The sequence below is a fragment of the Nelusetta ayraudi genome, unplaced genomic scaffold, assembly GCF_046127955.1.
Source record: "Nelusetta ayraudi isolate G7.1 ecotype Tasmania unplaced genomic scaffold, CSIRO-AGI_Nayr_v1 ptg000135l, whole genome shotgun sequence".
NCBI classification, from domain to species: domain Eukaryota; kingdom Metazoa; phylum Chordata; class Actinopteri; order Tetraodontiformes; family Monacanthidae; genus Nelusetta; species Nelusetta ayraudi.
Genome location: NW_027466185.1, coordinates 7250360 through 7321604, shown reverse-complemented (window position 1 = coordinate 7321604; position 71245 = coordinate 7250360). Strand labels below are relative to the sequence as shown.

Genomic DNA, 71245 nt, shown 5'->3' with positions numbered 1-71245 from the left:
CAATTAAAAACCGACAATGATTGCCGGCGAGCGCACGAGCCGGGCTGTTACGCTGTCAGAGCGCTGAAGGATTTAAGGGGCGGTTGGGTGGGCAGTTAGGGGAGCAAGGGGAGCGGCACTGCAAAGGCACTGTAACGTCAGATTTTATTTTATTTTTCAACCAAGTCTCCTCGACCTCTCCTTTGCGCCCCCTGGGGGTCGGGGACTGGGGTGTGCTCGCTGGTCTGTTTATTTGTTTTTGGGGTTTTTTGCATTGCGTTCACGAGGCCGCTTGTTGGGAATCTGCTGCATCGGCGCCCTCCTTCCTCCTTCCTCTCCTCCCTCAGCGCCTCTCAGAGCAGAGGACCTCCACCCCCTGGTGGCTCTGCTGAGTAGCGTAGCCGCCTCTCCCCCGCAACAACCCCCGCCAGTCTGGTTGACAGCTCGGTTGCGCATCGCCGACCGCTTTGACTCCCACCCCCACCCCCCGGCGAAAGATTGAACGAGCTCTCCGTCGCACCTTTCATCAAACACATGCTGAGTAATCCGAAATAGCAGTGCAACCCTCCCACTCTCCCCAACCCGCCCCCACTTTGACAAGCACCTTGTGAGCAACCTTAATTGCCAAAAATAAATAAATAAATACTTTTTGGAAAAAAAAATAGCGTGCGAAATTGGGTTTCAGGAGGGCTTAAGTCACTGGTGTGCGGTGAATCCACGCGTGTGTCAGCGAGATTAGTTATTGTGCGAGCGCGATCATACAAATGCAAATTCCCCCCCACCCTCCCCTCTTCTCTCATGATGCCGCGGCGCACGGAAGAATTACAGCGAGCATCCGTCACAGTGAAAGACTTCGACGCCGGCCCGAATAATCGCTGGAATGAATTGAGGGCAAAGTGTGAAAAGGAGCGTTGTTGGGTTTCTCTCTCTCTCTCTCTCTCTCTCACTCTCTCTCTCTCTCTCTCTCTCTCTCTCTCTCTCTCTCCCTCTCTCTCTCTCTGACTTCTTCTTCTTCTTCCTGAGCGACGCATCGACAAAGGGGACGAGATGCAGCACCAGATGGTTTGGAATAAAACGTTATAGTGCGAAAAATAAATAAATAGTGTAAAACATTTCTCGATATTCATCTTCATTCTTCTTCTTCCTCCTCCTTCTCCTCAGGTTCCCGGTGTAAACTACAAAAGGATAGGATGTGATAGGCAGAGGGGAAAGATTTGTTTGAAATTTGCCCAAGTTCAGAGAAAAAGTCATCAGGAGTGAGTGTGTGTGTGTGTGTGTGTGTGTGTGTGTGTGTGTGTGTGTGTGTGTTTTAGCATGTCAAGAGAAAATGGTGGAGCCTCCCCCAACGCAAGCACGCACACGCACACACACACACACACTCACTCCTGCAGGGTACACATCCAGTCCAGGGCTTTCATCCTTGTTGTACAATGCACCACCTTCTGTCAGGGAGCAGAGGAGGAGCGGAGATAACCAAGGCAATGATTTGGGAATTTTCCTTTCAAGGGTTTTGATCACAGGATAGGATGGGAAGGGCGGTACGCAAACGCATCCAAACTCGCGCCTCCAGGATGCGGTTGCTATGATATTTATGCGGTGGTAATTTGTATTCCGCTTCGGTAGCCGAGCTCTGCATATTCTGTTTTTCTTCTTCCTCTTCATAAATTAAAGTGTGTTTCCTGTGAAAACAGAATCGGTTCACATGTTGATATTTAGAAAAACGTTCATGAATATTTCAGTGGATTTTAAAGGCTTAACATTATGCCTATTTTCAGGTCCCTGACCCCGCATAAGCAGTTTTGCACAATTATTTAAAAAAAAAATGAAAGCCAATCTACCTCCAGAATGGCATATTTAGCCCTCTGTTTGCAGCCTCCCCCAAAGGAATTCAGCTTTCTGGTAGAACTCCACATGTGAAGTTTGAACGTCCACATGTGTTTGGAAAGAAAATGAACCAGAGGCGGAAAATAGTTTTCTTCAAAAGATCTGGTACAGTATATTTAGCCTGGTGTTTGCAGCGTTCCTGTGGGCTCTTGCCACCAGCTGAATTGTATGTTTGGTGCGGCCTTCCACGAGTTTTTAAAGTAGGATGGAAAAGAGGTGGTCTTAGGTGGCACAGCTGACCACTGACACGGACAGGTGACGATGACCTGCGTTTGGGCCTATTTCCAGACCAGCGTGTTTCAGGCGAAGGAAGTAAAGGACGGACTTTTCTAGTTAGCGGGCTAACGGGCTGGAAAGACATATTGTAAAAAAAGAAAAAGAAAACATTAGCTCAGTGAATGTTGCATAATGTGGAACATCTGTGCCCTTTAAATCAAGACGCGCTTCCCTGCAAAGAGACAGAAGCCATGATTGGTGGCCATTAAAATTCATACATGCGCAGCCTCTCTGCGCGACTGGCAACACCAGTCCTCCGCTTGATGACTTAACCACGGGTGACAACGCGGTATTATTTTTAAATTTGTAATTTTTTTTTTTTTTTTGCATGGTGATACCATCAGACAGCCGTGGCCTCTCGGCCGAGTTAGTTGCACCTCCCACGGATTTCAAAGTGACGACGTGAGAAAGGAAATGCTGCATGTGTGTGGCGGCGGTGGCGGCTTTGGGGAAGCAGTTGGTGCCACGAGGCCTCGCCGGGGACCAGGCTAATGGGAAATCGTTACGCAAATCCAATCTAATTAGAATTAGAAGCGGGCGCAAGGCTGAGCGCGGGGGCGGTGGGGAGGAGATGTTCACCCCGTGCTTGCAGAAAACTTAACGTGCATTGCAGGGTTTCGCCCGAGGCGCTCGTATCGGGTTGCATCTCTCGAGAGACCCTCTTTTTTTTTTTGTCGCTTCCGTTTTTTTGCTCGCCTTAGCGCTGCAGTGTCCCCTGACGCTGGTTAACTTGGAGACTGGGGGGACCAGGGAGGGTTTACCTGGCCGATGGAGCGTTAAATCTTGCCCTCGAATTTACCCCACTTTGCCAAATCCGACTGATATTTGTTATGCATGAACGCCGAGCTGCAGGCCGAGTCGAGTCGAGTTGCGAGGTGGTTGGGGCGGCCCTTTGTTCTGGTGGCGCGTGTGGGCGGGATGTACGCTAATTACCGTATGTGGAGGGTTATTATTAATTGAATCCAGTTGCCGCCGCCGGTTTGTGTTTTTGAAAGCTGAGGATGCTTTGGCCCCGCACTCAGGTGTCGTCGTTGCCAGTTTTAATTGTGCGTCTGTTCATTCCGCCAGATTTGCCTGCATGGCGACGGGGGACGTACACGCCAAGGTTGGGCTCCAGTTCCAGTTCGAAGACGGAACTAAAGCTCAGGTCTCGCAAGGGACATGTGTTTCTCCACCTGACCGAGAAAAATGAGAAAAACCAAAGCAAAGAGAAAGAGGCGACGCTCGAACAGCAAAAGGTATCATCTCGAAATCAAATGAGGACGCGTCCCTTTGTTTCCCACTCTGAACCACCGGGCGATTGGTGTCGGGTTTCACCTGCAATTTTTATTTTTCATTAATGCGACAAAAACAGATGAGAGGCGAGTTCAAATTGAGCATTTTTCAGGGGGGCGCAGCTGATAAAAATCCAATTGATTTACTTGCCGAAGATGCAGGTTTTTTTTTCCTCTCTCGCTCCTTGTGTTTTTTCGCTTTGAAACAAGGGTGGGCGTGACAAAGGCGGGGGCGCCGCGCGAGACCGACGCGTTTGAGCGGTTGGAAGTTTTTGCTGAGCTTGTAAAGGGTGGGTGGTAGAGAAAACACCGCCGCGGTTTCACAGGCCAGCTTTTTTGCAATGTCTCTGGATTTGATTTAGTTTCCCGTCTCTTCAAAAGGCTGCAACGAGTTGAATTTCATTGAATTGCTGTTCTCTTATGTTTGAATCTGGAGTGTTTCACGTGTGTCACAACACATGTGAGCATGTTGGACGTTCAGTCATATCACTGAAAGGGTCCCTTGGCAATACAGTGCATGATTTTTCACCTATAGTTTGCTACCAATCTTCTAATCTAATAATGCAATACGTGTACATGATATGTTCCTGTGGCAAAACATATAAATGAGAAAACTCAATGTCTCACAGTTTTGTCTGTTCCGCATTTAAGATTTTTGCATTCAAAAAATGTACTTCTGGAAATTGCCCCCTGATGATGTCACAAAAGGCACATTTTCCTTATTGATAATTGTTTGCTGTTTGCTGTACAAATGAGACCCTTTGTTTTTATCCGTTTTCTAAACAGTGGGGAGGTTCAGGATTATGTTGTTGTTTTGAGAAAAAAAATGTTTTGCCTGATTTATGTCTTAAAGTTGGAACTTTTCTCAATTTGAGGTCTTGTTCAGCCTTCTGAAACAAAACAAAAAAACAAACAAACATGGGACCTTCAAATAGACTGAATTAGTAAAGTTTTTGTTTGTGTTGTCAGTGTTAACATTATAATTAGATGTCTGCAATTTCGCAGTGCTTTTTGGCAGCGGTGGGGGAGTGGTTTTCTGCCGGCGAATAAGAGGCCACGTCTCTAACAGGGACCGGGCTAGCAACACTGGCGTAGTAATAACATTGTGTGCCGTCTCTGATACCCCCACCACCCACCTCACACTGCTGTGTGATTCTAACCCACAATTATCTTGTTGTTTTTGCAAATACTGCAGAACAAAGACTTTCTTTTCAAACACCATTTAGCATATTTTCACACACAAAAAAACGGCTATTCGTTTTCAAATCACTATATGTTTTATTGGCACATTAGAAATAAATGGAAACCTGAAACAAGTTCTGGGCATTAGCGCGTCATCAAGAAGTAAACGTTGATTGCAAATGCAATAGCTATAGGATAATGCAGCCGATCAGGGTTTAAATTGGTTCCCCCGCCGCCCCGTGATTTTCACTTTGCAGCTATTTCTGCCTCTGGGAAACAAAATATTAAGGGCTTGAACGCTCGAGTCCAATACCGCCTGCCGCCTTCAACGTCATGGGGGAAATTAGAAAGTTCCTGTTATGCTGATTGAGGAAAACAGCCCAAAGGTCAGCCCTGAACAATTAACCACTAAATTTGAATTCAATAACTTTCAATTGAAGTGCTGAAAAGCTCACATTAGCTGCACTGCGTGTCTCTGCGGTCTCCAAATTAAAAATCCTTCTCAGTCAGTCGGGGTATGACAGACCTGTCGACGTCCTAGAGGGAGGAAAAAATGCTGGAGCTTGTGCTTTGGTTGTGGTAGCGGTTGTAGTGGTGGTGGTGGTTTGTTTGAACTAGACACGAACAGAGGAACAAAGAGTAGCGCTGAAGTCTCCGCTCGACTCTTGAGATAAGAATTTTTGAGTCCACAAGCACGTCGTGTTATCTTTCACAGTGCACACCTGTGAAGACGTCTTGCGTGTCTGTTTGCCGAGAAGCGGCCGAGTCCTCTCGAGCTTCTATTTGCTCTCACGCAAGGAGGAGGTTCGCCGTGACTCAGGCAGAGAACCTTTGATTGCTTCTTTTGGTTTTTTGATTATTTTTTTTTTAACCCCCCACCACCCTCTTGACCCCGCGGCTTGCGTTCACACCTGTAAAGAGCTGCCTGCAGCCCACAGTGATATAACTACCATCCACTTCTGATTAACCTCACATTAGCAGAACCCCAACGTGTTATCGTCGCGGACCCAGGGCCTGTAGGCTGCTCTGACTCAGCCTCATAAAACGCACCATTAAACAATTATGAGGCTTTATGACTGCAGCACCTGACCATAAGCACATCCACTGTGTTGTCTTTGGAGCTGGGTGGGAGCAAGGGGGGGCAGCTTTCACTGCCTGGCCCCTCTAAGGTCGCGTTCAGACTGCAGGCAAATCCAATCCGATTTCTTCTCAAATCCGTTGGGGCTGACTGTCCACACTTTTTTTCAGGAAGTGTCCAAATGGGATCTGGCTCTGTTCAGACTGGGCCACATTATCGACCAATCTGACAGGCTGCTGTAGCAACTTCGTTGGAGCAGAGGCGTCATCAAGTGTAGCGTGTGACGTCATCACACTTGTTGCAATACATGCCTTGGAGCTTGGCTTGAATAAAGCTACAGTATCTCCCCACACACTGATGAGCCACTGAGTTTTCTCCTCTGTCCAGGGTCTGCTGCTGTTTTATACTTCTCCTGACTGCTCCATTACGTTACAGCTCCGCACCTGGAATATCGCCCTCTGGTCTGTCGCCGCATAGAGTGACGTCACGGACAGTCAAAACCCATCGTTGTGTTTGGGGCTGTTCACACTGAGACGCATCTGTCCAAATGCCATTTGAAACTACCTCCCGAAGGTGGTTTCAATCTGTTTTGAAAAAATTGGATTTAATGTGATTTGTGACTGTTCAGACTACAAAAGAGTCATCCGGTTTTAATCTGGATGGACTAAAAATCGGATTTGGCTGCCAGTCTGAACAAAGGGTTCCTAGACATCTTCTTCTTCTTCTTCTTCTTCTTCTTCTTCTTCTTGGCCATGCAGAAGTGCTCGACATGGGACGAACATCTTGTGTGTCACCGTGGGTCTGGACAAGCTTGATTTCTTTTTTTCTTTCTTTTTTCTTCAAATCCACCGCAGGATTGGAAGATGACGGCCCTGACATCATGCCATGACCCTGCTTCCGACAGCGCAGGAGGTGCCAAAGAGGTTGAGCGGCATTTGCGTTATTGTTGGGAAGTGGGCGGAGCAACGTGATTCGCTTTTTTTTCTTTTTTTTTTAATTTCCAAATGGCTTTTTCCACCCCTGACTCTTCTTTGATGTGCTGAAATGTTTGGAGCGGTCACTCTGCGAACCCCGACATGTCAGTGGCTGAAAGCTTTTTGTTGTGTGAGTGCAGAGTTGCTGCCATAAATGAAAATTGTTTGTGGCTAAAAATATCATCGGCTTTAAAAAAAAGAGTCTTTTTTTCTTTTTTTACCTTAATCCTGCCCGCCAACACTCACAGCTACCTGCTGCAGCTGGGCAGAATATGGCGACACCTGCAGTGTGGTTGATGCAACGGACGAATCACATGTTTTACTTGATATTTTTTTCAGCAGTGTTGTATCTTATGGTTTTCTTTTTTAAACTTCTACTCCCTACATTTGGACACAAATATCTACTTTCTCCTCCTTACATTAAAAAAAAACAAAAAAACGTGGCCATTACTTCTGTGTTTGTTGGCAAAGTGGAGCTGTTTGAACTATGCTGTTGTGCAGTTAAAACTAAATCATATTTTAGAGGTAGATTAATTTAGAGTACCTTGTTTTATCAAAAAATGTATTGTTTCATAAATTAAAAAACAACAACATTTGTTTAAGTACATTTCAGATGTGTACTTTCTTACCTTTACTTGAGTAAAGGAATTGAATCAGTACTTTTACTTTTACCAGAGTATTTTTCTTCACACAAGTATCCATACTTTTACTTAAGCACAGAATGTGAATACTCTTGCCACCTCGGAATTAATGTTAATTCAATATTATTCCAATAAAATAACAGACACTGCTTGAGCTGTTACATGTCCTCTGTAATTAATTCCAAAAATCAGTCCACGCTCAAACCTGCCCTGTGCTAATCTGCTATTTTTTCAAGCTTAGGCCAGCATATTTCAAGAAACGGTTCCGCCAAACACGTAATCCACCTTTTCCCCAGGAGTTAATTTCACAGTTTATTGGCCGAGCGCAGAACAGCCCTGCCTTTCCAAAGTTATTGCTTTTAATATTCATCCTTTTTTTTAACACTTTTGTTTTCATGTCTTTAAGAAGAGTTGTAATAATCCTACATTATTACTATTAATGCATGTCCTTGACAATATAAGCAATATTTGATGCAGTGGGATCGGCCTCTTTATATGGGAGCCGACTGCTTTTTGGTGCTCGGGTGTGTATCTCATGCGTGCGCGCCGCTGCTGCCGCCGCCACCACCTCTCCTCGCTCCGGAGGTCACAGCTCATATCCAGCGTCATATTTTAGGCGAGAGAATTCTCCCAATAAAGCTGCATTTTATTGGTGTCAGATCGTTTTCTTGTAGAATGCCACGTTGACTTCATTCCCCTCCTGTCCTTCTGATTCTTATTCATTTCCAGCCGGCAAGCTCGGATGCCGGCGTGCGTGCTTGTGTGCGTGTGTTTGTGCCAGTACGTGCACGCGTATGTACATACATGTGTGTGTGTGTGTGTGTGTGCGTTTGGGTGGAAAAAGGAGAAAAATGTGCTGCTGCCAGGAGGTTCTGGGTAATGTATTGCAACCTTCTAACAAGACGGCCTCATCCCGGTCTGCGACATTGTGACATAGAGTACACAGCTGGGGTGTGTGTGTGTGTGTGTGTGTGTGTGACTGAGTGTGTCTCTTCTCAGGGGAGCTAATAAGGCCACCAGAGGCGGCAGAATGATGTGTCGTAACGAAGGTCACAAGTTTACTCCACTGGGTGTAATGTCGCCCGCTGACATTAAGGCGGACGGACCCTTTACTCTGCGGCCACGTGGACGTCACTTAGCATGAGCTACACTTTAGCTCGGACAGCACTACACGCCCCCGAGCTTTAATTACAACACGGGAACTGATCCCGTACCCTTTTTGAAAGGACGTAAAGGATGATCGGGAGCACGGGTGCACAGGAAGGACAGGAAACGTGTCGGTGGGTATCTTTTTTTGTTGTTGTTGAAAACTTCCATTACTTGTTTTCATGTTTGTGTCACATGCGGGGTTCCATCCCGGGACCCTATTAACCTGGAGCTGAACTCTTGTCCGCTCTTTCAGGTACCCTCATCTCAGCGTGTGATGAGGGAGAAGGGGGTCAGCTGATTTATTTATTTATTTTCATCCCAGAGATGACGAGAATCTTGTCAGCGGAGTCCCCAGAGTGGTGGCTGTAATAGCATTTTTCTCTGGAAATCGCACGACAAGATACAGCCGGGTTCAGGGTCAGTGTGCTGGAGAGAGGAGCGGCACTATAGTGGGACAGGCTCGGACAATGACTGCACATCCTGGTATTGATGCCTCGGCTGAAAGCCCCTGCAAGCCTCGTGAAGTAGCATTTATCTCACACGTCTGTCTGATTAAGAATCCATTAAACCCACTTTTGTAAAGAAGAGCTAAGCCTTGGAAGGAGGCTGACTCGGTGCTTCATGTGTGGCGAGGTACCTAAAATTTGCTCCTTCCTGTTTTTGCTGGTATTAGCTGTAACCAACCTATGGCTACTTAGCTGTTGCCGAAGCTTCTCTAAACATCTCTTTAACATTAGCTTAGTTTGCAGTCGCTTCCTGTCAGTCTTTAAAGGGGGTTCTCTGCAGTGATTTTGTCACAACAAAAGCAATGTTATATGTTTTGTTTTTAACATTAATCAGGGCAGAATACAATTTAATTGGGTGTAATAAAGACCTTGTAAGGCCCCTTGTTTGGTCCAGTGTCCCACAGCTGCGTATCTTGGCCCGGCCGATTGATATCACATCGTGTCCAATCTCTCCATCGGGGCACCCGAAACAAGGACAACCTGGCTGTCACACTGTAGCGCATCTCAATCAGTCATCTCCTGAATACTGTCCCCCACTATTGATTGTCGCTGGGAAATAATTGGCTCGCGCCACACTGTTTGTTTCCTGTCCACCTACACTGACATGGGGCAGGCAAGAGCAATTATGGGTTCTCACTTGTTTTTCTTTTTTGTCTTTTTTTTTGTTCGTTTGTTTTTTGCAGCTTGGTCCCTGAAGCTCCTTAACTTGCCAGCACACTAAGGCACCTTAAGGGTCCATTTTCATGGCAAACATTTTCTAACAATGACCTCTCTCTTTCCAACCAGTCAACATATTGAAAATGACAATTTAGCATACAAGGCTCCCCACTTGGGTCTGCCATCCCATAATGTTAAGTTGATTGTGTGAAAATAGTATTAGTATAATCTGATAGTATTAAATTATTCCAGCCCCACCAACAGAACTAAAGACATACATGAAATATATGACACCATCGTTATATAAATGCAATAATAGGTATACGAGTATATTCTTGCCAGCTTATCATATGAGTTTAATTCCATTTAGTAGCCGATGCAACAAAATATGAATAAGGTAGACTTCACAGGCTGGAAATTTTAAATTGAAACTTTTCTGGCAATTTTGACGAACTGATGGAAGAAATGTTTACTTATTCCATATCTACATTTTTTATCTAAAACCATCTTTTGCTATTTCATTGCATTTTATTTTCTATCAATATGTCTTGACTGAGAAAATTTTTTCCCCAACCTTAATCTAAATAAATAAAATGCACTAGAACTACTAAACACTGGGCTGTGAATCTTCACCACAGTGACGACAGTAACCAACACAGCCGCCCTGATCTGCTTTTTACTTAAACCCTCTGAACCATTTTGTCTGGCCTCCAAATGTCTGGCGGGAATCATATGAGGCCCCGCTGTGCGTTTGTGCGCGCACGCTCGTGTGTATCTGACACACACAGCCAGCTGTTAAGAGGCTTGTGCGATAAAAAGGTCCTTGCAGCAACTTCAGTCCAGAGGGATTCCGGCTCACAATTATCTGAACTGTTATGACAGTTTCCTGCTGGAAGAAAAAAAAACAAAAAGATAAATATATATATTTTGAACACCGCTCCAATTCAGATCTCATATCTAGTCACATCCATATAAATGTGCGGCGGGTTGCATCCCTGCAGGCCTCCACTGCAGGGTGATCCAGGCTGCAGCCCTGCGGTATGATGGGCCTAATGGAGGCGTGCGCCTCGGATCCAGCACTCTCGGCTATATATGGCACAGCTGTTACAAGTCTTTTAGAGGACGTTGCGGTTGGCGAGGTGCCACGAAACCTGCAGCGGGTCCCGAATCAAAAACCCCCGGGATCGTCCGTGAGCCTCCTAGGAAGGAGGTCCTGACTGCTCCGCCAACATTTAAACATTAACGTTAAATATGCATGAGGCGGTGTCTGAAGCTGATCATCGACGAGGATTATTATCATATCACTCAGCTGTCGTCAAGATTTAGCAACGTCGTGCAGGATATTGTGTTCTTTATCAATCTGAACGTAGAATCTCATTAGAGATAAAAAATGAAAAGGTCATTAACGTGCCATTCAGCAACGCTTGGTGTCATAATGATATTTCTTACCGCGCGCCTTGATTAAAGTAATCCGCAACCACCGGGGCCCGCTAGTTTATGCAGATCAGCTCTCTCTATCATCTCAAATGTTTTTGAAACAGCTCGTCGCCCCCTGCAGGAACCCTATGAAGATGGTGAGATTGCCGAGATTTAAAAAAGTCTGATTCCTTGCGCATGTGTTCTGAAAGCATTTGTAGCCAAACCTCACGTTAGCAGGAACAGTCGGTGGTCCGTGTCCTCTCTTTAGAGAAAGTGGTGAGAGCTTTTCCAGCAAAATGTTTTCTTGAAAGGTTTGGTGTATAATATTTGGAAATTTCCAAGAAGAAACAGCGACATTTCAGATTGCAGCATCTTTCACTCTCCCTCCCGCTTCTGAGCTTACCAGTGAACTGCGGTGGCCTGCGCACCCAAACCTGAATACCTCGTCCACCTTCTGAACCACTCTAAAGCCAAGAAAAACAAAATTACTTTTATTGTACTGCGATTACACACTTTTATTATGTATGTATTTGCAGTACAATAAGCCTTTACTAATTTGAAAATTCCTTATTCAAGTCAAATATTTGAAACGTTTTATTGAAAATCAACCCTCAACCAATCAAATCTTGAGGTTTTTGTTTATGAGGGATCCGTTAGTTTCTCTGTTTGACCGTGCAAAGTGCATTAAGGCGCCTCTGGATGTGATTTAGTGCTTTACGAATCCGAGTTGATTGACTGATTGAACCCAAACGTCCGCTTGATCGAAGCTAAACAAAGTTTTTCTTCTCTGCTCTCACCTGCCACGCGGTGATGAAAGATTTGCGCGGTAAGACTGACACGGCGGACGATGAGAGCGAGTTGCAAAAGTGGTCGATAACAACTGGAAAACGAAACCTGTCTTTGTAATGGAAATGAACGCAAGTTTTGCTTGCACTCCACCTGTGATAACCCGCAGTGATAACCCTTTGAAGATCAAATACGAAGCTCTCGCCTTAATCCTCGCCTCCCAGATCATCTAGTTTGCGTCGCTTAAAGCGCGGCAAAGTAAAAATCATCATCTCGTGCCGCGCCCGGGCTGATCGGCTGGGAATCGCCAGGGATTGGTGCGAGAAAAGCAGATTGTGTTCTGTGGACTTTGTGATCCGCCCTAATCCACAAAAGGCGAATGGAAAGGCGACACGTGTTTTGTGTGTCGTTTACCCGCGACATCTTCCGACAGAGGCTCTGAGGATTGTAGAGAGAAGGTGAAAAGACAAGATAAAATAAGCAAGCTTTGCTTACAATGTGTCGCTTACAATCTGATCCCGATCTTATTGAAATATTACAACAACGAACTGTGTGCAGAGTCATTTATCTCTCTCTGAGTCATTCAGCGTCGTTGACACTGACTCAGAGTACAGGCGCTCCAGTTGTGAGCACGATGAGGTGTGAACGTGATGAGGTGGCACAAATATAAATGAAGATTGCTATTTAGACTATGTGCAATTATGATAAACACATGATTATCTTAATACAGCGGGCTCTATATTTCGTTATTTTCTGCTCCTGATGGAACTCGGGTGTCAGCGTGAAACAAATTTATACCAGTGTGATTTGCCGAAGGTCTCTAATTAAGTCCGGGGATGAAGTTTTATTTACCCTGATCCACCCAGGTGAATAGAAACCAGAGTCTCGCCGAGCGCCGAGTTTATTTATGAAACTTGGGGTTGAGGGTGGGGAGGGACTTTAAAGGTACATTTATCTTCGCTCCCACATGAGAGTGAGAAATCCAATGCAACTGGCTGTAATGTTTCCTCGGCTGCTGAAAGGAGGGTTGGGGTGGTTAGTTCAGGCGATGACAGAAAGAGTCGGAGAGTTTGTTTTGCGGCCGCACACCTGCAATTGCTCACTCCAGCCCGAGTTAATCATAATTACATCAAAAGAGTGGGAGAACGCCCGGCCTCGGTGCAAACTTCACACCATTGTGCAGGCAAAAGCAAAAACCTTGGTGTCTTTGTTCAATGTGTTTTCAATATCAAGCAACTTGACTCTTATGTAAGCAATGACTATTTACTTTTAGTCAATTCTTCTTCCTCTTCGTGTTCACTCGTACGCTAACAGTAATTTGAGCTTCTTGTTGGAAAAAAAAAAATCTCGGTACGCAATACATAACATGTTAAATGGACACGTTTGTCATTTTCTTCTTCTTCAAAGACAAACAATAGGAGAAAGGTCACTGAAGGACAAGCTGTAGACGGTGACATTTTTTGTTATATTTGGTTTTAAAACAGTGTTTGGGATTAATAAATGACCACCTCACGCTTCTGCTAAAATTCCCAGCTTTCATGATACAATAGCGCTGCACACTTTCAGTTTACACTTTCCGTTAACTTTGCCAAAAAGTCAAATATCCCTGACAATAAGAGCCTTGTATGTCATTCGTTCACAAGTCATTTTGCTCTTCCGTTGCCCCCGCAACTGTATTGGTATGGTCATGAATTCTTGACTCATTGTAAAACTGCGGGTTCACATTTCCTTCTTTAACTTTTGGAATTCACTGAGGTAAAAGTTCCAGTGGGAGAACAGAGGTTTGCACTAATGACACCGGTTCCTTTGTTGCATTGCGTGAGAGAAATTCCCCAAGTCTTCAAGAGAAAGAAAAAAAAAAAAACAGTAGCTATGAGTCTGTGTCTGTCTTCACTTCTGTACATGTTTGAATTCAATTCAATTGGAGCTTTTTCAGATTTTATGCATATATTCTTACGCAAACGCAGTCTAATTTTCATAAGTGGCTGCATCTGCCGTGCGTTCTGTACTGCTGGTGGCAGTGCAGGTCCGGGCGCCGGCGCCGCGGCGAGTTAAAGGGCCTCGCCAGCGAGTGAGTTCACTTAATCATAATCCCCACCAGGGGCTGTCCAAGCGTCGCCCTGCGTTCATCCATTCACCCTATTAGTGATGCACGAGGGCGGCGCACGGGGAGCGACGGGACTTGGCAGGGAGCGCCGCGCTCAGCAGAGCCAGCCATTATTTTAATTTTGGTTTTCCCTTTTGCGAGCGTGTGCACGCAATTAATAGGGGAGATTTTTGAGGGATTGCAAAATGATTTGCAGACAATCAAACTGCGACAGCACGAGGGGCGGCTGGCTTTTGAGTGAACTGGGGGGGTATACATATATATGTTTATATATGTACTATCTACTTAAAAATATATAAATATTTTTATATATTTTTATATATATATATATATATATATATATTTTTTTTTTTTAAGGAGATAAATATTAGATAGATAGATAGATAGATAGATAGACAGATAGATAGGAGGATCTTGGAACAAAGAGCTATTTCCCAGAATGTCTTTCAAATTTCTGGCTTGGGTGACTAATTTCAAATTTGTTCCTCGTTTAGTTTTATGCTGTTCATCTGAACTGGAAGGACCTGCTTCTTGCTAATGGTAGCTGTTTTGCTAAAGCTAGATAGATAGCTAAATAGATAGCTAGATAGCTACCTAGCTAGTTTGCTAGAAAGATAGATAGATAGATACATAGATAGATAGATAGATAGATAGATAGATTGAGTAGACGTCACGCAGGCAGGAAACGCTGCATTCTGACCTCTGGTAACCTCCTCCTCATGTCATTTTACTTTTTAAATGCTAAACAGATGGCCTCCTCCTGATTGGACACAGATGGGGTGTCCGTGGTAATATCAAACATCCCACCCAGCGTTGCGTTTTGCCCTGGCTTTGACTCCAAAGGCAGCAATCATGTCCACGGTTTATTGTCTGTCTGTCTCACGCGCACACAAGAGGCGATGCTGCTGCCGCCACCACCGCCGCTGCTGCACGGTCACGCCGAAGGACCTTCAATCTCCCACCACGGCCCGACGGGAGACCCGTCCGCTCGCAGATGTTTAGCTTTTTTTATGTTTGTCGATGTGGCGGGCGCTACGAGGGAGATATTAAGTTAAACATCTGCGATGGGAGGTGCCCACCTGAATGACCTCAGCGACGTCCTCTTCCTCGCTGAGCTCTGCCGTCTTACTCTCGCTACCTCTGCGTCTCAGCGTTTTGGATGGTTTTTCCCCATCAGAGTTCAAGTTTGGGGTCTTTGCAACCTCTGTTTCTCTCAGTAAGATGTTGCCAAAATAGGGTAAATAGGATGCAAATTCAGTGTGGACCAGTGATTCTCCCAACAGCTGCTGCCTGGTGGACGGGTGGAGGTGTTGAATACCTCAGTTGTTTGAAAAAAGCTCTCACACCTGACTCTCCGCTGGGGTAATTGATGTTTCCCCCTTGATCTTTTTAAAAAATATAGGTGAATATTTATCCACGTAATTGCTTGCAAGTGTGTATATTTTTCCGCAGGCAAAGTTTAACGTGCGCTTTACATCATCGCCTCGAGGGAATTCGCTTTCGGAGTTGCTTTGATGTCGCACAACATGAAACATGAAGCGGGAGGGTTTCGCTTGAATAGGAAAAAAAAACATTTCTTCCCCCCTCAAGTTCAATTTTTCTTTTCTTTATTAAAACAGTCTCTTCTGTTCATCTGAGCAATTTTGATAAAAGTCAACAAATTGAGGGATGGTGTGTTTGCTTTGGTTTGACTTCATTTTTGGTGCGGTGGAGTTCCCCAGGGATGCGTCGCCGAGCACGTGAAGACTTCTGACTCAGCCGAGCCACCTTTGAAATCCTTTCATGTTACGTGATGATGGTCATTATTAATACATGTACTGTACGTATGTGGGGAATAGAGTGGTGGAAGGGAAATAAATACATGTGAAATCGCTTTGTGTTACCATATAGCAAACTGACAGAATGAGCAGTTTATATTTTTATATATTTTTGCGTCTTTTATTTTACACTCACAGATGCATCGGCGAGGGTTCAGATTTGTTTCCTGTGTGCAGATCATGACTACCGTTCCTTTTGCATATTTTACGTTGATGTGAATAGGAAAAAAAAATCAGATCAGCCCGAGACATGAACATTTACGGATTTATATTCATATCGCAACGTCCGCAAACTGCACCAATCCATCCTGCGCGACGCAGCTCTGACATGAAGACGGCAACAATTTCATGGGACGCAGAAGCAACTGCCGTCTTAACGGTGGCCAATTGCTATACATCTTAATGGCCCTATCGGCTCTCTGTATATACAATATGGGGGGTTTTGCCGGGATAACTGCCGCGAGGCGGTGCCACATAAATCTGACACTATTATCGGAGGATTCTGACAGCCGGGGCCTCGCCGACAGCAAGTCAAACAGGGGCTGCGCATATGGGGGGAAATAATCCACGTTTGTGTCCCTTAATTCTGTGCGCATGTGTCCTTTGTTGGGGTTCAACTTTCTGACGATACACAATAGAAAATACAATGAGGCACAGGTTCCAAGTTAGTCTGCGTTTCGGGTGCCTAAGACACGCCAAGAGGAAGGTAGCGAGCGGCCGTCACACTTGCCCTCTGGTGCAGGAAGCTCCGCTTCACGTTGGGGCTTCGTTCCTCCATTCCAAAACAGAGAAACCCACGCCGTCGTCGACGTTCTGACGTCTTGAGCCGTCGCCTTAAACGCTTTTCTTTTTAGTCAAAGCGCTGTTGCAGAGCAGTGCGCTAGACTTTCATCATGGCCGATTGCAGCTCTCGCGGCGGAACGCAACTTTTTCCCTTATCCTAATGTCAGTTTCACGCGAGAGGGCTCTTTCATCAAATTGGAAGCAATCTGACGAAATGGGAGCTATGTGGAGAGTCTTTTAGAGGTAATGTTTTCGCTAAAAAACCTTTAAGGATGCTTTTGGATCTCTCCTATACGTGATGTAACGTTTCACAGGTGTGTGTGTGTGTGTGTGTGTGTGTGTGTTGTGTGTGTGTGTGTGTGTGTGTGTGTGTGTGTGTGCGTGTCGGGAAGGTTGGATGCCGTTTGTGCAGCCAGTTGGCTCACTGAGCGACGATTATTTTCGATTTATTTTTGCCATGGAGCGCCCACATTATTCCCGAGCACATGTTACGGCTGCATTATAAGCAGACCCTTTGTAATGCAAATATTGCAGTGAATATCCATCAACGCAGCCGTGGCCAAGACGTTTTGTGAAAACCGAAAAAGAAGGCCGGTTGCAGCTGCTCAACAAAAGTCCTCCTTCCTTGAACAGATCGTTGGGAGAGCTGCTGTATTATCCTATTGGCTGGCCGGCACTGTGAAATCTCCCCCTTAGCTCTTTGTGCCGCCTCGCGCCGCTCACACTGAGCGGGCGCAAGACGCACGGCCGCCGCGTTTGCGCACAATCGGCAGGGTTTTGTTTTTTTTATTTCCCTTTATCTTAAAGGAACACATGCAAAAAAAAAAAAAGAGAGAGAGAGAGTGGCAGCGTCGTTTCTGCACCAGTGGCCTAATGCTCTTAAGTTCATTCTTTGTTTTGGAGCATCATTGTTGCAAAGCAGACGAGACAAAGCAGGCCCCTGTCTCCCCCTAGCAGTGCTGCTGCTGCTGCTGCTGCTGCTGCTTCTCCCCGACCGAAAGCGGAACACTGCGGCTATTGTGTTGGTTTACCTCCAAACTTGCTGCATCCTTACTGGATTTGCTGACATACATAAGGTCACAAGATAGCATTTGGCTTAAGGGAAGGCGGAAGGCCCGGCCGGGGAAGGAGAAAAAAAACACTTTTTTTATCAATACTGTAGTGTGCTGAATGATGCTGCAGCTGCTAACCAAGGAATCCGGGGTCGTGTCCTTTGTCAATGTGTTGGAATTTGGGGAATTTCAGAAACCAAATTGTGCACATTGAAGCTACAATGGGGACTGTTTTAAAGGTTGCTTCCACAACTTGTTTTTGAACGTTGTGATTTGTTGCGTTGATTATTTTTCGAGAGCCACGTCGACTTTTCTCAATGAATAAGTGAGCTGCAGTTCCTGTCATATCATTTTTTTTTTTAAAGGTCCAGCACGTTAATGTAAAAGCCTGATTGCAAACAATGTTCACATTAATGTGCTTTGATGTCCGACTTGACCTCACTAATCCCAGATCCACTTACAGGGCTACTGCAGAAACATGGTGCTAGGTAAATATAAATGCTATTGTTATCAAATGAAAACAAAAATGTTATTAACTTAGATTAATCCCTTTGTGACCGAGTGACTTTGTTTCAGTGTTTTTTTTAAACACAACTATTTTACCAAGAACATTACTATGTTATAAAATGTGTCTGAAAACTGAACTGCTCCCAAAAGCCAACACATACACACTTAATATTTCTATTATTGTGAAGTTATTCACTAATTTAATGAATTCAAACAGCATTAGATTTTGTTTTAGTTCATGTAATTTTCACTGTTTTTATGTTCTAACAAAATTATATTTGCAAATAAATAAAAGGTTAGAAAACTAATTTAAAAAATGAAAGACGCACAAAGCTAAGTGACATATACTTGCATAATTATTTCAATTATTTCTGGCTTTATGCGGAAAAGACTTAACGCCTGTCTCATTGCGCATACAAATAAGACCAGAGCAGTTGCTTCCACACAACCTCCATTGGTGCTTTATTAGCGGGGAGGCTTTAAACTCGGTTTTGATCAGCGTTTGAATCAGACTTAATTTGAGGCACTTGCTGCATTTTAAACAGCCATTAAAGTGTAAAAGAATCAGCGACTGAGATACAATTAGGTGGAATGGATAATCTTCAATATTAATTCGCTGTTGGGGTACACCGCTCTCCGGCAGCAAGTCAAAACTTGTGAAAACTATGATCGCTCAGTTCGGAAAGTCTCCAGCCCCTCTCATCATGCCAACTTGATGACCTTCAGGCTTAATCAGAGTCCAAACAGCCTTTTTAAGACTTATAACTGAGTCCAAACAGATCTTTAAGATTAACATTTCTTCTGATCACGACTGACACGTGATCTTCTTTCAGGAGGCCCCTGAAGGACAGAGTTGGAAAATAAAAGAGAGAGAGGGAGGGGGAGAGAGAGAGAGAGAGAGAGAGAGAGAGAGAGAGAGAGAGAGAGAGTGAGAGAGAGAGAGAGGACGTACTATCATACTTTATCCTCACTGCAAGACTCGATCATACTTGTTGACATTTTCTAATTTGTTCTTTTTAAAAAAAAAAACAAAAAAAAACAACTTCGTCAGGCTCTGTAAACCTCAAGTGGGAGCAGTCTGGGTGACACTCGGCTACTTTTCGGGGCGCTTTAACAGCTGATAACTGTGTCGGATTATGTCTTAATGGGAGGGGCTTGAACGGGGCGTTTTTTCCCCTTTTTCTTTCCTCTTCCCTGGTTGTGAGCGTGGTGGAGGACCGACCGCAGACTGGCTGCCTCTCCTCTCCTCATACTCGACCCAGCAGCTCTGCTTTGCCCCGTTAAGACTCGCAGGTAAGCGCCGTGCCGGCCGCACACATTATTCTCTGTTTTCCCCCCACACATCTCTTCACCACAAGTGATGCGTTCACGGCTCAGGAAAACTCGGCGACGGCGGGAGGTGGTGTCACGTTATTGGTCTCCGATGTGCGCACGGATTGTTGCTCTTTGCATTTTTTTTTTTTTTTGTTGTTGTTGTTGACTTCACCGTGTGTGAGTCGAGCTACCGACTTGAATGCAACGAGAGCCGTGTTTTCGCCCAAGGCGAAAAGCAATAGCTTATCTGTTTTGTGTCGAGGTGTGTCGCTCCCGCCTCGAAGTTTACCGGACACAAAGAAAGTTGCGTTTCATCCCCCCCACTCTCCTGCAATGCGCGCCCAGTCCACCAGGGCGCTAAACTTCTGATGCAGCTTCTGCAACTGACGGCGAACTTTTCCCAGTGGCGGAGCCAGAGCTGTTTCCTTTGGGTGGCCACATGGTGAGATCATTTTAGCAGTCGAATCGAAGCAGTGAATTTGAGAAGAGGAAATCTTTACCAACGTTAATATTATTAATAAACCCATATCAGCTTGGTAAAATTCACTTTACATGGGTTTTCAAATGAATCTTTTCTAAACTGTCCTCAGCCTGCCAGTGAACTTCCCACAAGCAAGAAAAGTCTGTTTTGGCTTGCTACAATTGTTTTTTGTCATTAAGCATGCATTTATGAAACGGGGCCCCTTGTGATGTCACAAAGGGTGAGCCTACCTCTCTCAAGTTTGTGGCCCAAACTTTTGCCTTGTGTTTGGCCTCATAAAAACATACTTTATTCATAACATGAATTGAAAAACATGTCATAAGGGACCTTTTGAATACAATCTACATTCTTTGAGTTCAAATTTGTCACACGAAACAGGTGTTAGTGTTCCATTGTGAACGATTCCAACTCTGGCTCATAAAGTCAATGCAGAATTGAAATCCTTACGGGGCTGTGATGGCTTTTTAGCACATCACGCATCTCCTGCCACCGAGGGCTGTCTCGTCACTGTGACCTACTCTGTGGCAGATGAGTCCCCCGGCTCATTCTGTCAAGGTATCACATTTTTTGGCATCCGACCTCCCCACAGGCTATACGCAGCTTCTGCTTGGCTCTCACTGTGAAGGAGTCTGCAGCGGGGCTTTTGATCTCGGCTTTATTACACAGTACCGTCTTGGAAAACAAATGCGTGGAAAATTGGGAGAGGGTGAAGGGACGTAGATCGGTTTTGTTTTTGGTTGGTTTTTACATGAGTAGGTCAGTAATTGCCTGGTGAAACTGGATCTGATAAGGTGGGCAGTGTTTGGAAAACACGTGGAGCATGCCTATCATTCCATATAAGGTGCAGGCCCAACCTGGTGACAGGTGATTGGAATGGTCTTGGAATGCAAGGGATAATGGTCATGCAGCACACGCAGGAATGTGGCTCCAGACACCCCCCCCCCCCCCACCCCTTTTTGACCAATTAAATGTGCCCCTTTTACAGAGTTGAGATTGCATTGGAGTTTTATAACATTCAGATTGAACTCATTGTTTCAAGACATGTGTTAAGAATGTTTAAAGTATATTCCTCATTGGATTTCTCATTGCGGTACTGTTAGGTACACATACTTCCATAAGTGCAACTTGTTTGGTGGTGCACTAAAAGTACGGGTGGTGGAATCCCAAAAGTCACGGACTGCGGAATCTAAGACCAACTTTTCAACTGCCTGTTGCAAACAGTGACTGTGAAGACAGTAAAGCCAAAGATTTATCAGCAATTGGGCTTTCATTGAGAGTGTCCATGATTGCACTCGTATTGCAGGTTTGGGGCTGTTCGTGTGCTGGAATAGTACTCCGTTATTTTCACGTACTTCTCAGCATAAACACATTTTGCTCTCGGAATGTTCAGCGTTGAGGATTTAGAACAGCAGCTCGGGGTTTGTGACACACCGCAGGACTTAATGTTCACCAGACTCCTTTCTGCTTTGTTTTGCCATTGCTTTTATTTATTTATTCTCAGTCTCTAATCTCGCGCAGCTGTTTCTTCATAGCCCAATCAGCTGTTTATTCTTTACATTTCGCTAATAGCGCAATCACATGCTCCACTGAGGGTCCTGGTTTCTCCAGAAGTGTTCCGATTTTTGCTAATGAGCCTCGGTGTTGTCAAAGTAATGACAGGAAACACGTGAAGACGTCTTTGATATTGGAGGACTAAATGTTTACAGATCCTTTTGGAATTTCAGCCAGTACTTCTTTCTTTTTTTCTATTCCGTTCCTTTGTTACCATATTAACATTTATCAGTTTCTTTTAAGCTCAGCAGCTATTGCTTATTTATATTTACTTGCTCAGAGCTCATAATTACAGTTATTTATTATTAGCTAAATGAAGCAACAATATGGTAAAATATGCAACAAAGCCTTTCCACTGAGATGCTTGCTCATAAATGGTACAGAGGTATTTTTTTAACTGGCAAAGGACGACATGGGCACAGTATCTGGATATAATTGCAGAGGGTGATAACATGGGTTTGGCAGTGTGGAACGAGAGCCGGGGTTTGGGCTGGGTGGGCAGGATGTAGGGAACACTGCCATGCATTTCCGGAGTCTGGCTCTGGGCAGCACAGTGCGGTAGAGGCTTCTAGTTACTGGACCCTGGCTCGCTGTGCTTCTCTTTCCTACCCTTTCCCATGCACTTATTCATCAAATCCAGGCCAGATAATTGTCGTGGGTCACTTTCGTCACGATCGACACATCTTTGGGCGAAGGCATTTATTCATTTCTTTTTGCACACACTTGTGACTCCCAGTTTGGTTGCTTGTCTGTATCCTGATCCCAGACACTGACAATCCGCCAAAGTGGGAATCCAGAGTTCCTTGCAAGGCAGTAGTTTCTCTCGACAACCGCTCAGCCAAGGCAGCCTACCAAGTTACGATCTGAATTTAAACAGAATGGAAAACTGGCATGGACAGTTGTCTGACAAAAGTGATTAGCATGTTCTGTCCTTTTTTTTGACAGATGTTTACCTACTCCATGCACAATTTTAAGGGTTTTCCCCCCCATATTTGGTTCGGTTTGCTGCGTGCTGACACGTCTGTCCAAACATACATTGTTTCTTGCGCAGCAGGTGCCAGGGTTATTTTCTGGTTTCTTCTCGTAATGCACCAGTGAAATTATGTCAAGCGTGTTTCCTCTGTGCGAGTAGTTTTTAGGCCCATGACTTAATCTCGTGCCGTTTTGTTTGTTCCAAGAATATCGTTGCAGTTTGAATTGCTGCCCCAGCAACCGCAAGCAACACAAGTGCTCTCCTCTAACCGGTGGTATCCCTGTCATCAGCGTTCGGCAGTTGCCTGGAATGAAATTAGTTTAGGTTTTAGGTTTGTGATGTCTTGACAACAGCGGGAGCAGGACAGGGTTCGAGCTCATTAGGGGAGATTGGGATTGGCGTGCTGCAGCGCTCGTGGGATTCAGGCCCTACAGGGTAGTCGCTCCGTTTCCTCTTGCTTTTTTGAATCCGATAGCATGTAATTTGGATGTGCTGCATCCAGAACCGCACACTAAGTTGAATAATATGGTGAGCTTGCACAGAAAGGGGTAGCTCTTAAATCGGAAAAGTATTCCTGACTGTTCGACCGGGCAGTGGCACTCAGCGGTTGGCAAGCAGGACCTGGTAGTGAATCTTAATTGTTTGTGAAGTCACGTAAGGGCACGAAACCCGAGACGATGTTTGTGGAGGTCTTGGAAAATGTGCGGTACAAGTTGCACAGGTATTTGTGGTAGAAAACCTGACCCTCCTTAAAATGAATTACCCAGTTGTTGCTGCTCATTGGTCTTGCAATATTACACGGAAAACTCCTGTCTGAAAATCGTGCACTTGGTGCTGGAATTTCTTCAGCCCTCAGTTGTGGGGCTCAACCAACTCAACTCATCTCCTAATTGCGCATGTACAGTATGATAGGACCAAAGCGTACATGGAAATCTGTGAGCTGTAAATTCAGCACACGATACATTCTGAGAAGTTTGAAACGTCCCGGCCACCTCCCGAGGATCCTGACTTCCTTTCTTTGAAAATCAATTTCCCAAACACTGCTTCCTGTGAATGAGGCAGTCATGCGCTCATGAGCACTCGGAGTTTGAATTCCTCAGCACTTTAGTCACAGTTCGATGCAGAGGGTTTGTTGGATCAGTCTCCCACTTGTGTCAATTACTTACTTTAAACTGCTATCACTCAAGGCCAGATTACCCAAGGCCAGATTACCCAATACTCGGTTTGACGTGCTTGTGTTTGGCTAACTGGCAACCTTGCCTGCCATCTGTCTGCTGCCAGATGCCAAGCTCCGAAAGGGGTTTCGTCGCCATCGGATACAATTTTCTTTCTTTTTTACTAAACCCTTTCTTTGACGGGTGATGATTCAATCCGTGGGGGCAGCCTCGTGCATGAGGTGCGGCCTCCTCTCCGCTGCTCACGTGGGCTTCACTTCTCGGCCCTTTTGTGGATGATCGATTGCGCTGGAGTGAGGTCAGCGCTCTTGAGCGACGTCTCTGATGTCATCCAGCAAAGATGTATGCTACCCCACTCTCCCCTTTTCTTTCCTCGGCCTGGGCAATGTGTAAAAGTGTGCGGCGTCATGAAGGGAGGGCATTTTTGCAGTTTGCCGGCTTCTTCTCATCTGATAAAGCGAGCACAGGAAATGTCTCTGTTGGCTGATTGGCCTTGTGTTGTCCTGCGGCGTCCTCCCAGCGGGACCGCAGACATGCACGCCGCATCCCCCACGGGCGGGGGTGGGGACCCACCTCGCTCATCATCCCACTAATGGCAAGATTAACTTCATCTTCGCCTCTGTCCTCCTTTCCTTTAACACCAATCTACTCTACCACAAGCCTTTTTCCCAAAAGAGGAACGATCGCCCCTAACGTTCATTTTCACTTTCACGCCGCTTCTTCTCGTCGCCGGAATTATACTTCTTGTCCTCCATTCACCTCCCTCTCCTACTCCTGCTCCTCCCCTGTGCCTATTTACTGTGTACCGTAGCTTTCCGAAAGATAAACAAATGCGGTGAAGCAAGAGCCTGGCTAATCACCTTTTAAAAGGCCCACACTTTAGGTTAATGGTGAACGCAAAGGCAGGAGAGCAACGTGCACCCCAACAGCATGTGTGTAAAAAAAGAAAGAAAGAAAGAAATACAACCGAGTGTAAACAAATGACCTCACATGGTCATGTGTTTACACAGTTAGCGAGGTTAACCGCTCTGTGAATTGCACGGGGGAGAAGCTGGCCAGGGCAGTGTGCAGGTCAGTCGTAGGCCTGCTGGATTTATGCTCGTGGCTGCAGAGGTGTTGAAGTGTGTGCGTCGAATGTGAAGGACAGCACGGGGAGAGTCCACACTGGATGTCTGCCACGAGAGGAGAGCTAGTGAGCTGAGGCTTGTACGTGGTAAAGTTCGAAGCGAAGACTTACCTCATTGCGAGTAAAATCAACCTCCCAGCCCATACATGGTTGTTGATGAGTCAAACCCCTACTGTAATTTACCTTTGGTTCTTTGGAAGGTCTTGTAAAGTCAGAGATTGCTCTCCGATTCCAACCAAGTACGCATTGTTTAAACATTTATTTGGAGTCTTTGTGCAAAATGTTTGGGGAGCCCGCCTCAGTTGAGAGGTCTCTCAAGTATTAAAGTATTTTATTTAGGGCTTCCGCACACAAATATTTTTTTTTGCAGTCCTCTTGAGCAGCTGCTTTCAAGCTTGAGGTTTTCGGTCAGCTTGTTTATCCGGCCACAAGTCGACAATTCAGAATCACAACAATTTAAGCCATTAGGGTTTAATCTCTTTCCTAATCTTGAGTGTCTTCAATCGTCTATGAACACCAGACTGAGCTGAAATGTGCCGAAAGGCTCTGAAATGCACATGGCAACAGGTAAGGTTGGTTTACACTGATTTTTCCTTGTTAGAGATTCTAAACACTGCTATTATCTCTTATTACTCATCTTTATTTTTTTTTGGTAAAACCTTCAATGACCAAAAAAAGTTGGTGAAGTCTGATTGCTGTAATTAAAAGAACTTTCTACCCATTTTCAGTGTATATTTTTTCTCCTTGACTCCAGCAGAGCAACCATACACAATTACTTCTGAAAAAAAAACTCCACCCAGGTCTCCAGTATATTTAGCCCTCTGTTTACAGCCTTCAACAAATGCCTTTGTCGTGCCTTCGACATGTGCAAAGGGAAAGGTTTTTTTTTTTTATAATCCTCCTGCAAGGTGGTCTCAATAGACAAAATAGAACTTGGGAGAGGTGTTAGTGCCCTTTGTGACATCACGAAGGACGCTATCATTGTAAAGATAGAATACCCTGCTGCCCAGATTACCCACAATTGCAAGGGTGTCACTTGCAGAGCTGTTAACACAGGCTTAATTTGGTTTCGGAAGGTCGTGTTTATCGTTCAAATCTATCAACATTTTACTGGCCCTTTTAAAAATTTTAACAGTCTACTAAAAGCTGGTCGTTCATTTGCGCTGTTGAAGCCTTTTTTTTTTTTTTTTTGAGCACTGCCCGCCTTGACAGTTCGCTCCTGTGCAAAACTGTTTTGTAACCCTTCCCAACTCATTCCATCCCGAGCGTGGCGTCGTCTCACAGCCAGGGCTTCGACGTGACCGGCATTCCATCTTCACTTCACAACCAACGAGCTGCTCTGGCAGCAGGCGCAGTCGGGAGCGGCGGTAATTGTTTAAGAGTGCATTTATGGAGTGTACTCTAATCAGAAGCACGCTCGCACATTTACATACAAGCCTCAGAGGATCGCTGGGGAATGCGTTCCCGGGGGTGAGGAGGTAAGGGCCCCGGGAGCGAGGAGAGCCGGGCTCTAGTGGGGCCACTGTCTCCACTTCACGCGGCGCTAAGAGGGGCCAAGCTGGATTGCAAGGGGGGGAAGAGACGAAAGTGATTAAAAGCTGCAAGATCAAAAGTGCAGCAGGGCTAACGCGCTGACATCTTCCCCCTCTAGATGCCAACGGTAGTTGTAGGTTAGGACATCAGCGCTTTTGTGTCCTGGTGTTTTTTTGAGACCTACTAAACCAATTCTCAAAAAAACGAGCAAAAGAAAAAAATCGGTCCACCTATCGCAGCTCTTGGTGGATCTTTTCAGTACTAGTGTTAGGTAATTTATCATTTTCTCCACACTTTGTATTCCTGCTCGACTCTGGACAGGAGACAAGGCAGGGGGAAAATATGGCCCCAGAAAACAGTTTTAATCAGACGGCGCTCTGGCAGGACAGGATGGCAGAGAGGAGCTCTTTACCTCGTCAGAGCTCCGCCAGCGGTGACCGGGAGAAATACTCTGTCGCTCGGTTTCAGTTATTTATTTATTATCTTATTTTTAATTGAAAAAGCCCAGTTCTGGGCCCAAGGGGCCTTTTCTGCAGCAGAGCAGCAAAATGGCGATGAGGTGGCAGCCAAATGCAACTTATCCAACTATGGGACGATTCTGAAATGTTTCTTGCAGATCAACCTTAATGGAAGGCTTGTGGCTTGTTCTTGTTGCTGAAGTTCAGGTACATTTTTTTTAAAAAGATGAATAAAATACGTGTACTATTATTGTCCAATCAACACATTTTCTAGAAGAGGGGATCATGGCAACCGTTAAATTTCTGTTTATGTCTCGATAATGTCTTTCTGAGAGATGCGCATTGGCACCTCGGCAGCTGTGGGCGCCTCCTCGCTCCTCGTCTCTTCTTATTTACCCAGTACACAGCTCTCTGCACAAATTGAGCATGGCGTCTAATGGAGTGTGAGCGCGGATTAATTACCTCCGATATCCGGACTAATGGCTCCTTCTCCTCTGATTAATGATGACAAGCGCCACACAGAGGAGTGCACGCCGAGGAGAAAAAGCATCAAAATGATTTCCCATCACGATCGGATACGTAAAGTTTCAGTACCGAACCTGCCCGGTGAAGGTTTGAGGACAGAACTCCCACTGCTCCACCGTCAACCCCCCCCCCCCAAAAAACTCAACTGTGTGTGGGAGTTTCCTTTTGCTTTCGGGGGGATTCTCTCCTGCTCTCCCACACACCTTTTCATTTTTCATGCTTGCAAAAGCTTATTTTTTGATTATGAAATAGCCAATGATGTAACATTCTGGTTTTTAGTAGTCCAAAAATGCATCATACAGGGCTGATGACATGGGGTCTGTTCCGTTTTTGCTTTATGTAGGTCACATTACCCAAAACTGAACAGCCCATCAACCCTGTATGTATGTATTTTTGCACCAGTATATTTTGCTTGATTCATAGTTGTTTGATAATGCGACGTTACAGTCATTTTGCAGTGTGGTAACTTGCAGTGAAACTTTCAGGATAGAGTATTTAACCTTGACAAAAAATATTGATGGTAAAAAAAAAAGGAGTTGATGATTCTTGAGGGTATTTCTGTGGATTGTTTCCAATATCACGTTACAGCAGTAGTGGGGAGCGGTTGCAGCAGGATGGTTTGCCCACTTTTGGCTAAACCTGACCGAATGAGAAACAAAACACCCAGACGCTGCCTCCCTCTGGAACAATAGGTTTTTGTTATCAAAAAAGTCTGTCTTCCGCGAATGATCCAGTCTGGCTTGTGTTCCTGCTGGGTTTTACTTTTTTCTCTCTCTCTCTCGCTCCCTGTGCGCTTAAGTCAAGCTGCGTGGTGCCACTCATGTCTGTGACAGCCACCTGGGAGACCACCTTGGAAAATAGGCCCCTATTAGTTCAGGTTAGACTTAATGACCAGTAATGGTACACCGGCCAAGCCAAACTGTGCACAAGGGCTCCGGGCAGGCCGAAATGAAATACCAGTCACTCAAGCTCCAAACATAAACACAAGATGGGCGGGCGGACGGGCGGGTTGCTTGGTTGGAGGTGGAGGGTATGTCGTAGGTGCATGTCTCTGTTCTGCCATGTCTCGACGTATTCCAGACTGGAGTTGGCCCACATGGTGCGGATCGTTTCCAAGTGCTATGGATATGGATGAACCCCTGCGGACAGATTAGTGCTAAGGGGGTAAAACTGTAGGTTTTGATTTATTTCCATTTAGCTGCACAGCTTTGTAAACCAAATCTGATTTCCAGTTTTCGCCACCAGCGGAAAAAAAGGGGGGACGAATTGGTGAATGGGGGCGTTGGGGTTTGTCTTCGAGCAACTTTCACAATGCAACCGAAGAACCCTCCTTGGAGCACTGCTCAATTATTTACAATTTCATGGCTGTCAGAGATACGTGTTATTCTAAGAAAATTGGGAATTAGCAAAGGCTAAGTACCCCACATTTATTAACCTCTTAAAGCAGAATTTTATCCTCAATTTGCTGGTAAATGCCACATCACACTAATGGCATCCGCTCACGATTGCATCTTCTACGGTCTGCGGTCCGGTATTAGCGCGAGGATTAAAAAGCGAGTCACATCCCATCTCCCCCTCCTCCGCCCAGCTATTTAAGAATGCAACGAGGAGCGTCGCTCAGCCGCTGCATGAAATTTACTTTTCAACTCCCAGCGAGGTGGGTCGCTTGGTTGCTCGTGGGGCGGCGGTCAGGTCGGTCTGCGAGACGGGGGACGTAATCCTCCGTGAAAGAGACGGAGACGATGGAGGAGCGTGAGCTTTGTTATGTCTCGTGATGCTCCAGGGTTTGCTGGAATTTCTGGCAGAGGGGTCCACGGTGGCGCAACCGCAGAGGCAGCGGAAAAGAATAGACAAATGGCGCGCACTCGCGCCCTCCTGAATGGAGTCGAACATTGAGTTCTGAAAGTCCTGCGGAACCTCGAGCCACCAGTGGAGCCAAGAGAAACACAACCTCCTGTGTACTTGCGGATTAAAGACGCCTGAGTGGGTCCTTCACCTCGAGAGTGGACACTAGACGTGTGCTTGTGTCCAAGCGGGCTGTCTTCCCCCGTAATAAGAACAGCAGCCGAGGTCCTGAGTTCCGAATAGTGCAAAAGGATTGGTAGTTGCAAGAGGAGTCAAGTATTGTCGCCTTCCCAAAAAAATGCCAGTCTTTTGGGAGATTTAATCTTTTGATTTAAGGTCCGCAAATTTTTCCCGTGCCCCGTACTGACACTCTGGACACCGATTAGAACTCCTACTTTATGCTCAGCTGGTTTTATTTTTCCTTTTTTTTACTCTTTTTTGGCAAGCTCCATGCAGCATTTCTTGCAATTCCAGTATTCACAGCGTTCTACAACAATTCACACCTCTGACAATTTCAGCTCAGAAAAAAGCCAAAAACTGTCAACAGCTCCATTGCGTTTAGCTTGGCAGAGCTGATCGATTTCACCTGAGAAGAGAAGGACGAACCCTGCAAGGGAGTTTCTCCTCACACGGTGTAAAGGTTTTATGCTAGTTACTTCACTTTGACGTCCCATTTAATTTCACATCTGTCCTGCACCAGGTATGATGTCAGAGTGAAATCACCCAAAAGCTGAAAGGCAGACTCTTGGCTACTGTAGCTTTGCACATACAAGTGCAAATGTGCTAATACTTTTGTCAAATTAGGGCACAACATTTGCTTACATTCAGTAACTGTCCACTTCATAAATCTCATGGGAGTTCTTTAATGGCAAAATTCACCCTTTTAACCGTGCGGCTTGGATATTATCTTGTCACGGCCACTGTCATGGCAACTCAAGGCCCATTTATCAAATCTCCAGCGAGCGTAAAAGTGTGAGGAGAACGTCTTTTGTTTTGCACGTTCGGAGTCCCGCAGCATTTCCACCATGAAATAGCCTGTCCCCGCAGAGAGCTTGTCAGGGCCGCCCGAATTCCTAGAGGGTGGGAGCGAGAGGATTAAAATGAAACATCCTTGCCATTGTGTCTGCATGCGTGCGTGCGTGTGTGTGTGCGTGTGTGTGTGGGGGGGCCTCCCGTTATAGCTCCCATTCCCCAACCGATGTCCACCGAGCGTCTTTCTTGGAAGAACTGTCACATTTCCAAAGGCGAGATTGAACCGTCAAAGGGCGACGCTGCGACTCCCGACTCCCCGACATGCGAGCGTGAGGAATCGAGACTCTCGGCCGGGTCATCTTGCTCGCGTTTGCCACCCACTCACGAACCACTCGCTTTTTAATCTCCTCCTATCTCTCCCCTTGGAATGCAGGCCCTTATTTTTTGAAAAACACCTTGTCATGTCATACCCTTGAAAAGAAAAAGGGAAAAAAAGAAAACATTCGAGAGTTGCACCCCATTTATAAAAAAAAAAAAAGAAAACGGGAAGAAACTGAAGGTGGGTGACATTTTGTACAAGTTGTCTAGCTTTTTAAAGTTTGAGTTTGAGTCTGCGAGTGCAAAGCAAAACAAAGAAAAAGCTAATGTGTATGCGGAGCTTTGCGACTGACTGAGCTGCCATGCCTTCAACAGGCTCTCAGTGTGTTCACCCATTGCATCACGCTTCTATGCCTCACTCTAACCTCATGTATGTGTCCATGTAAGGCATAATAGGAAGAAGTCCTCTCTCTCTCTCTCTCCCTCTCTCCCTCTCTTTCTCTCTCTACTCCCTCCCTCTCTCTCTCAGGAGTGGTTGACTTGACCACATAAATCGCGCCACCGTTTATGCTGTCCGTTTATTTTTTTTTCACCCTACCGCGGCTACGTTGGTGACACACTCGCTTCTCGCCGCCAGTGTGTCACAAATGCTCGGCAGAGCTGTTTCATTCCCCCATCCTACCCCACCCTCCCAACCTTCCCGGAAAAACGCATCAGCTCTCGGGGGCTTTATGAGCCGTACTCTTCGATATCCCGCCGTGGATCATGCTAATCACGCGTCGTTTTGTCGCGTCGAAGCGTCGTCGCTCATCCCAGTGCGGATTACACTTATTAAAAAGTACATGTTCGGAATCTCACCTGAGGGCTTTGCAGGTGCACACAAACACACACAGGGACATACGTACACACAGCCTCTTTGCCTTGATGTACGCTGTGATCTTTCAGTTTCGGCTGATAAGAGCTGAACGTTTCTCAAAAGGGTAGACAAGGAGGGGGAAAAAAAAAATCAAGGTTTTTAAGCACAGCAGAGGTCGTCTCTGTTCTGGCCCCCGTCCTGTTTAATCCCTTTTCGGTTCGATTGCACTTTATTGCCATCGGCCGGCGGAAGGCTCGGCGGTAGCGGCGCTCCCCAACTAAAACCGGCAATATATCAGTGCCGCGATTCCAGCAGTCTCCCTCCGGTCGGCTCACTAGAGGCAGATTAATGTCCTGTTGAGGAGACACAGACTCCTGCCGGAGACTCATTTACTCTGACAGAAGGCAGGTGTCAAGACGGGCCGTCCGGAAGCGGCGAGAAAAAGCTGTTTTTTTCTTCTTCTTCCTCCTCCTCCCCTCTGAAAATGGACAGAGGAGAGAGTGATGAGCCTGGAGATTCACGGCCGCGTCGCGTGTCCTTGTGCCGGTCCGGAGAATCCGCTCGTCGGCGATAATGACCGCAAATTCAATTACCAGTGGAAAAGGTTTCCATTAAATAACCTGATAAGATGTTCTTAGGTGCGATGACATCATCGCCGCCAACCTCAGCCCCTCCTCCTCCCTTCGATCGCGTCTGCGAGCCATTATTTATTTACGGTTCTGCTTAATTGACTTAAAGGACGCCGCAGTTCGGCGTCAGGTGCCGAGGAAGTTGATTATTTTGTCGCCGCGCATTAATCATTGCTAGTTTGTTATGGCAGCGCTACCATGTGGAAGAATTTGAATGTGTTTAGCCATTAGTCCTGGTTTATTTGGCTCTATTAGAGTTCAGTTTAGCAGTCTTGGCCTCCTTTTATAACGGGCTGTGCTCCGGCATCGACTCGGGGGCCCTGAGTGGCAGACCAAGGCCCCGACAGTTCATTCCTCACGGAATTAGAAAACACTTTAATGTGGACATGTCTCGTCCAGGGCTGCGTATTTATCAAGATTATTTGACAGTCCTGCTCCAGAATATTTGATGTTGTCTTTTTTCTTCTCTCTCTTCCCCCCTCCCACAAGGTTCTTACATAAGAGGACTGCAGCAATAAAAGATAAAACCACAAGGATTCTTCGTAAATAGGATTAGAAAGAGAATAGCTCATTTGTTTTCATTTGGCTCCCGCATTTTGCCAACACGGCAGCCTAGAAAGATGAAAATATCATCCTGGGTGTTAATGGAACTCAATCTCTTTACCACCATTAGGAGTAAAAGTAAAACCAGCCGGGGGATGAAGCTGCACGCTCGCGCTTCTGCGCTAATTAGCTTTAGCGAAGGCAGTCTGAAGGTGCAGTTGATATTTTAATGTTGTATGGAAAAGAAATCTATCGAGCAAGTTTGAGTTTCCTTCCGCGAGGCTGACCACTTCCTAACTTTAACTCTAACTGCTAAGCTAAACCCCTGATAAGCTCGCTTTAATGATCGCGTCAGCTTTGCTCTGTTTTGCAAGTCTTGGGCTTTTTTTCAAAATCCATAGCAGCTGTGAAACAAATACTTAAGTGCGGAGACGAGGTGGACCCCATCTGTGCCTCTGTCAGCTGCACAAATAAGACAAAATACCATGTATTCTTTCCGGCAAAAGAGAGATAGAGCGATGGATTTTGTTCAGTGGCACGAGTCACACAACCCCTGTGCTGATTCAGGCACTTTTTCTTTGGTGAGCCCCGGCCAGTCTCTGCTCCCATTTAATTTGACAAGTTTCTGTGAAAAAAAAAAGAAAATAAGTACAAGCAAATAGACGGCGTAGCAGTGCAGCGCAGAATGTCACTACACATATAGCAGCGGGGCCAGATAAATAAACTGCTTCCAACTCCAGCGGCGGACTGAGGCGGCTGCCCTTCTTTTTTTTTTTCACCGAGAGGAATGTTCCCATCCGGGGGGGATTCGGGGGGGGGGGCTCCGATTCGCAGGCACATGGCTCATGTGCGAAACTGAAGGAAGCTTTTGTGTGTTTTTGAAAAAAAAGAAAATGAAACGTCAGCGTCGTGAAGAAGAGGGTTTTTTTCATTTTTTCGACAAGCCTCCCCGTTCGCGACTTGCTGAGTCGAGACGTCACGGCTCCGACGCTTTGCCATCGGGATCGTGCTGTTTCTTCCAGGGGGAGCCGACGCTCCGGCCACTGTGTTGCTGAGCGCCAGGGCTGTATCTCGCTGTGCACACAGCGTGCAAGAAAGCCCCCCCCCCCCCCCACCCCTTCACCCTCCTCCTGTCCTCTATCCCTCCCCTCCCCTTTCTCTTTTTCCCTTTTTTCCCAGTTTGGTTACGGGAAAAGGCAGCATTTTTTCCTTCCATATTTGGTCATAGGGAGCAGAGCCAGTAAGCAGTAGCCTTTTGATGCTGTACAAACATCCCTATTTTGTGTGGGATATGTACTTTTTGGAATGCCTTTCTCTCTCTCTCTCTCTCTCTCTCTCTCTCTCTCTCTCTCTCTCTCTCGCTCTCTCTCTCTCTTCCCCCTTCTGCAATCCTGCCTGATTGTGGGTGCTACAGCTGAAAGTGGAGCCTTTGAAAAGAGGGAGGACGTAAACCTTTCCTAAAAGTTCAACCGGAGGGAATTTTTCTGTCTTTTGATGTCCTCTCACAAAGAGGACGTCTTTTTTTCCCCTCTCATCCAACTACTAATACGAATGGCCCACTTAAAACCAATCAGACAGCGTTTAATTCCTTCCTTTTTTCCACTGCGGCCGCCTGCTTGCGTCGACTCCAGGGTTGCCAGTTCTTTCCCTTGAGGGCGACTGTCAGCCCACAAATAAGAATGCTGGCGCGCAAGTGAGATTTGGGAAATCTGCTCAGGCATCGCACTTTTCGAAAAGTCCCTGAGTTGATGGCGCGGTGTTGTCGTACACATGTAACATCAGTTCACACGTTCAAGTGGGTTTCATAAGACATCCAGAACCGACGTGTCTCAAGTTATGCTGAGCACACCCAAATTTGCATCCAGGCGTGGGAGTGTTTGACGGATGACACCCTGCTTAAAGTTTAGCGATCTGCCTGATGGCTGAATATAAATGACAATGATAGTAAAAGCAGAGTTCCGTTGCTTGAAAATGCATGTGGGTATAAAGGAAGGAAAAGAAATTATCTGTATTATCAGTGGAAGATGCAAATAATCAAATCAGGAAGAGTATCTTAAAAGGGTAATTAAGGCTTCTGGGATTTTGAATTTTGTTGTTTCCGTTGCCGCTATTCCAGCTTTCGACCAAACGTCACTCAGGGCGATACTGTCGGATCAGATCAGTCCCGCGACAGAGGCGTGGCTAAGACGGGGGAGACGCGACCCCTTCATTGGTTGATTTCCTGGGCCGACGCTTCGACTCGTGCTCGAGGTATTTCATTGAGGTTTTCTTTGGCCGCGCGTCTGCGTGAACAGATAACCTCAACCAGTCTGTCTCAGTGTGTGTACGTGCGTGCATGTGTGTGTGTGTGTGTGTGTGTGTGTGTGTGTGTGTGTGTGTGTGTGTGTGTGTGTGTGTGATTCACAGTACACAAAGAGGTGTTGCAGAATGTGAACCATTGTCTGGGAATGCGGCAGTCTCCTTCCTTCAGCGTATGGAAACTAAACATCTTTCTGAAACAGAAAAAGTCCAATCCCCTCACCCCTCCCCAAACACACACACACACACACACACACACACACACATTTTTAAAGGTTTTTCTTCCATGTGCGAACAAAGGAGGAGATTGCTGTGTGGTTATAGGGGTGTATTGCATCTGATCATCAGGTGTTCAAAAACTCTGGCCGGTTCCTTCAGCGTGTTTCGCTTCCCCTAGAGCTTCAGCTCCTTCAGGTTGGTGCAAGGAACCCCCCCCCCCACCCCCCCCACCCAACACACACACACACACACACACACACACACTATCCCTAAACCGCATTGGCAAAAATTAGCGTCAGAGGATACAGAGTGCGTAGCGGAAAGCAGATGGTATTGAGATTGAGACGAGGGTCTCGAGCAGTTGGCTCCCTCAGACGGGATCGCAGCAGAAGGCCTCCGCCGGCTCAGACAGCAGAAATTTTTTTCTCTTCTTCGTGGTTCAAATTATTCACACTGTGGAACACAGATGCTGAATCTTGGCCCCTCCGATACGGGCTGATCTGATGAAATTAAACACAAGCTCGTAGCTTCGTTTGGAGCCAGGCAAAACCTGTCTCCTCACGTTGTAGCCGAGCAGACAGTCGGCAGCTGTCGGCTGAGGCAAAGCGCCGTCCCGGCTCCAAAAGATGTCACAGAGGAAGGTTCTATTGGTGGCTGGTTGAAAAAAACCATAACAAAAAAAAGGTGAAATGATTTCACTTTGATTCCAGTTGGAAACCACATGATGACTGGATTTTCCACCCTTTCCATCCTGGGTTCTGTTAAATCCCATTGTAAAGTCGAACACTGGGATGAAATCCAGTCCTGTTGCCCTCAACTGGCAAAAATTTGTGTCCGTTTAGGTGTGGAAAAAGTGTGAGAAACAGTTACACCAAGTAAGACAAGTGCCCAAAAAAGGTGAAAATAAATATGCTCTCTTGCAAAGCAGCATGGGTAACCAAAACTTTTCATGTCAATAGCAATAATAAAACAGATTAAAAACAAAACAAACAAAAAACTCAATTACCATTACACAACAAAGTCCATTATGGAGCAGTCGTCCAATTTGGCTGAGTCGATATTGTGTCGCACAGTAATTGCGATGGCAAAATAAGTCTGTCTAATTAAAAAAAAAAAAAAGGGCTGGGGGTTGCCGCAGTCATATTAACCCAAAGAAATTGTATTTGCAAACATGACAGTAGACTCGTTTTACTGTTCGTTTAAGCCTGTGGGAACTCAGATCCATAAACCATAAAAGCAATGTTCAAATTTTTACTCAGTCAAAAGTGGAAATGCAACCATGTAGGTTCCTGTGACTGTCTTCATATTGAGTCATAACACTCATCTTGACTATTACGCTTTTACTGGTTGTCATGTCTTTGCAAAAATGACCCCTCATTTTGCAACAAAGATCAAGCCGGGAGCAGTCCCCTGTTAAATGAGATACTGGCTGTGTGGCGAGATCATTTCCTGGTCTGAATGCGAGCCCCTGCGCTATTTAAACCGCCGCTAGCCTGAATGATTGACAGCAGCGCAGCACGTGTCAATCAATATGAGACGCGCCTCCGCCACGCAGTCTTGGGACTGAGAGAAGGTTTAAACGACAGATTAGGTCGTTTTGGAAAAAGGATGCTTGAAAAGTTATGGATGTTTACTCCCACTGAAACATTTTAAGAGACAACTCAACTTTTATATTGCACATTTGTTTTTATTTATTTATTTTTTCTGTGTTAAGCCGAGTTGCCAGAGGTGTTAAAATAACTGTGACTTTTTCCCACCAGAGTTTGCAGCTCCGAGTCTTTGTGACTCTCGGAGCCTCGAGCTGCTTTAAACAGTCAAACCTCTGGTTCCGGATATAAAAAACAAAAACAAACAGCGAGTTTGCAGTTGGAATTAAAAAAGGTGTCTGACTCGAATAGAATCGTTGCCATTCTGTGTGTACGCTACTACGACTGTTAGTTGTAGTTGACACAAGATGCGTTTTCAGAGTTCAGATAAAGACCCAGAGAGCAAAGGCGGAAAGAAAACAACAACCCCCCTCCGCATTGTGTGCATGTGGTGAGTCTATGAATACGCATCCGCAGCCGCTCGGAATTCTGGGACCGCTTGACACGCTCAGACCGCCAGCGTCCCGAACATGCGAGAGCAAACGCCAGGCGAGACGGGACGGGAAGCAAAAACCACAAGTCCGGCCGCTCCGACAAAACATCGCACTGTAGATGTTAATGGATATCGCATATGTACACACACTCGGCCGTACCGTAAACACGCACGGCCCGGCGGCCTCCCGTCTCCTCGCTAAGTGTATGCTTATACAGTAGTTAGAGCGTGAGCTCGCACACATTCGAAGGCGCACACGTGCGATCGCTCATGCGGCCGCGCACTTCCTCCGCACATCTGCAGACACTTTCTGCTCGCATGTTCGCGGGGAGACACGCACGGCGCGCACATTTGCAAATGTAATTCGCCCCGGCCTGCCGAGCGCTGTTTATCCCCCGAATGCGTACGGAAGAAAACTCGCGCACAGGCGGAACATATTTGAGACGCCCCTCAGACATCCTCCCCACCTCTGAGAAAAAAATCCCAAGGTTCTCCCAACTCAGACCGTCCCCAGAGCCTCCAAACAGCTGTTCGGTCTGCGTTAGCTACGGGCTAACGTCACTCTGTCTTCCTGTTTTCTCTTCGTCACGACTGAACCATACAAGAGTTTCTTTATCGTGATTGGAATAGTAATGGAAAGGTGAATATGTAAGTTGTTGCTGTTTTCGTGCGAGTATTCTTCTCCTTTTCCGTTAGCATTCAGAGGGATTAGCAATGCCCTCCTACGTTCTCAAGCACAGTGAGTATGTACTCAAACTAGTCTGCTGGTCAGTTTTAGATCACAAATGCACTCTGGGCCAATGTAGGTGTATTTATTCTGTGATGATTTTGTTTTTTCTAAGGGCGTATTCACACCTGCCCTGTTTGTTTCGGACTACACCCAAAAAGTTCCTGGTGCGGACCTTTTGGGCTGGTGTGAATACAAACCAGCGAACTCTGGTGCGGAGCAAGCAGCCGGTCCAAGACCTCGCCGGAGAGGTGGTCTCGGTTCGCTTCCAAACGAACCATGGTGCGGTTCGGTTGATGTGTGAAAGCGACCGCACTGTGGTTCGAACCAGTTCTGAAATCACACACCTTTTCTTACACGTAACAGGCTTCCGTAGCCACAGGCATTATGGGAAATATTGGTTTGGTTAGCATAGTAGAAAGTTTAGTAGTACGTCGTCGGAGCGTCAGGCTAACTTGAGTCATGGTTCAACGCGGAGCAATGAGGAGACGGTTCTTGCAAAACGTCATCGATGTTGCAAAATTGTAAACATCTCCTCATAAAATCAACGTTGCATCGAAAGCCTCTGATGCTTAAAATGTCCTGCAAAACGCTCGTAACTGTATGAAAAAAATCATTATGCAGCACAACGATGATTGTTTACTTTCCGTATTTTACCGTGTTACCCCGCCCCAGACCGTTTTTCTCCAATGATTGAACAATCTTTGCACACATGTGGGTTTGTTGTCAAATCCTGGGACTCTTGAGAAAATTGAAAAGGAGCCGCACCAAACCTAAAAAGATGCATTGTATTTTAGTCCGGACCAAAGAAAGCGACCTAAAGGACTTTCCTGGTGTGAATAGGTCCTAAGTTAGCATCTCTTCTTGCCAAGGCCCTGGTTTGTTGGGCTTCAATACAGAAGCGCATGCTATGACCGCAAAACATGCGTGTTCAACGTAGCAATAGCAATCCAGGCTGGGGTGGGGTAGAAAAAAACAGGCCAGCCGTATGTGCTGAATAACAGTTGACCTGAGAATAAATGATCAAAAACTTGCAAAATAAGTAATTTAGTACAACATAAATTAGCATATCAGTAGATATTAAGTTTCCAAAATCTCCCCCCCCCCCAAAAAAAAACTGAACACATATGAGATTTGAGCCCAAGTGGTTAAATCACTGAAATACGTGATGAAGATCATATTCATGCAGTGTTATTGTTTTTATGACGAGGAGTGGATGGTGTGGGTGCTCACAGTCCCACCCTGAGCTCCATCTCTGTCCTTGCTACAGCTGACTTTCCTTCCACCAGCTCAACCATCCCGTCAGCTGTACACTCTTTTCACACACCTGCCTAAAGCTCCTTGTAGCGCCTCCCACAGCTCAGTTCGATTTGTGCAAACGTGCCGTTGCGCAAAGCGTGAACGGGCGGCACAGTGGATATAATTCACAGTCGTTCTGCCAGGTTCCCTGCGATTACGCCTGTTGAGCGTGTTGACATTGCGACGGCGATAAATTTCCAAGCCCTAATACCGAGTGCCGCCGTGTTAGCATTGTTAGCGATTTAGGGGCTGCGATCCGAGAGCCCCGCGTTGGTTGGTTTTCTGTGTCTCCCTGGATTTATATCCCATATAATGGGACGTGAAATGTGTCCCATTTTCCGTGGAAACTGGAGTTCCACGTCGTGCTCCTCCACGGCACGTAATGGAAAGCTAAAATAGATGTTCCCAGCCCGGCCGTAATCGAAAAGTAAAACACGGGTCCCCACGACAAATTGTCAGAGGGCTTCTCTGTTCCTCGCTGCCACTCGGCTGTCAGGGTCCAGATTAGGGCTGACGCAAAAGTTGAAAAGACAAACTTGGGATCCTGGGAACATAAATGGGGTTTTGCTTATACAACAGTGCAAAACTATCAGGTTTTTCGTAGGAGTATTATTTAAAGCAGTATGATTTAAAAAATAAATAAATAAATAAAAAGTCTGTATCTCGGTGTCTGAAAAACTTTGACTAATTGCCCTTTTAGTGGACAGAGGCTGCGGTTTCGTGGCTGCATTTTTGTCGTTAAAAAAAAAAGAAAAAAGACATGATTCTCATGTGTCAAGATGTCTGGCAGACTTCTGACAGGATTTGACGGCAGGCAGTCCTGCTGTCACAATAAAAGCCTTTTTCAATTTGTTGGAAAATTCGCAGCCAGTTGTAATTTCAGCCTCCTTCAGCCTTTTGACTGGGAGCCCGGCAGCGCTTTTAAAGGGACTGGAGTGGATGTCAAAAACGCCATCCTCCGTTTCCTTTTCTGAGCAGCCTCCCCCCGCCAGAACGTAATCCATAAAATATCCTAACGCCTTTTGACATTTATTTCCAGGCGACGGCCACATGACGGCAGCTTGATGTGTATATCTTGTTTTGGCGTAGCCTCCAAGCTAGCCTCGTCTAGCTGCGCTTTCGGAAAACTGATTCCCGTCGCTCGTCTGCTCGCCGGTGGCTTTTCTTTTTTTTTTAACCCACTGATGCAAAGACCAGAGAGGCTCTTGCGTCGCTCTCACATTTCAGATCGTTGGAATGCGTCCTCCACCTGAACACCTGCATCGCCGAGACTCCTCCCCCCTGCTATCGTCATCATCTCTCTTCCTACGCGGGCTGAGAGGAAAGCGGCAGATGCGGCGACGCAGACAGAGTCTGGCTGCTTGCACTCGGCTGCCAGCGCCGCAAAAGGCCCCGGTTACGAGGCACGGCTCCTTTTTTTATAGGAAGACATTTGTGGTAAATCAACACTGTTTATGGTGCCACGCTGGGGTGGCTCCGACTCCAGCTTTTGGAGGAGATGGAAACTGAAGGTTTTTCCAAGGCCGGTTCCATGTTTCTAATTTGTGCTTTTTTTTGTTGGAAACCGAATCCGAGGTGGAAACAAACGGGCCTCCACGGAACCCACTCTTAATGCTAATTAGTCCGTGTAAGCATCTTCGGATGCTTAAAAACGAGACGCCGCTGTAATTGTGTTAGTGCCAACGATGTTAGCGCCGGGCAACAGTGCTTGGAACTGGGCTTTGCGCTTTGAGCGGCAACTTAATCCAGACAAATTGACGTCTTTATGATAGAAGTGTGTCTTTTTTCCACAATAAAGCATCCAAGTCACCGTATGAGACTTGAGTGACTTCTACCCTTCCACCTGTAGTAGTTTGAGGTTCGTTTCTTTACTTGCTAGCCGTGCAGGCTAACAAGTAAACACACCCTCACTACCACCCTTGCTTCATTTCCTGACTGGCCTGCGAATGAGTAATTTGGAGGCTCTCTCAAGTCCCCTCCGCAAAAAAATCAGGGGTTGCATGGGAGCATTCCTCGCATAGCTTCATACCCATAACCTGGAGATGGATGTGTTTGCCATGCGGGGGATTGTTGCGCGAGTATCTCGGTAATAAATCTGGCCGAACGGCTGCAGCCTTCCGTTTTTAGTTTATTTATTTTTTATTTATTCTTTTCGCAGAAGCCAAAAACATTTCACCGAAATCCAAAAGTAGATACGCTTGCAAGCCCCGTACTTATTCCCCCGACCTCACTCACGGCCGGCCGCGCTCCACTGGGCCGACGCGGGGGCCCATTGTTTTGGTGCTTTCAGCTGTGCGAGGGGATGGGTGCATTATAAGGCTGGTATAATCCCCGTGGCTGTCAGGATAATATCAACTTGGCTTTTAAGGCTTTTTTTTTCTTGGCTTTTTTTATTTTTTTGCTTTTAAAAGGCTCGCGCTCGGTCACCGGGTTCTGTGCCAGGGCCTGGCAGTCTCGACAGGTAGTAATTTGACTGGTAAATGTGTCATTATAGCCATTGTAGAAGGTCGGCGCAGACGGAGTGAACAAAAAAAAGGAGAGGAGAGGAGAGAAAGGAGAAAGACAGAGGAAAAAGGAAGGGCGGGATGGTTCCCGAGATAAAATGGTGGAATTAACGGTCAGAGGCATAAAAAAAGGAGGATGAAGGGGCTTTTACAGCGGAAAAGCAGGGGTGGGTGGAACTCGTAAAAAGAGGAAGAAGAAGAAGAAGAAGAAGAAGAAGAAGAAGAAGAAGAAAGTCTGAATATGTCACAAACTCCTGACTCCAGGTTCGCTCGTCCTCACGGAATGCCGGTCCACCTCCGCGAGCCTCTGCAGCCTGCGTGTGGGTGGCCCTGTCAGCGATATACACAACAGTCGCACAACTTTCTGTGTCATACACACCCAGGGCCCTTCTTGTTTTTCTCTTTTTTTTTCTTTTCTCTCTGCAAGCCACAGGCACAGTCAGTCAGCTGCCTGCTGGCTGCTATTGCTGCTGCTGCTGCTGCTGCTGCTCTCGTGCGGCGGAAGGTGCGTTTATTACCGCCTGCGTTTTAGCTCGGACAGTGGGGGGGGGGGTTAAAAAAAAAGAAAGACAGGAAAGAAGGAGGACAAAAAAAAACCTCGATCTCGATCTCGGTGATTCATGGCGGGATCCTGAGTGCAAAGAGCCAATCCGTGATCATTAAGTTGACAAAGCTTATTCCGGTGACGTGCTGGCGGATGATGTATGTCTCATTTTAATTCCGCACCGAGCACCAGAAGAAAACCACCGTCTTGCCGGCTGCATAAATCATCCCACTATAGCTCCGACTGTATGCCGCTCGCTCGCCCGCCGACCGCGCTTGCGTTACTAATAACTTTGTCTCCCTCGGCGTCGCCGCTCGGAGGAAGTATGTGATTAGGCTGGTGATGTTTGGAGGCCTTGTCACTTTTAGTTATTGCCCGCGTTTCGTCTTAATTACGGTCGCATGAGTAGGATTACGTCTGCATACCGGTTTTGCCCCCCTCCCTATTCTCCCCAACTTGTTTTTTTTCCTCCCTTGTTTCATAAATGACACCGAGCCCGCATCTGGACGAGGAGATCCAGGTTGTTGTTTTTTTCTTGCTGCGTTTTGAAAAAAATCCTTCACCTCCTCCTCCGAGTCTTCGGCAAGCACCAGCGGGACGAGGCTGTGTTTGCGAGGAGGGGAGCCGGGCTGTTCGGATCAGACTTTTCTTTTGCAGAAAGAAAAGTCAGAAAAAAAACATGTTCACCCGCTCGCGTATGCAATATTTTGCATACTACAAAAAAAAAAATAAATAAATAAATGAATAAAAAAGGAAAACCCAAACGAGCTCAGAGCGGAGAGTGGCCCGAGCGTTGACGTGAAGGTAAACAGGGAAGCAGGAAGAAGGTGGGGGAGGTGGGGGAGGTGGGGGCTCAGCAGAGGAAAAGGGGGAGGATCCTGGGAGGGAGGGAGGGAGAGTGGAGGGGAAGTCTGAGGGGGAAAAGGGGGGGCGCGGAAGGGAGGTCACAGAGGGATGAGGGGGAGGGGCCAGGAGCGGAGAGCGAGAGAGAGAGAGAGAGAGAGAGGGGAAGGTGAATTGTGCAGGACTGTGGGAAAGGCTCTGAGCAGAGCAGTGAAGGGGGGGGGGCGGACTCCAGGTACGGCGGCCGCACCTCCTCTCCTCTTTGTACCTCTGCTGCCACTTTTTGTGTTGTGCTGCTGCTGCTGCTCCCCAGTGAGTCTTTTCCCTGGGGGGGGGGGGGGGGCTGGCTAACGGATGTACACCGGGAAGCTTCGGCGGAGACTCCTGGGTGGTCTCGGTGCGACGCACAGCCGCTCACGTAAACTTCTGCCCCCCACCCCTCCATTCCTCCATCCATCCAACCCTCCATCCATCCATCCATCCATCCACCCTCGCTTGTCTTGTTTCGTTTGGAAGGAAAAGATGAGAGTTGAAATGACTTCTCGTCGTTGCTGCTCAACGCATTTCTGTAATTCGAGGCGCAGAGCGAGAGCTAACACTGATGGCAAAGGAAGGAAGAACCCCTCCCACCCCCCTCCCTTCCCCCCCCAAAAAAAAAGAAATTGAAGGAGGTCATCCGCTCTCCGAACATCACGTCAACATCCGCTCACCTCGTAGGTGCGGAAATGAAAGGCTTTGTCGGACTGCTGACCCGGCGGTTGTGTCATTCATTGTTTGTCGGCGTTTCCTTCCTGAGAATCGAGTCGCCCTTAACAATGTCACGCCTTCCCTTGCAGGTCACAGTCATGGAGGAAATGGACTTCGAGAGGCGCCGGGAGCTGAGGAGGCAGAAGCGCGAGGAGATGCGCCTGGAGGCCGAGCGGTAAGACCTCGAGGAAGTTCCACGTCGTACCTGTCCGCAAACTCCCGCTCTTTGAAAGCACCGCTCGGCAAATACTGGCGTCCTCCAGCGGTGCGACGAACGGACGCAGCTTGGAGACACGTCCGATCAGCAACGCGATGACCTTTAAGTGGAAATGTGCAATCTCTAACCTCCACCCCATCCAGCCTCTTTTTTTCCAATTTTCTCTCCTTTTTTTTGTGAAGTGGCTTTGGTGAAAAGGGGGAAATTGACCAAACCAGAGTTCATTCATCAAATTGATTTTGTGCGGTCAAAGGAAAAGCTGAAAAGGGGGGATTTTATAGGCGTTTTTGGTTTGGTGAGGGCCTTTTCACACTGGAGTGTGCTCATTCACTCTCATTGAAGGGCGAGAGCGATGCGGATGCAGATATCCGCCAAGGTCGCCCTGCTGTTTTGATGGACTTGCTCCAACACTGATGAAAAACGAGCTGATTTGATGCAGAATTCAAGTGTTTCCTGCACAATCACCCCGCAATGTTTCTGGCGCCACAAACGCAGCCCTTAGCTGGAGGTGACGCGGCAATTGTCCCGTCTGAAACGAAGGCCTCACATCAGCTGTGCTGGCTCGAGGTCATGCTCCTTCCTCATAAAACTCAGGGTGAGGTCATTCATCCAGAATCTTTTTTGTTTTATTTTTCCCCTATTTGGAGCGATTTGGAGCGCCACATTGTTTTTGCTCTGTGAATGGTTCGCATTAAGTCGAAACCCCTTTGAAATTCCGTCCAGCACAGTTCACGGCCGCCCGGTAGCGCATCGCCGGAGCTGCGTGAGCAGTGCCATCAGCCAATAAATTACCAGAAAACAGACCCGCGTGCCTATTGGATGTCTGTGGTGCGCAGCAGCCGGGTTAAGCATGTACACCGTCCTTTCATGTACATATTGGGGCGAAAATATTGCTGCATTCCGCAAGTAGATTGGCCTCTTTGTTCATGTAGGGGAACTGAAAAAAAGGCAGCAAAAAGTCCAATACACGGTACACGACTGTCGCCTGGCGTCATCACCCTATAAAACTGCCATAGCACGAAAGCCAAAGTGGAATTATTGAGTGTTTCTATTAAAAAAGGCAAAATAAAAAATAACATGATTGAATTTCAAATGCTGCGATGAACTGGCGACTTGTCCAGAGTGTCACCCTGCCTTCACCCTAAGACAGCTGGGAGAGGCTCCAGCAGACCCCCGTGACCCTGAATAGGAATAAGCGGGTATAGAAGATGAATGAATGAATGAATGATTTTCAAATGTTATCACTCCTTGTTAGGTCTGTTTTGGTTTTTACTCACCCCAGAAAGGGGATTTCCTCAATAATGCAACGATTCCTTCATGCCGGTTGCTAACTTTCTTAGCCCTGCGGCCACGTGCACGAGGTTCAAGCATTGAGGTGATGAGTAAGGCAGTTGCAAAAACTCAAACTTTGAAAACTTAAGAAGACTAAAGGAAGGTATCATGTTGGAGATGAAGTTATAACGTCCGCCGTCAGCTCCCTCATCATCCGACCTGAATGTTATCAAGTCTGTCACTGTTTTGCTTCGGGAAACCTCAGAAAACCTCGCTGATGAGTATTTTTAGAAGCATTCGTGCTACCTGAGCAAGATAAAATCAAGGAGCGAAGGAAGAGATAAGCCGTCGCAACCGTGTTCGGAATTAACATTTTTGTTTTAGCTCGGAGGTCCGTTTTGCTGGTGGCTGTTTACTCCATCCGAGAGGCAATCATTTCTCCTGGCACGCCAGCCCTCTTATTGATGAAAGATTTTCCCTGCTGCGGCGTTCTCCATCTTTGCCAATATATTGAAACAATCAATATTTACATGCCCCTCTTGGCGGGCTTAGTCAGAACCACATGTTGGCTCACTGGCCGGTCCTCAATTCAGCCACCAATGGCGAGGGGAGTGGGACCGTATAATAACTGCTGTCGGGATGCCAAAATTCCGAAGCCATTATGAGTGTTTACCGGCCAGCTCTCCACGAGCTGTTTCCGACACACTGGGACTGTGGGAGTGTTTGTGCGCAGGGATTCGGGTGGCCGTTCAAGAGTTTACTCTAGTGTGCACGTGTTTTTTTGGCTCCATACCAAGTGATAAGGTTTGACGAGCTAGCTTAACTTGCTCAGTAAAGCATACGCACAGTGCAGTACATCTTGGAGCATGCTTGATCGCGATAGCTATAAACGCTACAGACTTACATTGGGATTTACATTGGGAGCCATGAAAGCCAATGAAGGTAAATTCCATGGAAGTAGTTTGTACTCAATGGCCACTGGTGAATGGCACTGCTAGCAAGCCAACCCTAACCCTAACCCTAACCCAAATGCTAGCTAGCTGTTATGGAAGGGGTTCACGAAAAACCTACTCGAGCTTAAGGCATAGCATATAAGATTTGGTAGCATCTAAACTGATCAAAATGGCCACTTCCCTACAAATGGACCCAGACTAACATAAATATTTATTATCATTACCAAGTGAAGACGCAGCATTTACTTGTTTTTAGCGATAGCGAAAACAAACATTTCTATTTTTTTATGCCCACACGTCGTCAAAAGATCCCGCTAAGTTTTGCACAACGGCCCTCTTGTTGTCTAGATTACACGCTGTTGTGACCCACAAGTTGATGGCTCCGATGGCTGCACAAGTAAATATTATCCAACTGGGTTTTTGCATTAGCGCGCTATCGCTTGGACTTGTGGAAAACACTGTCAGTTATGGTTTAAAGAACTCGGGTTGTTGTTTGATGCCGAGGTGGGCAGTTGGTTTCCTCCGTCTCTTCTTGCCCTCCTCCCGCCGAAGGCCACACACAAACGTTCCACCCGAGTCCCCCTCTCCTCCTCCCCCACCCCCCAACGCTCTGCCCCGGATTCTCACACTCTGCACGCTGCTCGTCTCTTCGCTAAAGTACACAGTCACACAGGAATCTCTTGTTTTACCCCCTCAACGCCCCCAAAAAGGAGAGCTCACAGATGTGGAATGTTCCCAGTCGATTCGCTGACCAGAGGCTATCGTGCGTTTCGCTAAAAATAGTTCAGTTGCGCTTAATAGCGCGCAAAGACGAGACTCTGTCGCACGCTTGCGAACGCACTCGGCTGTCCCAGCTCAAAACATTGTGTTGTTTTTGCGCTAAAGGCCCAGCGCAACACTTTGTCAAGTGCACTTATTGGCCGTCGCGCCTTACTGGGTTAGATAAGGAGATTAGCCGCTTCGCTCACCCTAGAAAAATACATCCTCGCATGACCTCCAGTAAACCCACAACTTGCTATTTTACCTTTTTACTTTTTCTTTCCAGAACTGTCTGCGTATGTTTAAAAGTTTTTTTTAAAAAAAGGTGCCCCGATGTCAAACTGTACATATTTTCGCAGCTTGGTTAAACATACAGCGATGCTTTTGGAAAAGACTTCCATCTGCGATGTCCTTTTTTGGAAGGCTCTTTTTTTCCCTCTTGTTGCTATTTTCCGTTGCTCTCTTCCTCCGCCTCCTTCTTTTCTTGTCATCATCCATCTCCCTCTTTTTTTTTTGTTTGTCCCCTGGGTGTCGCTGCCTCTGTGTGTTCCTCTCCCCACACTCTGCCCCCCCATCTCCCTCCGCTGCTGTCCTGAACCCCGAACTCGTCCTCCTTCGCTTCCCCACATTCTTCTCATTCTCCCCCAAACCTCCAACTCTCCTCCTCCTCCTCCTCTTCCTCCCCCTCCGCCTCCTTTCTTCCTCCTCCGCCTGCCTCTCTCACTTCCACAAATCCCTCCTTCTCAACTCCACTGTCCGCACTCCTTTTGATCCCCCTCCCCCCCGTCCCACTTTTGCGTGTTTTTTACCAGTTCTTCTTTTTCTTTTTTCTTTCTTCAAATTGCCCTCTGTGCCACCTCTCGCAGTCGCTCGTCCCCATTCCGGACACGTTGTTGAACGCGGCCCTGTTCCCCGGCTCGGGTGGGGTGGTGGTGGTGGTGGTGGGGTGGCTCAGGAAATAACACCCATCCTTTCGTGAATGAGCCGAGCCAAAGAGTCCCCGCCCAGGCTGCGAGCTGCCGCTCCGAACACGACCCGGCCGAGGATTTTAAAACCTTTGGGTTCTGTCAGGAAAGGAGGGGAAGCTGCAAAAATACCAAAAAAAAAATTTAAAGCTTTTTTTAAAAAAAAAACGCCATTATCTCACTTTTTTCCCCCGTATTTCCAATTAAGCACTTTGTATAAAAAGTGCTTTAAAAGTCAAGTTTGAATTGATTTGATTTGCTATGGGCGCAGATGTTTTCATGTAGAAGATTAAAAAAATGTCACTTTTCATGATATTTTATTGTATTTTTAAATTTTTTGCCGGAGTTGAGTGAAGTGCAGTCTGATGCTACTCACAACTGTGCGCTATTGGAAGTGGGCCCAGCGGAGAGCAGGGTGGGGAAGGCAGAGCGAGGGGGCGGGGGGGGGAAGGTTTGGGGCTGACAGTCCAGTGAGGCCAGCGTGGGAATGGGTCAGCATCTCTGACAGCCCCAACCAAAGGCCCCGCCCCTCTCTCCCGTCCTCCCCTTCCCTCCCTCTCTCCCGTTCTCAGCTTCTCTTCTGCCCGGGGGGGGCGTCCAGTCTTTTCTCATGGGCCCCTCCTCCCCCACGCCGCCGCCAAATTGTTTTCACTGACATTTCTGAGATATTTCACTTTAAAGAAAATATTTGGACGTTTTTTCCGCCACCTCTTCCCCCTCCCCCCAGAACTCCTCCCCCCTGCCCCCCTTCTTTTTCCGCCACCCCCCCCTTTTCCCTGCCCGCCCGCATTCCCGCCGTCAGCCGTTCTGTCGGCGGAGAGCTCGGTTCGGATTTTCGACACCCGCAGGTGCGACGCGACGCGCGGGGGAAAGGTCGTCGCCGCCCGAGATAAAGTCTGCAGATTTGTCCCTTTTCCCATTACGCCCCCCCCACACCCCATCCACTTCCCTCCGTCCTCTTCTTGCTCTTTCCCCTCCTCATTTTTCTCCCCCCCTGCCGTATCGCCTTCCCATATCTCCCCATATTTCCGTGTCAGTATGCTGATAGAGTTTGGGGCCTCGCTAAAGGAGCGGGATATTAAATCTAGCCTGTAGCCGTGTGTGTGTGTGTGTCTGTGTGTGTCTGTGTGTGTCTGTGTGTCTGTGTGTGTGTGTGTGTGTGTGTGTGCGCGCACGCACGCTTTCTCCAGCCAAGCCTGTGATTGACAGGAATGCTAATTCAGCTTTTAGGAGTTTGTTCTTCTCTCCCTCCTGAGGAATATTTAACCCTGAGAGTGTCGCCGCCGCCAAGGACTCTTTTGTTTCTTTTTTTAGCTGTTGTCATTTTGTCTTTCTCACGACATTACAGTTCCGTTTCTGGAGCAGCGCAGTCCTTCGGGAGTTAAGGAAGTTTTTTTGGGGTGTTTTTTTTTCTGTTTCTGTTTCCCCCTCCTTCTTATTCTTCTTCTTCACAGAAACAACACACCGCTCAGGCATTTTAAATAAGGGTTAATGTTGCAGGTGCACGCAGTTGACGTCTACTGGAGTGTTGAAAGGAATGAAAATTTAAGCAAAACTTATTTTTGAACAACGCGACACATTCTTTTCTTTGAAGAAGCAGAACACAGACTTTGGCGCCTTTTGGCTGCGTCGTAAAACACGCTAACCTTGTAGCCTAGCCCTAGCCTCGTAGCGTCGGCGTTTGGATAGAAGTGCGGAATCAAAGAAGCATCTTCCATCTACCATCTCTCCCGTCCCAGAGAAGATGAAGAAGACGACACCAAAGGTCGGGGGTCTGACGTGCATCATGCATGTAGCCGCAGCCCCCGTTGACGTCAGGCGGCGAAGGAAATGCGGCGCTTTGGAAAGTTATCCCCAGAAAATCCAGTAAAGTCAAGATCTCCTTCTGTTAATAATGCCGCCCCTCCACGTCAGATCTTGTACTCACCCCCCCCCACCCCCCCTTTGGTTGTAGCTCGTTGCCACGAGCCTGTCTAATTCTGTTCCAGCTGCACTGAGCTAATCTCCCAGACTTTGGCCCCAGCGCTGGAGAAAGACCTCAACTTGCAATCAAGCTTAAGCCCATAAGTACACGGTAGCGTTCCTCCCCCGGCCGAGGCTGAGAACACTGCAGTTGTGTCAGCGCTGGCATGGCGTCGTTCCCCCGTCGCCTCAAAGCGTTTAATAAAGACGCACATAAATTCACCGTGCATCTGCTTTGGATCCCCCCTCCCCCCTCCACCGATCAGGAGACGGACGGTCTGTAGGTCTTGGCAGGAGAGTTGGAGACGGAGCGGCTGAACAGACGTGGAACAGTACAATTCTTTAGTGTCTGCAGTAAAGAAAAACACAAGAGTGTGAACTGAAGCGACCCCCCGCGCTCGCAACTTTGCACCTTGCTCACAATTTCCGAAGGGCGTCGTTGTCGAAACCACACCAGAATGTGTGAAAGTTAGAAACGTGCATGGAGGCAGAAAGAAAGTTTCACAAAAGCAGTTTCACTCATTTTTGGTTTCATATCGATGTGAAGTGCGTCCTCAGTGAAGTCATTGCTTGTTGTAACATTTCCAGCTAGTTTTTCAAGTAGAATGAATCATTTTTTTTTTTTTGAAAAGGGCGGCTGTGTGTCTGTAGAAAATGTTTGGAAAATTTTCCGTTGCCTGCATTTGCTTCCTTTATTTACGCTGAGCTAACCTCTTCATTTAAAAAGTGAACATGACTAAAAAAATGGAAAAATACATCATCACCAATTTCAAAAAGTGCAGTTGGCGTTTGAAGTATTTTTTTTTTCTCAAGCACTCGCACACAAGTCCGGCTCGCTCTTATCCAACACAAACGGAGCCCCGCTGCAGTTTCTCCAGCTTCCCTCTTATCCTCCATCCGAGCTGCCTGCTGTTTCTCCAGACTTGGGCTTTTTCCCTTCTTTTTATCAGCGTTGGAAAACTGCAGCTACGATAAGAAGTATTGGTAGCTCCACAGCTGACAGGCCAGCTTGATAGGAGAGAAGGGAGATAGAAAAGAAAAGAGAGGAGGGGGGAAATCCAAATCCTCCAGGTTTGGTCGCTGTGATGATTACAAGCCAATTTAAGGGATTGTTCCCTTTTGAAGTTTTGTGAGGGGGAGTCGGGACCTCGAACCAAATGATTAGCCGGCCCGGCGGCAAATCCAACATACGTCCCGTCGACTTTCCTGACTCGGCACGTTGTCGTTCTCTTCGCTGGCAGAACCATATGAGCCTGCAGGGAGGAACGCAATGACAATCAGGCCCTTAAAATCTGGACTGAAATAAAGCAGCACTTTGTATCCATTTGCCCACTTTTGGTCGCTCTTTTTACTCACAGACACGGAACGGTACATTTTTGAAGGATCTATATTGGTCCAGGATCTCTCTGAAGGATCTCCATGTTTATGGTATATACTTCCTTTATTTGAATAGCTTATCAGATTTTTTTTGTTTGGAAATTTACAAGTCTGTGATTACATTTAATCCAAAAGCCTGTCACCAGGAATTTGTCTGTGATTTGTGATTTCCTACGGATCCTTCATCCAACGGGACACAGTCGTACATTTACAAATAGATTTGAAAACAATTATATGTGTTTTTGAAAGGTCAAGTTTGGGTGAGAGGATGTCTTAAGCATCCTTCAAGTTGAAGGATGCAGTGCCTGATGGCCGTTTCAGAAGGTAATCGATGAAGACAGCTTGAAGACAAATTACAGTATTATTTTTTAAGATTAATTTTGTATCTGCGGTCTCTTAATTGTTGTGAAGTATGTTCACCAAGGAGAAGTGAATCGCTTCTTCATCTGGCATCCATACATAGCAGAAATGGTCTGTCAGTTTTTGTGTCCAGAACTTCTGTTTCCTGACATTCTAACAGGATATTTTTGTTTATTTGTTGTTTTTTTTTTTCTTCGTGTCCTCCAGGATGGCCAGGAACGAGGATGACGAGGAAGAGGCGGCCCGCGAGAGGAGGCGCAGGGCGCGACAGGAGAGGCTAATGAGCCGCGAGAGCGAGGAGCCCAGCGGACAGACGGACAGTGTGGTGACCGCCAACAGCCACAGGTGACACAGACACACATCAGCAGTGACTACCTACAACCTCCTACTCTTTTCCCAAATGAAGGAAACAGCATTTCTGTGTCTTTTCCCCTATATTTTCAGTGCAGATCTTGAGAGGCCCGGCATTGCATTTTTGCAGAATTATCAACAAATGTATTGTTTCATTAATTTAATTTAAATTTAAGGTTAAGTGTGTCATATTTGGGATTGTCGAGAAGAAAAAGCAACATCAAGTAATTACATTTTAGATTGCAGCGCTCTTACACTTAAGTCCCCTTAGGGTCTCCATACTTTCCCTCTCCCAAGCTTGCCAGTGAACTACGGTGGCCTGCAAGCACAAACCTCAATACCTCGTCCACCTTCTTCTCTGTTGGTTTATTTGAGGAGGCCAGTGTTCACCCTAAATAAGAAACGTGCTGTCAGGCAGCTGGATTGTCCACATCAGGCTTCCTTAGAAATATGGCAGTGCAAGATGGCGGCTAACTGGGAGCAAGACCCTTGACTTATGGATATTCTCAGACATATATATATGAGAACCGTTTCAAGGGCAGGAAAACAAAATTACTTTTATGTATGTATTTTCAGTGTATTAAGGTTTTACCAATATAAAAATCATAAAATACGCCACATATTACACACAAGATCAGTTAGTACAGAATGTGAACTTGAATACCCGCTTCCTCCTTCCTTCCCTTCCTCCATCCCTCCCTCCCTTCCCACCGCCAGCGTGACAGAGACAGCGAGCAGGCCTTACGGCGCTGACGACGAGGACCAGGCGCTACAGGAGCGCATGGCCAAGCGCGAGGAGAGGCGGCAGAGGCGCCTGCAGGAGGCGCTGGAGCGACAGAGGCTGCTGGACGCGGCCGCCGAGGGCGGCAACGGCGGCGTGGCAGCGGCGGAGGAAGAGGTGGAGGAGAGCTCGTCATCCCGCCGCAGGGGGCGCTACCGCGACTCCGAGGAGGCGGAGGAGAAGGTGGAAACAGTCGAGGGAGGAGGCGGAGCCCCGCAGGTCGTGGAGGAGGAGCAGGAGGAGGAGCAGAAAGTGGAAGTAGTGGTGGAGGAGACAGCCAGGAGATCTCGCTACAGGGAGGAGGTGAGTCCGAAGCCAAGGCGGTTGTTTTGTGTGTTTGTGTGTGTGTGTGTGTGTGTGTGTGTGTGTGTGTGTTCAGGCAGTGGAACAGCAAATTGTGTCGCTTGTTTCTGTAGGAGCCGAGCGAAGAGCCCGAAATCCAAACTCAGGTAGGCTGAGACGGGCTGCCGGTTTTCTTTCTTCTTTTTTATTCCCCTCTTTCTTGAACATCCCTCGACCTTTATCTTGAAACTGTCATCGGAACTTCAACTTAAAGTTCTTGTTATGTGGAACGAGTTGGTGAAATCAATGCAGTCAACTTTTTCTGTGTGCACGTGTGTTAAATGAGCAAGTTTTAATGCTGTAAATTTGATGTGTTGTTCACAATATATTACTCTGCCGCTGTCCTCTTGGCCAGGTCTAACTTGAAAAATAGAAGTTTGATCTCAATGGGACTAACCTGGTGAAAGGTCAAGTGTGTAATATGTGGAGATTTTGGAGAAGAAACAGCAATATCGAGTGGTTACATTTCACTCTCCCCTCCCCCTCCTCAGCTTGCCAGTGAACTACGGTGGTCACCCTAATTACAAAACGCGCTGTCAGGCGGCCTGGATTGTTCACACCGGGCTTCCTTAGAAATATAGTGGTGCAAGATGGCAGCTAACTGGGAGCAAGACCCTTATTGATCTATGTATATTCTTATATATACAGTACATGAGAACCGGCAGGAGGGCAGGAAAACCAAATTACTTTTGTTCTACTGCCATTAAACACTTCTATTAATGTATTTATGAACAATATATTGAGGTTTTACCAATATAAAAATCATAAATGAAGCCAAATATTACACACTGGACCTTTAAATGAAGGTTAGATGAAATAAAAAAAAATCTCAAAGGCCCCCCGTGAACCTTTGTCACAGGAGCCTGCAGGCAGAAGAGGAGGAGAAGCGCGTTCAGTAGTCAGCGACAGCGTAAACCAGGTGGAGGTGGCAAACTCAGAGGAGATAGTAGCGGCCGAGGACGGCGGCGTAGATGTCGAGTCTTTGACCGTGGAAGAGGACAGTGAGGTAGCTGAGATGCTGCGGGATAATGAGGTACCATCCCAGGGGTAAGGGATTCAGTGGAGGTGTGATGCACGGCCACCCCACCCCCGGTAACTTCAGTGTCGGCCACTGTAAATAAAGAAGGGTTTCAGTTTGAAGAGCAAACCCAGAGAATCGCTGCAACAATGTGACCATAACACTGAAATTACCGCCACGCTTCTGTGTTGTTTTTTTGCCGTTGGCGGGGGAGGACGAGGAACGCAGTGGCCCTCGGCTCGCCCCCCCGCCCGCCCACAGAGTGCCCACCGTGTGTTTTTTCTTCCCTCTGCATGCTCCACTCCAAACACTCCAACACTGGCTGAAAAGATTGGGGGCGGGGGAGGGGTGGGGTCCTCACTTGAGATAAGAGCTGTCGGAGTAATGAGTGTCTACTTCCAGTCAAAGGTTGTTGGTTTTTTTCAACACCAGAGTAGGTCACATTTGCTCGGTCGCTCATTGTCAAAGTGCTGTTTGTTCACGAACACCAAATCCGTGGGCGCGTGTCAGGTCAGTGGATCCCATTCAGCAGGAATTCTACCCCTGTCAGTTTGTATCACTGGTACAAATTGACCTGATCTACACTACCAGTCAAAAGTGTGGACACACCTTCTCATGCAATTTTTTCTACACTGCATATAGATACTAAAGACATCAAATATATGAGCAAGATATATGTACTTTATGTACAGCAAACATATTAAATAACTCTAAATATGCTTTTTATGAAAGGTGGCTATTTTGAAGAATTTCAATATAAAAAGTGTTTGAGTTATTTTACACTTTTATTGTTTCCTACATAATTCCATGTGTGTTCATACGTAGTTTTAATGCCTTGAGTGAGAAACTGCAATGCCAATAGTCATGAGAATGAAAGAACATTAAATGAACACGGTGTGTCCAAACTGTTGACTGGTGGTGTATACCAGACCTCAACTCAATGCATGCTCACATCAGACTTGATCTTCACCAGGTCTGGACAAACAATAATAATGGATTGGCTTTATATAGCGGTGTTCTAGGCACTCAAAGCACTTTACATTGAACCCATTATCCATTCACACCACCTTCACACTGGTGGTGGTGGAGCTCCATGTGAAGCCTCAGCTGCCCTGGGCAAGACTGATGGAAGCGTCACACAGCCCCTCCGACCACCACTAAACATTCACTCACATTCATAGGAGGCAATGTGGGTTAAGTGTCTTGCGCAAGGGCACAACGAGGGACTGGGATGGGGTGGGATTTGAACCGCCAACCTTTCGGTCATTGGACAACCCGCTCTACCTCCTGAGCTACAGTCGCTCAAATGTCATCAGCGTCCACTTCGAGTGAAAGGCTGTTATTGTTTTTTCACACCAGAAAAGATTTTTTCCTTTTTCTTTTGCGGACACAAAAACGGGCGCCTTTGCGGAGAATCTTTGTGAAGGCGGATGGATGTCTTGACAAGCGCATCGATCAAGACGAAGTCGCTGTGTGACCTTCTCTCGTCATTAATAATACACGATGCTTTGACTGGCAGTGGACACACTGGGGCTCCGGTGATCTCGGTTCTGCGGAACTCCCGGTCGTCGTTGTGGAGTGGACGCCGCGTCGCCCCGTGTTCCGATCTCGCCTTTCACTGCCGCGTTCGCCTTTCACGCCTTCGCTCACTGTTGCTCCTTTTTCCTGAGCAGGTGGAGGAGAGGGAGGAGCGAGGGAAGCAGAACGGAGGGCTGTACGAGGAGGAGGAGGAAGAGGAGGAGGAAGAGGAAGCTCCCAAACAGCACAGGAAGGCGGAGAGGAGCCTCAGGTACACAGACACAGCGACAACACAGCTGAGGAACAAAGTCATCCGTTTGCTTTTGCAAGAACTCGTGGCGCTGCGATGATGTTGTGGATTCTATTAAGAACAAACTAATTACTGTATTTGCCATTTTTGAATAAAGCGTATGATTTGGAAGCGCAGCTTCCACTGGCCGATTTGGAATTTTCTGGGTGCAGCTTGACCTTAAAGTTTAGGCAAAACTCGCTATCTTAGTACGATTGCAGAATTGGATCAATAAAGACTGACGATTGAATAAAACGAAAAGGGACGTTTAACCGCGCACAAAATGAAAGATTGCTGTTCGCTAGATTTGCAGTTTCTTTGTGCGGCCATTAGGTCTAGACAGGAACTTATCCATTCTGCGGTGGTGACATTTATTGTTTGCCGCCGCTGCTCCTTAAGTAGGGAAGGCAAGTGTTGCCCCGAGGCGCTCCGCAGAAAATAACCGTAGCATATCGGAGCGTGTCGTGATTTTTAAAGGCCCAGCGCGGCGCGTTTTGCAAGGCCGCGCTGCCATAAAGTGGAATGAAAGAATGGATTTACTTGTGCGTCTGGCTGTGTAATATGATTAAACGTGACTCGCTGTTTATACATTAGTTTGGAAAAAAGCATTGATTCTTGGAGGGCAGGTGCACTTCTGGGGTGCAACTACACCTCAGAACATGAATCTGTTCTGGGTTTTGTGATCGTCACCCTGATAACGCAACTCATAAAATATACAAATACAAATACAAATAAAAAGAACAGGGGGCGAAGTTCAAGTCCACCTTTTCTCAGTTTCTGACGAGACGAGATACGCGCGATAAATCGGCTCCCGTTCGCTTTATTTGCTTTTGCAGTATCCTTTCTCACCACCGTGCGGCGCTAAATCTTAGGCGGTGGGGGCCGAGGTGTTTGGGTTGCCTGTCACCTGCTCCTTAATCCTCAGTGTGAACCACTGAGCCTGGAGGAAACCCAACCCAACGCTGCAACATTAGCTTTGGCGGGGACAACAGTTGACGTTTTGTTTGTGTCTCCACGCGTGTGTTTGCATGAAGCAAATCCGATTCCCACTGTGTGTGTGTGTGTGTGTGTGTATGTGTGTGTGTGTGTGTGTGTGTGTGTGTGTGTGTATGTGTATGTGTGTGTGCTTCAGTGCTAGTGTGCGTGTGTGTTAAAATATTCAGCTCGCATCAAATGTCAGCCGTTGAGCTCAGCTCTGTGCCCCGCTTACCTGAGTCTCCCTCTCCTTTTTTCCTTTATCTTCTGCGCGACCCGCGCTCTCGGCCCAGCCGCGGCAGCGACCGCTCGGCCGAGGCGCCGGCGGCCGACGACCAGGACGACTCGGCCCGCCTGGAGGCGGAGCGCAAGCTGGAGGAGCTGAAGCGGCGCCGCGACGACGCCGAGAGCGAGGAGTTTGAGAGGATGCGGCAGAGGCAGCACGAGGCCGAGGCCGAGCTGGAGGAGCTGAAGAGGAAGCGGGAGGACAGGAGGAAGGTGCTGGAGGAGGAGGAGCAGCAGAAGCAGCAGGAGGAGGAGGAGCGGAAGGCCAAGGAGGAGGTAAGGATGCGGGCCGATTGTTCCCTCGATTGATTTAAGCTCACGTGAGGTGAAGTTAAAGTTTTGGTCCTGACAATTTTGACAAAATCAAAAAAACAAAAATAAGTGTCTGTGTCCTTTGAGTTAAATATATACCGTCTATTGAATTGTATCTCGTAAAAAAGATTGAGTAAAATGACTAAAATGACTAAAAAAAGTTAAGATACTTAAGTTGAATCTTTACGAAAATTAATGATTTCACTTTTTTTTTCTCTTATTGGTGAAAAACACCTGTGTTGCTAATAGACCATCCATCATCTCCATGTGTCTTCCCTGATAGCGGATCCCAATTTGCCGAGGAGATATTTCCGCTGCTGTGTCACTGCATGCGATTAATCAGATCAATTTTTAACCAAGTTGGAGTTAAAGCAAAAGTTAACAAAATGAATGTTAAAATACGACAACTTCCTGGTGAACAATCTTTTCATCGACGCTATTCAAGCTTGGCCTTGTTAATCTCGCCGCTTGTCCTGGATGTCATGCAGTCCCTCTCAGCCTCACCCCCACTCAGAACCTGCACATTTCTTCTCCGTCTCCCTGCCGGCGCAAAGACCTCGACGCTTTGCATATCTCTCACTCCATGACCTCCCCCTTCCTACGCTCCACCACACAGTGCTCCTCCCCGATTGGCTCCCAGGTTCCGGCCGTTCTCACTCTTACTGACTGGCCTCCTTTGTTGATCTTGGCTCCGACCGCGGCGCCCCCTAGCCCCCCTCCCGCCCGTCTGCAGCGATCTGCCCCTGTTCCACTCCTCATGTGTAATGTTAATGAGGCCTTTTGGTTTGTAATTAAAAGATTGCCCAGAGATACAGAGAGACTAATTAACCAAGACAAGTCTGCTGGAGAGGCCTCATATACTGCCAAGCTTCGGCCATCTATTCAATACGCTGCAAACGCTCGTACATTAATTGTTTGCGAGTCGCGCAAGAAAAAGGGAAAAAAACAAAACACTGTTGACGGTCGGCACATCTCAGACTCTCCTTTTCTTTCCTGAGGCGGGCAATTACTGTTAATAAGAGTTTGCTCCGAGTAATTTAATTACTCCCCCGGCCTGATTTGTTGCATGAAGTGCCGTGTATCCATTGTGCGACGGCTGCAGCTCTGACTGTTGCATGTCACTTAGGATTTATTCATACAGTTGAAATTGTGTTTACTCTGTGGGGACTGCAATTAGGCGATGTTCACTGCTGCACAGCACAGGAAGCAGCTTCTAGTGGTTTTTATAGCAGAAACGGTACTTTTGAAGGTGAAAACTGTGTTGCCAGGTGTGCGATAATTGTTGAATTTGTCTGATAAATATCGTATGCGTACGACACTCTGGCGATGTACCGACAGTAATGCAGAATGTACGACAATTTAAACATTTGTGTGAGTCTGTCCGTCAGGAGTGGCACTCACTGGTGTTGAAAGGAGTACAATAATTGCACTTTTGTTACAATAATCCTGAATTTCCCAACGCTAAGCGGAAACCTGAGGTAGCCGAGCTGTTAGCATGAATGGAGCTAAGCGCCGCATCAGGGAAAAGTGCTGAAAGCCTCCCCACTTTCTCCCTCCTCATACTTCCAGTTTACCTCCAAAGGCGCCGCAAAGTTTGATAAGACTTGCAAAGACACGGCGCCCGCCTGCTGATGCGCGATAATCTCGCTGATCTCTGAGACGTGTCTTCTTTTTTTTTTCTTCAGGAGGAAAAGAGGAAGATGAAGGAGGAGATCGAGAGGAGGAGAGCGGAGGCAGCTGAGAAGAGACAGAAGGTGGAGGATACTACGGACGGCGAGGGGAGACCTTTCAAGTGCGTCAGCCCCAGAGGCTCCTCTCTGAAGGTCCGTCCCAAGTTTTTTAATTTATTTATTTTTTCCCCCTCACCTCACCAGCGTTATCATTTAGCTTCAAAAGTTTGTACAAAGCACAAATGTCGTTTTATCATCACAACCGCAGCGTGTTTACCACCGAGTTTGTCGACCGTCCCCTGTTGCAGCGTCTTAGTTGGAGTTAGCAGATTGCTGTTAGCCGCAGGGAGCGCCATTAGCGCGTCAGTCATTACTAGCAGATGTCACAATTATTTTCTAGCAAAGTTTATGAATCAGAACTAGCCACTTCCTAGCAAATGAGCAATTATTATATTACCAAATTGTTTTCAAGAGGTTTTATTAGTTGTAGCGATTGCTACTGTGGTGTCCAAATTGTTAATTAGCCATCACTCGCTATATTCGCTGATACATTGTTCTGCGTAAAAAAAAAATATAGCAGAATCTAGCAGTTGTAGACTTTGACTCAAGTTCTTTATTTTCCACCCACATTAGTTCTAGTTTTAGGATTAGTTGTGTGATTTTAAATAGACTTGTAAAAATTTTAATTTGTTTTCCATTAAACGTTCTCGCTAAAACGATAAAATAAGACACTTTTGAGTCTTTAAGCTATTAAGGATAAAATCACTCGCCAGTATTTTAAGTAGAATATGTTTCTCTGAGGTACTTTAAGGTATTCAAATACACATTGAACATGTGGAAAATATTAATCCCGGCAGACATTTTGCTCTTGGTTCGCAAACTGTTCAAGGGAGGCGTTAAAGCAAGTGGCCAGTAAATCAGCAACAGTTAATTTAATCTTTCAACAATAACAAAACTCTGGGGTTGAAAGGAAAAAAACTCTGAATACTTTCGAGCCGTTCAGTATTATTTTCCTTCTGCCCTTTTCAGCGGCTCTCAGCGTAATGATATTGATGAACCGGTTCTTCAAAAACCTGCAAATCCCACTTATCCGGCTGCGCTTCAAAGCTTGCGCTAAACATTGAAAATATTTGGAGAGATTAGGTACCAGATGACCCGCGCCTGCCCCTCGCGCCTCCTCCCGCTCTCTGCATGAAGTGCCGGCTGACGGAGATGAAGGTGTTTCGTCCGTTGGAGAGTTCCACTGTGAAGCCGGCGAGAAATGGAAAGACAAACGGTGCCAGCCGGTGGCCGGCGGAGGCCTACATATTTCACTGTGTTGTGGCCCAGTTGAAAAATTCTTCCGCTTCTAAGTGGCGTCTTAGTTATGTTTAAAACCTGTCAATGCGGTTAAAACGGAGCGCTGGGGATAAAAGCAGCCCCAAATAGGCTCCTCCTCCACCTCCTCCTCGTTCTCTTTGCCAGAGATAAACGCTTGTCACAGCAAGAGAACATTTAATCATCTTGAACGTGAATAATGTCTCCACTCTCGCCTAAAGCCAACTCCCACTCACACAGGGCCGAGGGAGGTTTTTTCAGACGGCAAAGAAAATTCTTATTAGCGGCGGCGGCAGCATCCAGAGGGGCCCCTTACGCTTGTGTCAAACACAACTCGTACTGTGTGCGTGTTCGCGTGTGTGTGTGTGTGTGTGTGTGTGTGTGTGTGTGTGTGTGTGTGTGTGTGTGTGTGTGTGTGTGTGGGGCAGGGTTTTTTTTTCTGAAAAGTTGTCGTTGTTACTGTTGTTGGCTGTCATCCCTCCGCCATGCTGCACTCAAAGACCCAGCTGTACTTTGTGGTCATGTTCACCGTAGGTACCTGCGTTTGTTTTTCTTCATCGTGTTTGTCGCGCCGTGTTTGCAACAAACACACAGTGTGCTCGCTTGAAATCGCACGACTGCTTTTGAACTCCAACCTGAACTTTCCCGGCTTGAGAAACCTTTTCGAACTTCTGTTTGTTTGTTTGTTTTGCTTGGTTTCCTGTCGTGTGGATGACTCAGCACAATCTTCAAACCACTTTCATACAAAATCTTGTAAGTTCAAGTGCGGCAGGCTTCCGGATTTCAACTCTCATCTTTGAAAAGCGCCAATCTGAGGCCCGTCGCCATACAACCCGGCCAATCAGCATGCTTTTGAAGAGAAGGAGGCGGGACCTGTCAGAGAAACAGGAAGCTAGCTTATAGCGCTTGTGATGCGGCAAGCGCTATAACGGTTGTAACAAATACTTGTTGTTTTTTGTGGTCACTGGAACAGAAATTACTTTACCGTAAGATTAATTGTTGTGGAAAAGTCACAATACAGAACAACTCATGTCTCCCACCGGCACGACTCCGCTCCACACGGAGCCACGGAGCCCTGCTGGGGACGCGGGGAAATGCTTCGGGTTGACAAGGATTGTACTGCACGCGGACGGTTACAGCCCTTTAAGGCCCGTCGGAGGATGGGGAATTTCCTGTCTGGAGTATTTTTGGGAACTCCCACATTCGGTAGCAGTCTAGCGCGAGCCCCTTTTTTATTCTTTTTTATTACAGGCAGGCGAGGACAGAGTCGTAACTGCGCTATTTTTTTGTTTAGGTTTTGCCATGCGAAGTCCATTTTTGTTGGCCTTTCTTAATAAACAGCCCTCCACGATTCCCACAGTGGGGAAAAAATGAAACAGGATGGAGAGAAAAAAACATTTGTTCGTCTTTCCGCACATTTTCTCAACCAACGGGAACTGACTTTGAGATAACAGCTACATAGCATGACAAAAATACAAGTTGGGCTCCACTTGTACTTAAAGACTGAAAATGAAAATGGATTTTGCCCTGAAATGACACTGAATGCTCCGCTCCTCTTGATCTTTTCAAGCAGCGTTCAAGACAATTATCCACTTCCAAGGCAGTTTTTTTAGTTGTGAAGTTGTTTTCGTCACTACTTGTTTGGGTTCCATTGATTGTCTGTCTATCTGACTGACGGACTGTCTGTCTGCCTGTCTGTCTATCTATCTGTCTGACTGTCTGTCTATCTGTCTTTCTCTCCTGTCTCTCTTCAATCTTTTTCATGTTTTTGTGTGGTTTTTCTTTCCCCTATTAATGGTTGCTTTGATTCGAGTGTCCGTGCGGACAACAGGCCTGGCAAAAAGATAAAAGAGAACCCAAGAGTGCAGACGTGTAACAGGCAGAATAAGAATAAAAAATAAAATGCCTGTTGTCCGAGGACGAAGGAGTGCAGTGTAGGCTTGCCAGTGGGAAAGACTGGTGCAGTATTTATTAACCTGGAGCTGTGTTGCCTTGTTTTTCCCCCCGTAACAGATTGGAGAGAGGGCAGAGTTCCTGAACCGGTCAGCGCAGAAAAGGTAAGAAAAAAAAAAAACTGCAAAGCTCTTAAACAGGAAATCTGGGAGTTGATGGTTTGCTCCCATATTTCACCGAGTGACCCAACCAAGGTGGATGAAAGGTGTTTTTGCTTTTGTTTTTGTTTTTTTCTCCCCCTGAGCAGCACAGTGAAGACGTCTCACTCCCCTGTGGTGTCCAAGATCGACAACCGGCTGGAGCAGTACACCTCGGCCGCTCAGGTAGATGATGCCCACATCGGGGAGCCATGCTTTCAGTCAGTTCTGCCCCTGACGACCGCTTTTGCAAGACACAATTCTGTGTTAAAAAAAAAAAAAAGATTGGCATCTCGCAAAAAGAACATCGTGAGTGACTGCGATCCAAATGAGATTTGAGCGATTCAGAGGGCCGAGAGCCGCGACTTCAGTTGCGTCTGCGAACTGCCAATCTAACCGTTCCTGGAAGCGCTCCCGTCCGTGGCTCGCTAAAAATACGACTTCAGCTGCCGTCCTGGCTGCGGACGTCGGGCCCCAGAGACGCCCCGTGTTGCGTCCCGCTCCCAAGCATCCAGAACAAATCGGCCTTATCGCTCCTAATTAGAAACCTTATAAATCATCACCGTGTCTGTTCCTCCCTGAAGGATTCAAACGGTCTCAGAATGCTCTCCACAGGACTGTTGTTGTTGTTTCCTGAAGAGGCCCCGTCCGGTTTTTCCCTGTCCGCAGAGGGAGAACAAGGAATCCCGGTCCCCTCGCTCCGGCGCCGTGGACCTGCCCGTGGTCACCGACAGCATACGGAACATCAAGAGCATGTGGGAGAAGGGCAACGTGTTCAACTCGCCAGGGGGCGGCGGCAGCCCATTCAAGGTACGAGGATGCTGGCAGAGGTGGCAAAAGCAGTCTCATTCTGTACTTTAAAAAAGGTATGGATACTTTCGTGTCAAAAAATACTCGTGAAAGTACTGTAATAACAGTGAAATTACTCATTCAACTACCTCAGCTAAAGTAAGTGTTCAGAAAAGTACTTCAGTAAAAAAAGTGAAAATGTTTTTTTTTGTTTTTTGCATTAATGAAACAATACATTTGTTGATCATTTTGCACGAATTAAGAAGTTGACGCTTTAAGAAGATGACACTTTTAATAACAATAGCCAATGTTATTTTCTACATGTTTATTATTCTTATACTGAAAATGTACTCAACAGTGACCCCAAAAGTCCTCTCTGAAATATGATGATCCAGTTATTCTATAGTATATTGAACTGCACACCAGCAGAGTTGGAATAGTTCCACTTCAAGCAACAACAACTATGACAATAAATTAATTACTTTCAGAAATCCAACAGAAATTATTTTGAATACTTTTAAACACAATAGTAACAGGCATGCTTTTCCACTGTAAGAAGGAGAAAGTACATATGTTTGTGTACAAAGGAAAGAGTAAAAGTAAAAAGTTGAAAAATCTACTTCAGTACAGCAGCAAAGTATTTGTACTTCATTAGTTCCCACCTCAGGGGAAGGGAGGTTCGCAGAGACAGAGAGAGAGAGCGAGAGCGAGGGGGTGGGGTGTGGTGGGGTGGCGGGGGCGGGGCGGTGGGGGGGGGGGGAGCGCTTCCTGCCACTTCCTGTCCTGAACTCGAGCCTGACTTTTTTTGGCCTCTTTTCTTTCTTTCTTTAATTTTTTTTTTTTCAAACAGGAAGCAGCTGTGATGAAGACAGGCGTGGCGGGCCGCATCAACGAGTGGCTGAACAAAACCCCGGAGAGCGGCAAAACGCCAGGAGGAAGGCCAGCGGTAGGGCGGAAGGAAAACACGGTTCACACGGTGCAAGCTCAGGAGAGGCAGCCACACTCATGTGTTGGGTGGAATTTCTTTTGTTTCAAATCATTTTTCTAAAAATCCATTGATAGAAAAATCCTCTGTTTTATTTCCTGTTCAGCATTCAGTCACACTCACATGAGGTTTTGGCCGTCTTTCATTTTTGTTCTTTTTTTTGAGTAGTTAAAGATTGGATTTCACAGTGTGCTGTCACTTAGTTGAACGCACCAGTTTGGCTCATATTGCATTTGAAAGAAGCACGTTATCTAGCGTCACCACAAAATGTGTATTTTTAAAGGTCAAGTCTGTAATATTTGGAGATTTAGAGGAGAAACAGCGACATCAAGAGGTTGCATTTCATATATATATGTGTATATGTATGTATATTTATATGTATATGTATGTGTATACATATATATATATATATATATATATATGTATATATATATATATGTAAATATGTATATATATATATACATATTTACATATATATATATGTATATATATATATATATGTAAATATGTATATATATATATACATATATATATATATATATACATATATATATATATATATACATATATATATATATATATATATATATATATATATATATATATATACATATACATATATATATATGTGTGTGTGTATACATATATATATATGTATATATATATATGTATATATATATATGTATATATATATATATATATATATATATATATATATATATATATATATATATATATATATATATATATATATATATATATATATTTACACACTGGACCTTTAACTTCCAGCACATTTTTTCAGGATGTTTAACAAACACTACGCATTACTTTATTTTCGGTATGAATCTGCAGTTCGGCCGCCATTGTGCGCTGCGATGCCTCCAGTCTCGTCTTCTCCCCTGACAGTGTTACTGTCCCTGTTACTGCACAGGCACAGCGTCTGCTGGTCATGTGCCTCAGCAGCAGTTGTTTTATAATCACATTCAATTCAATGCACTGGACCAAGCGAGAGTTGTTTTTTTTTTTCTTAAGAAAGAAAAGGCCTGTCTGGCACCATCTAGTGGTCATGCTGAAACACGACCCAACCTCAGTCGGCCCAGTGTATTGTGAAGCCTGTGTAATAATTTTGATGGCTGCGGCGAGTGATGCTGATTAGTCCGTGCTTGTGTCTGTCTCTGCCAGGACCTGAAGCCCGTGGACGTCACCAACAAGAGGAGTCTATGGGAAAACAAGGGCACCTCTCCAACCAAGGTACGCACCAAGTCCCCTCCAAGCCCTTTTTCCATTCGCAGAGCGGCGTTACGCAACCCCATCCCTCCCCCCAAATGAAGCGTCGACCGTTTGGAATTGCTCTGCGGTCTCGGAGGGATTTCCAGTCTGTCATTTTCTTTGCATTTCCATTATTTGTCATCTGAAAGTGCATACTTTTCTGCAAGTTGATCCGTCGGAGTATTAACGCGACCCTGCATCTGTTTGTCTTTTTTGTTTTTTTGTTTTAAGAATTCTCATAGCTAGTCGACCTGGCCGTTTAGAATCTGGAACAGGCCTGGAGAGGTAAAGGAGTTTCCCCTTTATTAAAAAAATAAAGCACTCGGCTCTTCTGCTGACACGCTGTCGACTCTCCTGCTCTTGCCGAGGCCGTCGCTGTTTACGCCTCCGTCGCTTTGTGAATATATAAGAGTTAAAGTCGATTGTGCCCTTTTTAGTATGCCATTCACTGTAAAGGTTGCCGCGTTTAAAGTTGTGCACTTTTGTCCATTTTTGTCAATACTGCTAATGATGCTTTACATTTAGAATGAAAAGAAAGCCCACAGGGGGGCTCTGTGGAATCAAACCAGCGGTAACGGCAGTAGCAGTGCCTCCACTTTGCTCTGCCACATTTCTTTTTTTCTTCTGGTTTTCGACTGCAGCCTGGACCGAAGCTCGGTCACTGCTTTGTTTGCGTCCGCGAGCGGCCGTGGCACGTCACCGCTCCTTCACCCTGGCTACCGCCGCACCACCGCTGCCTGCTCCACTTCACTGTCTGTGTCGCCTAAGTGCTTTCCAGATTTCCGAAATCCACCTCATTTCGGGTTCCCGGTATACGGATGCTGCTGCGATTGTCTCCGTGGGTAGTGAAAGAGTGAAACAGCACTTTTTTGTCTTGTTTGTATTTTAACAAAATAAGAAAGGAAAAAAAAATAAGCAGGAGTGTGACGTCATCCCTTCCTGCTTCAGTCTGAGCTTTCCTTCGCTCGCTGCCGGCCCTGGAAGCGGCGTGCAGTTGCTGGCTGCAGGGCCTGCAGGCCTGCGGCGGGAGCTGCGGGGCTGGAGGCGGCGGTGGTCTGCGCTGACGTAAAAAGGGCCCCCCGGACAGGAAGTGCAGCGGTTAGCGACCGTGTTATTAGCGAGACCATGGCTGCGCCGTGATGTCAGGCAAGGCAGGATGAGCTGCTGGGGTCGCGGGCGGTCGGAGGGGGAGATTTTGGGGGATTTTTTTTTTTCTTTCTTTTTTCTTCAGATGGGTGGATATTTGATCAGGAGGCGCCGCCGCCACTCGCCCTCGCTGGCTTTGCAGGTTTGTTTGCCAGTCCTGCCTTTTTTTTTCTACCTTATCGCCTCTGTGTCTTTGCAGGTGACAGGCAGAGGGGAGACCAAGTCAGTCACCAACGGTGAGTTTTCCCACAAGGCGCCTCGGCGGGTCGGCTTTCAACCGCAAAAACTGCAGGTTTAAGTGGATGTGAGGCAAAACCGACGGGGCCAAAGTAGAATTTTCTTCTGGAACAAAGAAACTCGGCCACAGCACAGCCAGTGATATCAGTTGTTTTTCTTCCCTTTTGAATCGTTTCTTGGAGTATTGGAATTATCATTGGAGTGACAATACAGAGTGATAAGCTCTTCGATTTGTAAAAGTGGCGTGCTGACAAAAAAATAACCATTCATCTGAATTCCAAAATGAAAGGACATAAAAAGGTGTCCAAGTAAACCGAGGCAGGGCTTTCAGAAAGCTTTGAAAAACACCACTTCAGTTGACGGTCGGTTTGTGTTTTCTTTGTGGTGATAATGCAAATGTGAATACAGCTCCAGACTGATTAACACTACAGCTGGCATCTTGTCAGTATTTAATGTCCACTTTTCTGACTTGTACTGGACAACACTTGAAAATTAAGAGGATAATTATTGAGGAATACACAAATCTTGTGCTCAGTAGCAGTCCACAAAAACAAGATTTTTGGACCAAGGATTTCCTACAAGGACAGATGTGAAGCCAAAACCAATCTAGCGCCCCTTGTTGGCCGGTTGTAAAAAAAATAAAAAATAAAAAATCTCTTTAAAAACCAACCTAGCAGGACTGGAGCCAAATGAACAGTGCTGTATTTTTACCAGGTGGTTTCTGTGCTTGCTACCAGTGGAGTTGTCGTCACGCTGATACACTCTGTTCACATGTTGTCTTAGCGATCGAGACTAATGTCCCAGGATCGTCCATCATCCTGTTGTCGTAAAAATTAAGGTCTCGATTACCCGACTGGGTGAAAAAAGTTCTTAAAGTTCTCAAAGTTTGGCAGCAGCATGACGATTTTTGTGCCTCCAATTAGGGTTTTGCAAAAGTTTATATTTTTATTAATATTTCAAATTGTGTTTCTTCCAAGGTCCAGGTTCTGGAGTCTGTCAATAGCACTGGAGCACTGATGAAACACTCCTCTTAGTTAGTATTTTTGGCAGCAATGTTGGCTCGCACCACTTTAAATTATACAAGAAATATAAACGTCAGTGTTGGTTCCGAGCGCTCTGGAAGCTGAAGGCGGCAGAGAGAAATGGGTTTATTGTGTTGGGCCACGTTCACACCGGATCGCACAGTGTGAGCGAGCCTGGCGGAGCTGTTGGGTCCCCGCCGAGGTTGAAAACCACCACAGCTGGACCTGACGGGGGAGTTTGACCGAAAATGAAGAGGAAGGACTGTGTTTGGTCTGACTTCAGCCCCCGGAGTGGCTGCAAGCAGGCTTTTAAAATGCCTGTGAACATCTCAGTCTGACTGAAACAAGTCGCAGAGAGAATTTCAAAGGAGGGTCGGGCTCAGTACACTACGTGTTCAGTTGATTGACCTCCTTTGGCATGCTAGCCGTTTGCACCATCATCTGGCTGATGATGGTACAAAGGTGTCTGCGGTGCGTGCACGGAGCCGTGGGGAAAACTCTCCGTACCATCTCACACCAAACGTGTTTCGAGCGAGGCGTCCAGAGCGGCGGCTCGATCGGTTCAGGCCAGGATTGCAAGATCGCGCGACAACCCAGGTAGTTTGGCGTGTGTTTGAAGAAAACAACAGGGGGAGAAAAGAATCAAAATGCAGGTATTTAAAGTATATCTGCATTTTGTTCATCATAGTTTCAGATTTAAAGTGAAATCTGCTTTTTTATTGGACGGCCAAACTGAACAGTGTTGAAGCTGATACGTCACGTTGACCTTTCACAGTAAAATACAGCACATGCAAAAGAAAATCCAGCACATTGTACGTGATAATGAAAATCAACCGGATCCACCGTGTTTTCACATCATGGACTTCCTGCCTGAATGATTCTACCTGCCGCGCTTGACACGGTCGCTACACATGAAGCATTGAAAATCAAACGGCTGCCTATTATACCAGAGTGGTGCAGTTTCACGCTTCTGGTTGACGCTTCTGAAACGGACCCCCACGCCTGGTGTGAAAATGCACACTGACTTTAATGGCCACAGATGCTTTTGATGCAAATCGGGGGTTAAAACATCAGTCAGGGACAATTTGGCAAGAAGGGGAGAGATGGTATATTGAACACCGTGTACTTTTCAGTTGACCAGTAGCCAGGACTGGCTGTTTTAGGGGACACTCTTGGGACAGATTTTAAAATTCAAAAGCAGTGAAACTATTGCTAATGCTAAAGCTAATGCTCCTCACACTAGTGGAGAAAAGACCAAGTGACCTTTGAGCTGCACGTGGCGTTAGCAACGTTAGCAGCATTAGCGACATTAGCCACTTGCTTCGGCCTCTCAGTCTTGCATTGCTAGAGCCGTAATAGCGGCAGCTGTCTGCTAACTTGTGAAGCCTCTCATGGGTGTGTTTTGTGTTTTCCACCAGGGATGGGACACTAATGTCTACGAGGAGCCTGCGGGGACCACGACAATCCGAGAGTCCACCAAATAGTCAACACACCAACACCCACACACACAAACAAATACACGCTCCCGAGAGGTGCAACACCAGTAAAAAACAAACCAGAGCAACGCTTTCCAAGCACTGTACCAAAAACAGCATCATATTTTTGTACGGTTGCAACACGTTGTGCCTTTGCACGATGAGTTCAATGATTTTTTTTGATTTTTTTTTTTGGGAGGGGGGTGAATTTCTAAAAGAAACGAAAATGCTGTGAAATTTGGACATTTTTTCTGAAACCAAGTGTCTCAAATTAATGAATGAAATCCTGCCAGGAATAAAAGCAAAGTGATTAAATTTAGATTTTATATCGACTCCGTGCCGACAGTTTTCCTAGAGACTTAGTCGCGTCCATGTTCCAAAGAGATGAATGAAATCAGTACTCTCTCTCTCTCTCTCTCTCTCTCTCCTTCTCTCTCCCTCTCTCTCTCAGACATTCTCCATCTCTCTTTTTTTAATTTATATTTAAAGCAAAAGCTTCACAGTTTTTCTATTTTATTCAACGTTCACCAGTTCAGGATAGAATTATAAGCACTTCTAGAAATTAGCTGATTTCACTTTTTATTATGTCTTACCAGTAGTGCAGCAATGGTCTGAGTAATATATGTTAGCACATGTGATGTTTTCAACATGACCTTATATTCTTATATTACGTCTTATATTCATTTTTAAGAACAATAACGGTATTTCCTGCTCTATTTGTATCCGGAAACTTCACCAAAAGACAGTTCGTTTGGACGGCTCAGTAATCAGAAGGCTCTTACTATGACTTTTACCATTTTTTTTTTATTTATGTTCCAATGTGTCGTGTCTTTTTTTTCCATAATCAAACTGTTTCTGTAGCTTTTGTACCTTTTTTGTTTCAGGTCACTTTAAAATCTTCAGACATTCCTCTTTGGAAAGGCAGGTGCACGCTGGTGCCTTCGCTGATTAAAAGAAGCTGTAGGAAATCGGCGAACCGATGAATTTATCAAATCTTTCCTTGCGCCTTGTTTTTTTATTATTGCTCCTATGCACATTTTTTTTTGTCTCTTATTTGAGGGCATACAACATTAAAAATCAGGGTGCCTGAAAACATTTAGCAGCATACAAAGGATATTTACCACTGCATAACTGTGCTGGCCTTATGATTGCAATGAAGACAGTTATGATGACAGCTAAGGTACAGCCTCAGAGCAACCAGTAGGACTTTCCTATTGTTTCCTTCATCATCTTAAAGTAGCACATTGTCTCTTCGGTTTGCCGGGGCATTAAGTGGATTGAAGTTACTGCTCAAAGTGTCTGACAATCACATTCCATGGTTCCTGAAAAGAGCAGGGGAGCTGAGACCAAAATACTTTGCAAGTGTAATTCAATGTGATGTTTCTGTTTTGTTTTTCAAAACGCTGTGGCTTCATTATTGTTGCTTCTTTTTTTTTTACCCCTTTATTTCTATTGTTATGTTTTTTTGTTTTTTTACGCTGTTTTTATTTCCATATTTAACCAGGCACTTGTCTCCCGCGTGGCGCTAATGCCTGCGCGGGAACACACTATCTGTACTCTTGCTAAACATTCCCAATGTCACACTAGTGGGCGACTTTTTCAACTGGACAAATGTTTTAAACATTGTACCTTTGGCTCAGCAACAGCAATAAAGACATTGAGGTATTCCACACTGTGTGTTGTCTCTGTGTGCGCGGGAAAGACTCTAACATCAGCCTGTCAAGTGCAGCAAAGAGACAAAAAAGCGTTGACTTAAGACGCTGGTCCAAAAGAATTTCAAAGATTTAAAAATATGAAGAATATGATTTTTAAAAAAATTGTATTATGTCCAAACATTTGACAGCAAAATTTCTGAAGTTAAGTCAAGATGGATTTG

At 46.2% G+C, this 71245-nt stretch overlaps 1 protein-coding gene across 6 annotated transcripts; it reads left to right on the top strand.

Moving 5' to 3' along the window:
* Window positions 1-19205: 19205 nt before the first annotated feature.
* cald1a (caldesmon 1a) lies at window positions 19206-71039 on the top strand. Of its 6 annotated transcripts, XR_012923843.1 has the most exons (17): window positions 19206-19364; window positions 43720-43805; window positions 51703-51840; window positions 52564-52930; window positions 53044-53076; window positions 53829-54002; window positions 55661-55776; window positions 57063-57330; window positions 59052-59189; window positions 62367-62410; window positions 62554-62629; window positions 63113-63253; window positions 64083-64178; window positions 65403-65471; window positions 65721-65774; window positions 66835-66871; window positions 69313-71039. XR_012923843.1 is itself a non-coding variant. In XM_076012035.1 (16 exons), exons 2-16 carry the CDS (start codon window positions 43729-43731, stop codon window positions 69324-69326), a joined length of 1788 nt encoding a protein of 595 aa, XP_075868150.1. In that variant the 5' UTR covers window positions 19206-19364; window positions 43720-43728; the 3' UTR covers window positions 69327-71039. The 6 variants fall into 6 exon arrangements, 5 of the variants coding, with proteins under 5 accessions (XP_075868150.1, XP_075868151.1, XP_075868148.1 ...); XM_076012035.1 differs by lacking the exon at window positions 65721-65774; XM_076012036.1 differs by lacking the exon at window positions 66835-66871.
* Window positions 71040-71245: the final 206 nt, after the last annotated feature.

Bases quoted from the DNA above. Each gene is read 5' to 3' on its own strand.
- cald1a (XM_076012033.1), top strand. From the start codon at position 43,729: ATGGAGGAAATGGACTTCGAGAGGCGCCGGGAGCTGAGGAGGCAGAAG. The intron at 51,841-52,563 runs GTGACACAGACA...TCCCACCGCCAG, and splicing joins GTGACCGCCAACAGCCACAG to CGTGACAGAGACAGCGAGCA. The intron at 62,411-62,553 runs GTAAGAAAAAAA...CCCCCTGAGCAG, and splicing joins AACCGGTCAGCGCAGAAAAG to CACAGTGAAGACGTCTCACT.